This window comes from Crinia signifera, chromosome 6, assembly GCF_055691185.1.
Source record: "Crinia signifera chromosome 6, ASM5569118v1, whole genome shotgun sequence".
NCBI lineage: Eukaryota > Metazoa > Chordata > Amphibia > Anura > Myobatrachidae > Crinia > Crinia signifera.
Genome location: NC_139222.1, coordinates 80,673,088 through 80,744,395, shown reverse-complemented (window position 1 = coordinate 80,744,395; position 71,308 = coordinate 80,673,088). Strand labels below are relative to the sequence as shown.

The 71,308-nt window shown below is 44.0% G+C and overlaps 1 protein-coding gene across 2 annotated transcripts; it reads right to left on the bottom strand.

Annotated features, from left to right (window-relative positions):
* Positions 1-13,106: 13,106 nt before the first annotated feature.
* Positions 13,107-65,362, bottom strand: LOC146007741 (protein TBATA-like). Of its 2 annotated transcripts, XM_083146324.1 has the most exons (10): positions 65,253-65,362; positions 46,157-46,212; positions 34,734-34,978; positions 33,134-33,298; positions 32,129-32,214; positions 27,783-27,941; positions 27,420-27,501; positions 25,337-25,478; positions 17,551-17,597; positions 13,107-15,394 (listed from the first exon to the last, which is right to left on the bottom strand). In XM_083146324.1, the coding sequence occupies exons 1-10, from the start codon at positions 65,274-65,276 to the stop codon at positions 15,315-15,317; spliced, it is 1,086 nt and encodes a 361-aa protein (XP_083002450.1). In that variant the 5' UTR covers positions 65,277-65,362; the 3' UTR covers positions 13,107-15,314. The 2 variants fall into 2 exon arrangements, with proteins under 2 accessions (XP_083002450.1, XP_083002451.1); XM_083146325.1 differs by lacking the exon at positions 46,157-46,212 and having other exon boundaries at positions 65,253-65,333.
* Positions 65,363-71,308: the final 5,946 nt, after the last annotated feature.

Sequence of the window (71,308 nt, the reverse complement as noted above, 5' to 3'; positions counted from 1 at the left end):
TATAGATTGTAAGCTCCACTGGGGCAGGGACTGATGTGAGTGTTCAACTATACTCTGTAAAGCGCTGCGGAATATGTGTGCGCTATATAAGAACTGTAAATAAATAAATGAATACAATGTTCTAATAGCTCGTTAATTTTAATTCTAATATATTGATTGTAAATAACTTTGTTGATTACACTCTCTGACCTTTGCCACCTACTGTATTTCATTCTAATCATCCTCTGTATTAGGGGAAGACAAACTGTTGCACTCCAGAAGCTGTAGAACTATAAATCCCAGCATGCCCTGCCACAGTGTTGCTGGATCTTGGAGTCCCCTTGTTCGTCACTGCTATTCTCAGCAGAACAGTGATTAATAGATGCTGTGCACATGTGGACAGTGTCCACTCAGAGAGATAGAGGGACTGGGGGCATGAGCAGCTCACAGAGCGCTGGTCACATAGGCAAATCTAATGGGTGGTCAGGGCCGGCAACAGAAATCTTGGGGCCCCATACACTAAAATCTATGCAGGCCCCCATCACCCATGATGACACATAAACTGGAAGCGCCCTGTGCCCATTGGATTGCTTAGGAACAGGGAGGGAGGGTAAAGCCGTGTACACACAGCAGCGATGTTTGCTAATATCGTGGGCAAAATGGTCGCTGGCGACCATATTGCCAGTGATGGGAGTGTGCCCCAGCGATAAATCGCCGGGTGCACGCTCCTGTTTTCAGCCCCATTATAATCGGTGATCGCAGGAGCTTGCTCCTGAAAGCAGCTGATTACCTCTGCAGCTCCCCCGGCAGAGGTTTATTTTCATTAGCGACCATCTCTGGTCGCCGATGAAAAGGAGACATTGAATGATATATTGCTCTGAGATATATCGCCCCGTGTGTACGCACCTTTAGATTGGGATGGAAAGCCAGCCTGGGGAATTTCCGGAAGCCACCCTACAGTATTTTCTGATGATGTCCCTCATCCAGTGGCCTTCACTTTATCACAGTGACTTGTTCCTTCACCTTGCTCTCTATCACTCTAATGCTCTCCCTCACCCGGCGGCCTGCACTTTATCGCACTGATGCAATAGCTCACCACATGGCCTGTGCTCTATGACACTGAGGCCCTCCCTCATCCTTCGGCCTGCGCTCTATTACACTGATGCAATAGCTTACCACACGGTCTGCGTCTATCACACTGAGGCCCTCCCTCATCCATAATTATTTACATACATATATATATATATATATATATATATATATATATATATATATATAATATATATATATATATATATATACACACACACACATATATATAGAAAACAGAATAGAAGGAGCGCACCAATGAATATCATAGATCAACTTTACTGAGAAAAGGTAATAAAAGCACATACATCATAGTAAAAAGTAATCAGCATATCCACCGTGTCTTTCCGCACAAGCCACGTCTGGACAAGTACAGCAGAGTTCCCAGCAGGGCGATGTGGACACAGCGTGTCACACAGATGGAGACAGCCCGGCGGTGAAGCGGCTTCAGCGTGTCAAACACAGGGATGAAGACCGGACGGAACAGCAGATGGATCAGTAAGCACGTCGGGAAGCCACGCCCCAACGAGTTTCGTCACTGCGGACTTCATCAGGAGGCGTGTTTTCGGGTAAGTATATAGCACGCTGATTAGCTTTAGATAGAACACAGGATATCATAATTAAGAACAATCCACACACAATATACAAAAATGACAGAGGGCGGTATTCAATGAGGCTGATTCACCATGTTTTTATGGCGATTTTGTGCTGTAAGGCGAATTTTTGTCACTTTTCAATGACCAGATGGCGAATACATTTCAAGGTTTTTTTCGCCATGATTCACCGAGTAGCAATCGCTATCTTTTTATGGTGAAGTGGAATGTGAACTTTTAAAATAAAGTGTTTTGTTTTTTACATTTGGTGTAAAAAAATCAGGAATTTTATTCTGAGGAGGGGCATGCTATTTTTATTCATGTGCTGTAAGCACATGAATATATATTTAATTAAATTATTATTATTTTTTTTACACAGACCAGCCAGCAGGGGGCCGGGAGCCGAGCCGCTCATTAGATATTCATATATTCACTGCACCCGATCATTACATATGCATGATCGGGTGTAGTGAATATACCCGGTCCCCTGCTGGCACCCCCGGGGGGCAGCCTGTGCTGCCTGGCACCCGGGGAGCCCACCTCCCCCCCACAAACGTTCTGGGGCAGGCAGGGAGACTTCCATCTCCCTGCCTGCCGCCGTCCTCAGGCTCCCTGCGGCATCGCCGCAGGAGTTAAAATTCGCCGGTCAGGGGCAGCGAGCCCCTGACTCGTTGAATACTGGAGCCGGCAAGGCTCCGGAACGCAGCGAGCAGTGGCGAATGTGCAGCGAATCCTAAACAGGATTCGCTGCACATCGCCAAAATGCTCATTGAATACTGCCCACTGTTTTAACAAATTCAGACCCGTGAAACAAAGTTTATATCACCGGTCGAAATTACAATGGAATCATGAAAAGGATTTTTTTACACAAATACATAATGATTCTTTCGAATACATGATAATTATTTAAAAAACAAATCACATCATAATAAAAAATAGCACTTAAAATGGACATCATTAAAAAAGTATAGAAACCACCTGAAAATAAGAAACATATACGCATACAGGAAAACTCTATACATGATGTACAATGGTTAAATACATGCTGTGCGCATATGGAAAAATCCATATATGTACCAATTGCACGGAGATAGATAAAAATACATATGGGAGGAAAAAGAAGACAAAGAGAACATATGAGTAAACAATTTAGAATAACAATTCATATATGACCATAGTAGAAACGTTCCCAATGAATCTACAATATTATAGAGGAAACACTATCTGGGGTACAAAGGTAAGCGAAGTCGACATCATCCTGCTCAGCGCACGCAACAAGCATCACACTAGTGAGATGGCGAAGGAGTGTTCCCTCAAAGCTACAACGCCACTCAGTGCGAAACCTGTGCCGGCACCTCAATGCAGGAAGGGGGTGATGTCGACAACTTCGTTTAAACCTCTAGGAGATAAAGTATTTAACATGTAAATCTAGTAAGTTTCCCTCTTACTCAATTTGGCGAGGATATCACCTCCTCTCTCATCCATAGTTATGTGTTCAAGAGCCTTAAACGTAAAACAGTCCAAATTAGATGAACAACAAGTAGAAAAGTGTCTAGTAACACTGTGAGCCACAACTTTATTTTTTAAACTCTAAGGGGGGTATTCAATGTCTGTCGAGCTCCTTATTTTTGTCGAGCTTTGTTGTTTTCTCGACGAGAGGTTGGTTATTTATGAGGTCGCCTATTCATTGTCTAGTTTTCTCGACTTGTCGAGCAGAGCTCACCTGGGCCCTTATTCTGATCTAAGCGGTAACGGCCGCATGCGGCCGTTCCGCCGATGTTTTCACTCTGCGCATGTGCAGAGGGCACTCTGCGCATGTGCAGGCGAAATCGCCGCACAATTTTTTTTTACGCCGCAAAGGGGGTGGATAGGGGCGTGAGGGGCTACTTAGCCTCATTTCCCTATGCATACGCCCCGCGTTTCATGGGCGTTCCCATGCAAACGCGGGGCGTACGCATGGTAATGAGGCTGTGACGCATGTGTTGGGGGCGGCCATCTGACATCGCCGGATGTCAGCTGCCCGCCCCCATACATGCTTTCACACGGACAAGTGTCCGTGAGGTCTATGGGTGCGGGAGCTGGTGGAGCGTGCGGCCCTGCCTTCGATGCAGGGGGCTGCTCCAAGATGGTGGAGGCGTATCCCCCGCCATTTTCATGCGGACCGCCACATGTCCGCGTACGGACGGCCGTGGCAATCCGTATGGAAGGCGGGGATTCGCCTGCACGGTCGGAGCCGCATATGCGGCTCCGGCCGCACCAACCAGAATAAGGGCCCTGATTTGGTTTTGGGTTTGCTCGACTGTCGAGTTGAACATAACTCGACTTGTCGAGTTATTTTGGGTAAAATCTGTTGAGATAATTCCTGCAGCCTATTCAATGTCAAAGAATTCACCTGACCTTGACTGTTTGAAATCACTCTTCCCTCAAATTTAACTCGACAATTATTTCTGTCGTGACAAGGGAGATTCTCTTGTTGCATGTTCATAAATTGTGTTAAATGTATATGCAGAATTGTACTAATGTTTGTAATGCTTATCTTGACTTCTGTCTTTGTGATATTTTGCTAAATATTCCTCTTTTGATTAACTTTACATTTGCTGCATGTTTATATGGTATGCTTTAACCCATTATTCCATTGTCAGCATCAGTTTTCAGCTTGTATTATTACGCATTTGTTTAAATTATTCCATTTGGCATATAAGAAGTATTATCTTTTTTTCTGCTCACCTTTCATGTTCACTGTGCTGCATTTTGCCCATTGAAAGTCTTCTGTATACATGTCTATTTATGTCTACTTCTGGTTTGATCAAACACCTATGTTTAGGACTCTTGTATCCATGCTGGGGCAGAATTATTCAGGATACAATGTTTGTTTGTTGCCATTCTTTTGTTTACTTCTACAATGCAATGCATTGCAATTTACCTCAGAGCTCTCATTCCTGTACTGAGACTTCAGGGAGACACCAGCATTGTGCAGTCTGCTGATTTGGAAATGGTTTTTATAGGAGAATTTTAATTTTTAACAAGATATCTACTTTTATATAATTGACTATAAAAATGAAGCCTATCTGACAATTGCCACTTTCCTCTCTAGGGGAGAACTCGACTTGTCGAGCAAGGGAGAACTCGACTTGTCGAGCAGATGAGAACTCGACTTGTCGAGCTAAATTTTCAGTTAGCAAAATGAGAAAAACAAATGCAAATGCTCGACAATTCGGACTGTTACTGGTGGGATTGAAATTACAGTTTGAATAGGCGGGAACTCGACTTGTCGAGCTAAATATTCATGTCGAGCAAAACGAGAAAAACAAATGCTCGACAATTTGGACTGTCACTGGTGGGATTGAATACCCCCCCTAGTATGCTCCAAAATCCTTAATTTTAAAACTCTTTTGGTTTTGCCGACATAGCTCATCCCACATCTACACGTCAACATATAGATGACATGAGTTGTGAGGCAAGTCATCCGGCTTTTTATATTCCAGAACTTAGTGTGATCAGTATTCCAGAATAGTGACCTTTCTTTATCGGCATACTTGCACACTTTGCATTTATTGCAAGGGAAGAAGCAATTCACAGTTTTAAGCGAACCTTCATTTTTATCATGTTTATCTTTTAGCATAATAGGTGCTAGTGCAGTTTTTAAAGAAGTAGCTTTCCTAAAGATAACCTGCGGTTTGTAAGGTAGTATCGGTTTCAGGACTGGATCCAACATCAAGACATCCCAGTGTTTTATTAAAATATTTCTTATTTTTTCACTGTCCCGATTGTATTTGGTGACAAATGGGACTATGCTATTTGATTTAGTTGTCTTGGTCTTATATTTTAGAAGTTCCTTTCTGTCCCGATTTAATGCATGTTCCTTACAGCTGTCAACTAGTTCAATGGGATATTCTTTCAGCTTGTTCCTCAAATTTAGCATTACTATCGCAATTTCTGCGTACTCTGATGAACTGCGAATACGGTATGTTCCGAATCCATTTCTTGTGGTGGCAGATTTTAAAGTGTACGTAACTGTTGCTATTAACCTTCTTGATAAAAGTACTGGTGTTAATTACCTTATTCTCATTGGACCAGGTGGTAGTGTCCAGAGACAGGTCTAGAAATTCAATTTTATTTTTGTCGGTGTTAGACGTAAACCGAAGGTTAAGATCATTAATATTAATGACTGACATAAACTCATTAAAATGTGGTTCCTCACCATCCCATATTATTAAAATATCGTCGATATAACAATTAAATTTGACAATATTATTTTTATAATTATGATTAATTTCTAAATTGCACTCTTCCCATTATCCAAGGTATAAATTCGCAAGGCTTGGAGCGTAGGGTGTCCCCATCGCCACTCCGCACAATTGTGCGAAGAATTCACCTTGAAAAACAAATATATTATTAGTCATAACAATTTTGATACTATCAATAACAAATTCTCTAAAATTATCACACAATGTCTCATCTTTATCCAGATAGTATTTGATCACCCGCAAACCTCCATCAAGGGGTATGGAGGTATAAATAGCCTCGACGTCAATGGTAAACCACCTATAGGAATCTTTCCATTCAAAATCATCTAGTTCTATCAGAATCTGGGTGGAGTCCTTCGTATAAGATTTTAAGTTAACCACATAATTCTGTATCTGTATATCTATAAATTCGGAGAGACAAGAGGTCACTGAGTTGATCCCAGCTATAATTGGGCGGCCGGGCGGTTTTACTAGACTTTTGTGGATTTTGGGCATATAATAGAACAATGCCATCGGGGGATTATCATTCACAATGTATTTTTTCTCACTTTCTGTGATGCAATTGTTTCTAATACCAACATCCATAAGTTCTTTGATTTTATTGACTATAAGGGGTGTGGGATCACAGTCCAATCTGCAGTAAGTCTTATCATCATTAAGGAGACGATAGGCCTCCTCTAGATAATCACTGCGATTAAGGACAACAATCCCATCATTCTCTTTGTCTTCTTTTTCCTCCCATATGTATTTTTATGTATCTTCGTGCAATTGGTACATATATGGATTTTTCCATATGTGCACAGCATGTATTTAATCATTGCACATCATGTATAGAGTTTTCCTGTATGCGTATATGTTTCTTATTTTCAGGTGGTTTCTATACTTTTTTAATGATGTCCATTTTAAGTGCTATTTTTAATATGATGTGATTTTGTTTTTTTAAATAATTATCATGTATTCGAAAGAATCATTATGTATTTGTGTAAAAAAATCCTTTTCATGATTGTCATCTATTCCATTGTAATTTCGACCAGTGTTATAAACTTTGTTTCACGGGTCTGAATTTGTTAAAACTTTGTCATTTTTGTACATTGTGTGTGGATTGTTCTTAATTATGATATCCTGTGTTTTATCTGAAGCTAATCAGCATGCAATTTAAACCCTGTTATACTTACCCCAAAACACGCCTCCTGATGAAGTCCGCATTGACGAAATGCGTTTCCGACGTGCTTACTGATCCATCTGCTGTTCCGTCCGGTCTTCATCCCTGTGTTTGACACGCTGACACCGCTTCACCGCCAGGCTGTCTCCATCTGTGTGACACGCTGTGTCCACATCGGAACTCTGCTGTACTTGTCCAGATGTGGCTTGTGCGGAAAGACACGGTGGATATGCTCATTACTTTTTACTATTATGTATGTGCTTTTATTACCTTTTCTCAGTAAAGTTGATCTATGATATTCATTGGTGGCGCGCTCCTTCTATTCTGTTTTCCATGTTCCTTACTGCCTGAGGCACGAGCTAGCCTCTATTGGAGTTGAGCTGCCCATCATATCCTACATTGGACGGATTTATATATTGATGACTTTGCGCAGATTGGTATAGTGTTTGTATATATATATATATATATATATATATATATATATATATATATATATATATCTATCACACATATATGTATAAAGCCCCAGAGCAAAGGTTATCACAGTATTAAAAGAAAGTGCAGCCTGTCTTACTTTTGTTGCTGACAGGCAGACAGGACATAATCAAAACACACCTGCACATGGTTCCTCTCTTGTGGAGCAGCACTCCATTGCAATCCTCTGCAGGGACTCTCAATGGGACTATGTAAAACCCGGACCCAGACTAAATCCCGGACCGCCGGACCGAACATCAAAATCTGCATTCCGGAGCTTTTAGTGTCAGGTCCGGGGGTATCCCGTCTGGGGGTTTTCTTGTCCGGGGGGTCCCTGTGATAGCTATCATCAGGGACAGGGGGAAGGGGAGATTGCTGCCTCTCCGTGTGGTCCAGACCGTCCAGTTTTTACTACATGCCCGGACCATACTAGGAGGCTTTATTCTTCTCCTTCTCCACTCCCTGGTGACAGGTGTCACAGGCAGCCCCCTATACCTCCCAACATGACCTTTCCCAGGAGTGACACAATGCTTTGCTCCTGGACTTCCCTGATAATGTGATTGCCATCACATTTCACACAGGTTAATTGATATGAAAGGCGCTTCAACACAGGTAATGGCAAATCAAAATTAAGAGAGAAGTCCAAAAACAGAGCATTGTGTCCCTCCTGGAGAGGGTCATGTTGGCACTGGACTTATGCAGCAGTACAAATGGACTTTAATAGAAGTACCAATGGCCTGGGTTTATGCAGTAGCACCATTGGACTTTATTGACAGTTCCACTGGCCTTTGACAGAAGTATCACTGGACTGGACTTATGCCGCAGCACTATCACTGGACTGGACTATAGAGCAGTATCACTGGACTGGACTATACAGCACTATTACTGGAATGGGCTATATAGCACTAATTCTGGAATGGACTATACAGCACTAATTCTGGACTGGACTATACAGCACTATTACTGGACTGGACTATACAGCACTAATTCTTGACTGGACTATACAGCACAATCAGTGGACTGAACTATAAGAATGATCACTGCACTGGACTTGAAGCACTATCACTGGAGTGGACTTGGGATGGCCAGATGGAACGGTGGGACGATGGGACAGCTGGCAGGCGGCCGGGCAGAGAGGACACTGCCTTTCTATTCTCCGAGGCTGGAGTGAAGATGGCGCCCGGAGGCTCACCCGCCCTTTTAATGAGTCCGGATCTTGTGAGATCCAATGGCGGGATTTAGCAAGGTCCTGAGACTTGTGCTCCAAGCCTTGGCTGGAAATCCCGAACAGGCTCAGAAGGGGTTTGGGATTAGGGGTGTCCGGGGGTGTCCAGGTTCCCCTAATCTTAACTCGCTTATTCCTACTCAGCACTGCTAGCCTTTTCTAAGTGGCAAGAGCCAAGTCTTGCAGGTTAACATCTCACTGCAGAAGAGTTGGCATTATGGTGTTCTAACATGCAAAGGTAAAAACTGGGAGTGACCAGCACAACCATTGTAATACCACTTGCTGTGTCCCTGCTTAGCAAATTGAGGTGTTGCATGAAGCTATAAATGGGAATGATCAGTCAAATATTACATTGTATGATCATTTACTGAAATAAATTCAGCCTATGAGGGCTGCAGAGAAAGTGGTGCAAAGATATAGTTATTGCATGCATAGTAAATACTGGCTGGTTTTGCATGTAAACCAAAAATATTTGACCTCTTTATTATTGCACTGCAATTTTGAGTTTGGACGCACCCATCTCAAATCTAATGCTGGGTACACACCAAAACGATTTGGGCACAATCCCATCAATCTGGATCCAATCCAGACCGATTGGATGCAGACTGGGTCAAAATATTTTGGTTGGATCCGAATTGGATCCGATTCCGATCCTATCTGCTGCAGGTAGGATCTGTATAAGATCCATTCATCTGAATACAGATGAGATCAGATTGGGATCGGATCGTATGCAAATCGGATTGCACAATTTGCATATGATTTGCATCCAATCCAAATCGTTTTGGTGTGTACCCAGCATAAAGCTCTGCACATTTTACATCTCCCCACCCAAAATGGTTTTGCCCAGGTATAAGGTTACTTTATTTATTTTTTCTGTGCCCCAAAGACTAACTATACAGTATTTGTTGTAATTCTCTGATAGGATGCTGCCTGGAAGTGTTTTGCATGAAGTGTATTATTACGTGAAAATCCTATGAAGACATCATACATTAATTTCCCATGGAGTAGAAAAATGTAACTAATCTTTTCCTAACACAGGCAGTAAGAAATAATGTTATAATCATTAACACTATATATATTTTATAGTACATAACAACTGCAGTCATAATACAAAATAAATATCCTAGCAACCAAAACAAGTACCAACAGTCTCATTGTTTGTGCTTTATGTCCTGGAGCAAATCATTTACATACTGTATGCAGAACAGTGGGGCCTCCTTTAATTCTCTACCTCTCCTACATAAAGGGTCTGATTCTGGTTCACTCGCAAAAGCAAATTCTCTCTCTTATGGACAAAACCATATGCACTGCAGGGGAACAGATGTTGTACTTCAAACTGATATCTACAGCATATTGCAGTGTAAAACTAAAGCAGCCAGTATTTACTCTGCACAGAAACAAAATAACTCACCCAAATGTAAAGGCCCCCATACATTAACCCGACTTGTCCTAGGGACAAGTCGGACCTGATTATCCCCGGCAGCTCCCCGGGAGGGGAACACACGATTAGGCACTTGATGTGCCATGCGATTTATCATATGCAACTCCCGGGGAGCTGCAGTGGGAGATGCGGGGAGGGGGAGAGCCGGGCAGAGTCAGCGGCGGCAGATGCTGGGGACCTGCAGGGGGGGGGGGGGGGGGGGGGGCGGGCATGGTAAGCTGTCAAATAGGCAGCGGGAGCTGGAGAGCCGGGCAGGGGACACAGAGGCAGCGCGCGGGGGTACGCAGGTGAACCGACAAGGGAGCTGGGCAGGAGGATCGGGAACTCACTCTGCAAGGGAGGAAAAATAAAAAACCATTACAAATGAATGGGCAGCCAGTGATTGGCTGAGAGCTCTCTCAGCCAATCAGCAATTGGCTGAGAGATCTCTCAGCCAATCAGCAATTGGCTGAGAGAGCTCTCAGCCAATCACTGGCTGCCCATTCATTTGTATTGGTTTGCAGCTGCAGAGTGAGTCCCCGATCCTCCTGCCCAGCTCCCTCGTCGGTTCACCGGCGTACCCCCGCACGCTGTCTCTGTGTCCCCTGCCCGGGAGACCGCGCTCGCTATAAACATGCAACAGGTGTGAATAAATAAAACATTTATTTTAAACACGAATAAATCTAAAATATCCTAAGATAAATCATATATCTGTTTAAAAGTGCAGGAGAACTTGTATTAGGAGAGATGCTAATCTCCAGACCAGGGAGCTCCAGATGGAAAGAGGTGCTCTACCTGGTGTGCTTGGAAGTATGTCCTGTGGTTCCTGACTCTCCTTCTCTCCCAATGGCTGAAAAGTAATGCTGCGTCGAGGGAGATGCACAGGGGGAGGGGATATCCAGGAGGGTCCACCCTTCGGGAGAGGGGGGCACGTTTTTCAGGAGCCTCCCAGCCCTTCCGGGAGGGTAGGCATCCCTGGTCTTATATAAAGATATGCAGGGGAAGGACATGGACTATTGGTGCATACACACTATACAATTAGCTCCCTGAGCAAACGACATAGTATATACACACTGAACTAAATCATTACCAATATTGTTCATTGATGTCACAGTCATTGATAATATAGTAAACATTTGACTTCTTGTCAGACAATGGAGGATATCATTAATGACCTACAGGAGTGCGCGCATCATTAAGGATATGGGGCCAATTTTTGGGCCACAGCCGCTCCGCCAGGCGGTCCGGAGGCCTGTATTGTCCTGACCCTGGGCCCAATTCAGACCTGATCGCAGCCCTAGCGCTAATCGGAGGACAATGAATGCACATTATCCGCAGTGCTGAGCCATCTGTGTGGCCACAACAAGCGACGGCCTATGATGGCAGGTCTATGCTGGCTTAATGACAGCTGCCCATTGTTTGTGGGCGGCATCCCAGCATTTGTACATCACCGCATGGTGCCCAAATCAATTTCCATCCCCCACCATTGTGCCGCTGTAGTTTTCACAATGTCTCCACAGTTTAAGAGATTGCGCACTGGCACTTGCACATATGCTCATATCCAAAAAAACTTACGATTTGCCATCTTTACAGATTTTCAAATCATGTGAATTAGACCCATAGGGCATACACACACACACTAGACTATATGCATTGTATATGCTTAATGATATTGTTATCATCATAGGTGAATCTAAAGGGTGGTCCGGGGGTTCACCGGACCAACCATTAGACTGCCCGGCCATTATGCAAATCTAAATATATATTCCCTGCCGCGATGGCCACGGGAGGGCTGCGCGCATGCCCGACTGCACGCAGCTCCTCCTACGGTCCTTTGAAAGGTGCGAGTGCTGGGCAGCGGCTCCCTCCATCACCTCACCGTCCGTACCTCCTCCACATGCTGCCGCGGCTGTGTGTGTGCAGCAGCCAGCAGCAGCGCGCCCAGCGCAAGCGGGTCCGGGTCTGTGTGACTGCAGCAGAGACGCGGCGGCGGGGATCATCATTGACAGTCCCAGTGAGTGACTCCTCCTGAGACTTCCTGACCGAGGCAGCTGACCAGGGCCGGCACCTGGAGGGCGGCAGTTCGCCCCTCACCCCCAGTGAACTGTGGAAAAAACTTGCGCCCCGGCGTCCCTGCAGTGCTGCTGGAGCGGTCAGGGGTGTCCGTGCTGCAGGGGTACCTGCGGCGCCGTCATGTGTATAAAGCTGGCTGCGGCCGGCGGGGTCCCTGTAGTGAATAGAAAATAACTAGCGCTATGCGCGCGGCGGCGCGGGAAGCGCTAGCTATTTTCTATTCACTACAGGGACCCCGCCGGCCGCAGCCAGCTTTATACACATGACGGCGCCGCAGTTACCCCTACGGCACGGACACCCCTGACCGCTCCAGCAGCACTGCAGGGACGCCGGGGCGCAAGTTTTTTCAACAGGAACCACCCCCCCTTCCCTCGGCACCGGGGCGCCCCCACCCCGACTCGCCTGGGGTGCTCTGGTGCCTTGCACCGGCCCTGCAGCTGACTAATACCTGCATGCATTATTAATAGAAGCCAGTGCTACTGCCGCATACTATTGTACAGTATTACAAACAATTATTCACTTTGTAGCTCCTTACCATGGGTCCTCAAACTGCGGCCCTCCAGATGTGGTGAAACTACAAATCCCAGCATGCCTTGCCACAGTTTTGCTATAAGGGAGTGTTAAAACTGTTGCAAGGCATGCTGGGATTTGTAGTTTCACAACATCTGGAGGGCCGCAGTTTGAGGACCCATGTGACCTTAGCTGTAACGTATTCATTTCAGGATAAGAGCAAATATCCAAAATTGAAATATATTTGACATTAATATAGTAACTTTGTCATAACATTTAGTTTGTTTTGTAATCACAACAGAAAGAAAATAACATAAATACAGAAACAAATCAATGTGTATTATTTACATTTATTGAAAGGAAGAAGAAAAGCCTCTAACCATGTAATTATCTCCTGTGGGAAATGCAATAATTATATATTGCACATGCAAAACTGTTGTTGCTTCGCTCCGATAGTTACAAAAGCACACATAATGTACTGTAATGTATATCAGCTAATTGTGTAATGGTTATAATAAAACTATAGATCAGGAACTACAGATGGAGCCGGCTTTGTCTTTGCAGGGGCTGGCAAAACTATCACCAGCCCCCAGCTCCCACCAGGGGGCGCGCACCCCTAAGACGCTCACGCGCCCCATGGCAATGGAGCTCCCCGCTGACATCTGCGCCTCCATCGCCGACAGTCCCCCTCACCGACCGCCCCCCCCCCCCACCCCCCCCTAACCCTGCCCGCCTCTGTGAAGCAGAGATGGGCAGGATGCCGCTTCCCAGCCGCAGAGAGACTGGGATGGGCGTGCGCGTGAGAAGCATGCAAGTCCCAGTTTAATGGAGTCCCTGTCCACCGGCGCTCGCCAGAGGGGACGTTCTGGTGGGTGCCGGGCAAAGATGACAGGGACATCATCTGTACAATGCAAGATAGTCAGAGTAACTTAATGCTGGGCAATAATTTAGGGTCATGGTATGGGTCGAGTCAATAGGTTAACGTGCACAAAATCAACATATACAAGATGTCAACATGAAAATGGTCGGTACTTGTGTAGTTTCGCTCGCCCACGCTGCGGGCTCGGTGGCTCGCTGCGCTCGCCACGCTATTTAAAATCAACTCCATGCCAACATGGATAGTGGAGGTATGAACTATCCATGTTGGCATGGAGTTAGATTACTTTTTTGGACATATTTTGTGGCGAGCGTAGAACCCGGAAGTAGCACGGCGCCATGCTGGCGCCGTGAAACTACACAAGTACCAAATGGTCGACCCATGAAAAGGAACATGGATGGCAAAGTATTACAAAAAAATAAAATCTCATATCAACCTATGGATGTTGACTTTGCCATGTTGACCTTTTGCTTGTGTCCACCTTTTGTCTAAGTGGACCTTGTGTATGTCGATCATATGGCATTTACCTATTGACTGGATACCATATTTGTAATAGTGTGTAAGTTAGTATGGTGCATAGGGGCAGATGTATTAGGCTTGGTAAAGTGATAACGTGGAAGGTGATAACACATCCAATCAGCTTTGTTTGAAAAATTACAGTTGGGAGTTGATTGGCTGGTGTGTTATCACCTTCCACTTTATCACTTTACCAGGCTTAATGCATCTGCCCTATATCTCCGTATGTTATGCATCAAATAGGTTTTACATTGCTACCACCTAATGCAGCAGGTTCCTTGATGCCTGCTGTGATCAGGAATGACCTCCTCATTTTTATAACTAATGGAGAACTCTGAACCCTTAGGTACAGAATTGGAGGAGGGGGGGGGGCAGATGTTGAAGTGACCCGCCATAAACCAGATTGCTAGTACTATGAAACAAAAAAAAAAAAAATTTTCTTAGACACAAATGGTTTGTTATCAGCAAATATTGTTTTCAAGAATGTCTTACTGATATGACAGACAAGATATAGGAATATGAATAAGGCATCATGATCAGACAATCAGGGTTAGTTTAGTTGCCTGCAGCTGAGCAATGTACTTGTCATAAATTGTGTCAGGAAGAGGCTATGGGGGAAATTTACTAAGCTGGGAGTTCTATTCCAAATGGGATGTTGCTATGTAGATACTTTCTATTATCATCTAGAAAAAGCTAAATAATACCCCCTTTTCACTAGTAAAAAATGGAAGCGCGACTCCAACCCAGGTAGTTACCTGGGTTGGACCCGGGATACTCCAGGGGCAGTGGAAACGGGTAACCCGGCTCGATGCGACCTGGGTCCCATTCACTGCAATGTAAAGGCACCAGTGGGAGATGCTCTCATCTCCCAGCGCTGCCCAGGCCCCACCTCCTGATGACGTCAACCGCCTCAACTTTATGCCGGGATGAGAGACTAGTGGCAAAGGGCCAGCAAGTCGGGTCACACCTGGGTACAAAAATCCAGGGTGTGACCTGGCTTTTCTAGTGTAAAAGGAATATAACTAAGAAGTAGATTCTGTTTGGTTGCCCATAGCAACATACCATGTGAACTAGTAAAATCCCCCCTATGTGTGCTTAAGTTCATTCTAAAGAGAATGCCGTTTATTCCATGGAAGGTCCTGTCATCTGTTATTTTGCAGGGTCGGGCCTGCTTTGGTCCTCTCTGTCTGGTGCATTTATCTGAAGAACTTCTGCAGTACCAATGTGCTCTGTAAGACAGTAAATTCAATAGTTAGATTCTGGTTGTCTACATTGACTTGTATTAGAGTGTGTGTCATTTGCGTTGTGAGATTTGTATGTCCTTTACATACAGTATATGTCAATGAGCCTAAAACAAAAGTCAAAATACTTTTAAATTATATTATACTGTATTTTACTATACTGTAAACATAATTAAAATATTAAATTTTATAATAAAACCTTATTTAAAACTGCAAATTTGGAAAACATGTCTGAAATCTCTGCCTTTTCCAAGATATTGGATTGCTTGGTAAGTATTGTTAACCGAGAAAGCTGAAAACCATTAGCTGGTGCTTTACTGATGTCTTCAATAACTGGGTATCTAAGTTTCATTCCTTCTGAGAAGTGTTGGGAATGGGTGTAGGATGATGTGCTGACAATCACAGTCTACATCATACTGACATGAAAATATGGTCATAATGCCAACATTGACCATGTAGACATTCATTATGTATAAAGTGATGCTATACTGATTAGCTGAACATATTATGCTGGTGTTCCATCGGTAACTTGCCTGCTCCTGACTGCTGCATTGGCTTCTGAGTCACAGTGGTCATGTCCAGGTCATATCTGCAGCTCCACCGTTCAGCGGGTATTCATTGACTCCCCTTAATTCCTGATTCCTACCCTATCCATCTAGTGCCCAGCCCCAGGAGCCTCATTGATAATGGTGATACCCTGTGTGCCGAATGTGTGTGCTGGTAAAATGAGGTGTAGCTTTCTGGGTAAGGGGCATGTTCGCTTGAGTACAGGGCGTAGACTCGTGACCCGAATCCTCATTTAGTCACCTGGGGGGTTTGAGGTGTGAGCTGCCCCAAAGACCAGTGTAAGTTACATTGCTGGCTCCTAGTGACAGGAGCCATAAGCTACACATCATTTCATAGTGCAGCACCCAGCTGAAGTCACTGAATAGGAGGCAGCACTTTGATGTCCCGCCTCAGCGGTGGATAGTGCGAATGTGACTGTAAGGAATGAAGAAAGAGTTGAACCTGGGTCATCACCTACCAAGTCACTCAGTTATTCTCGAATTTCATCCAACTTCATGCTAACATTTGACTGAGGCGTGGTATTATCTGAGGACAAAAGAGATCCCTAGACATCCTGCCGAGATAGGGCAAATTCCTCCTTTGAATATAGTACTTCTTGTCATTACATATACATTTTCAAAATGAGGGGAAAAGAGTGTAGAGTGATGAAAGTGAGCTTTTGGACAATGTATAAAAGTTTTGGGAGAAACAACATTTTAATGACATTTATACATCCTATCCATGAGAAACTATGGGGATTATTTACTAAGATGGGAGTTTTATTGAAGATAGGATTTACCTGCCATGTTTACATAGCTAAAGCTCCAGGTTTAAAGGACAGAAATATTCAATTATACTGCAATGTTAGTACATGGCTAATGCATGTTTACCAATAGAGACCCAGTTCCGATGTGTAGTTTAGGCTGGGCATTAAGCCACAGAGGGTGCATTTAATTCAGATTTCTTTTATGTGCAGCCCCTAAGATGAACATACATTTCAATATTGGATTTATGTTACATGGTGTGGTCTCCATACTGGTAAGTACAGGATCCAGACTATGGGTCAACACACACACAAAAGGTCAATATGGTAAAAGGTAGGCAACAGTTTTCCCTGATTTTTCTTCATTATTAGAACCGTATCCTACTTTACCATCAACGTGGGCTACGATTGGGAATGGAGAAGTATGCATCATGAGTATGAGTCCTGTGATAGACACTTGGCCTAAAGCATGGCAAGCGAAGAGTGAGGGTCCAAGTACTCAGGTGTTGACATTGACACCAAAGAAAGTTAAAAACTCATGTCAACCTTTTCTGTGTCTACCTTTTTGCTTGTATCAACCTTTTTCGACCTTGTGCATGTTGAGCTTTGGGGGTGACCTAGACAATGTAGATCCTATGACCCCCGCTTTCTGTACACCCCCTACTGTACATTGATTCGCTGTGTAATGGCAGTTTGCAGAGCAGATCTTGTCAGATAGAGAAATGTAAGTGCTTATGTTAGTTCAACTTCTGACACAATCATTATTTTCAGTAAATTTGTTGTGACTCCGGCATTATAGTTTCTCTAAAATGTATTGTTAATTTATTCATGTTACCTGGTTTGTCCTCTTCAAGAATAGGCTCTGGCTTTTTTTGGAGAGATCTACAATAATACAAGTAATAGAAAAAAAAAACCACAGATATTATTTCTTATGTATTAAACGTGCATAGGTATTTCTGACAAAATATTTATGATTGGATAGAGGTGATCTAACAGTCCAGCCATGCACAGATGATCTCATCAGTGGTGTAACTCCCAGAGACATTGGAGGCACTGGCTGGGCTCTAGCTGTTAGAGGGGCACCAAGACTGTGTCACTCATTTTAAAATGATTTTCTACACTCCAGACTGCTGTCCAAGTTCACAAATCCCCTATGCAACCGCCTTCAACTATAAAGTCTTACACTGTGTGATAACAGATCTAAGTGTGTACTGTATATAATGAGCTACATCTCTGCTGTTATGTTACAGAAGCTTGGAAAATTATAATTGTGAGTTTGTTCAATCCTGTCATTTTTAAGACACAATCTGTAGAAAGTAAGGTAGAAGCTAATTGGCTGGTAATTTGTGTCTAAAATATTCTGGGCAAGATTCTCTAAGCTTCAAAAGTGATAAAATAGAGAGTGATAAACAGCCAGCCAATCAGCTCCTGTCTGATATTTTTCAAACACAGTCTGTGACATGGCAGACAAGAGCTGATGGCTGTTTATCAATCACTCTCTATTTTATCACTTTTGAAGCTTAGAGAATCTGGCCCTATGTCTCTGAGTTTTGATAAAACCTCCCCTCCAGGCTTTATTCATGATCATTTGCATCCTTCACCTGAAACTAATGGTTCCATATCATCACAATTAGCTTCCAAAAGGAATCTTTAGTCTCTCAGACGTACATTGGCAGATCACTGGCACTTCATCACGTGCAACTCTGAGCCACTGGCTGGACACCACCCTCTAATTTTGTCGTCTAATGTGACTTTTAGGTGGAATGTCATTGATATTTATTGGTCAATTCAAATTAACAGCAGTGTCCAGTTATCCATTATCTCAATGCCTCTGAGGGGCAGATTTATTAAACTCGGTGATGTGAAAAAGTGTCTGGTTTTTAGCACCGGCTAACTGTGAAGTTACAGGCTTGGTTTGAAAAATGACAGGTAGGAGCTGATTGGCCGGTGATAAAAACCAGACACTTTATCACTTCACCGAGCTTAATAAATCTACCCCTGATTTTCCTGCACATATCATCGAGGTACAAGGAAAAAGACAGATGAAGACTAGAGATACGCAGTTCAGCTTTGCATTTTGGTGATCCAAGGACAACTGAGGACCTGCTTCAGGTTTGTAAGTAAAGCAAAAAGAAAGCATCTGGCCAAAAGGAAGTTGCCTGGCAGGTGGGGCAGTCAGTATTTACCCTGCACAGAAATACATAACATCTTCCATATTTTACTCCTCTTATAGGGCCTGATTTTAATTTGCTCCTCTCTTGCGCACAGAGACACTTACTGCTGATGTATCACATTCGTAGCTGTTACACTGCTGTCCCGGACCCGCCGGGACAGACAGTGTAGACGAGTGCCGGGGGAGACGTTGGGGGCGTCGCGCAGCAACGCCCCTAGCTTCCGTCCCCACGGCATCGTCAGCAGGCATCGGGGCGTTGCCGGGCAACGTCCCCGAGCGTCTCCGTCGGCGTGCCGGCGCGCTGACGTCATGCGCCCGGCAGCGCGGCGCACGTCAGCGTCAGCGGGGATTTCGAATAAAGAGCCGGCGTCTGCCCAGGACAGGCGCCGGTTATAGCTTTTGCACCTCAGGGTCTCAAGTGTTCCTGGTTCCCACCTATCCTCTACTCCTGGTTCCTGTGCCCAGTCGTCCTGCGTCCTGTCGTTGATTCCCAGCCGTGTCCTCCGTTTTGTCTCCTGTTCTCCTGGTGTCCGTGTGTTGTCCAGTTGTCCGTATCCTGGTTCCCGCTGCCGTTGCCTCCTCGGTGCACAGATAAGTGGGGTCTACCCCCAGACTGCCCTTACTCGTATCTTGATATTGATATAACACCTCTGTGTATTGTTACACCTGTTTGGAATAGTATTGTGTTACATCTTTACGTATTGTTACGTCTACCCTGTTTGCTACAGAGCAAGGGTGACCTCGCCTTCTTGGGTTAGTTAGTTATCCCCTTGTTCATCCTTGACATTGGTGGCAGCGTTGTCAACCCTTAAGACCTGGTGGCATCGGGGGCGGAGCCTGACTAACGGGCTCTGTCGAACGCGGCTATTATAGGCGAAGCCTAGCACTAGCCGCCAATCTCATTCGGTGACAACGGAGTCAGGGTTGGCGAGGACACCCGGGTATCATAACATTATAACCGGCCAAACCACACTCTGAGACTGTTTGTTGCCCCTACAGCTCAGAGGTTCGGTAGTCGTGGGGAAACCCAATCATGGATCCGTCACAACAGGCTGCTGCCCACTCTCTTGCAGGACAGATGCACACGCTGACGCAGAAATTGCAAGAGCTCACCCTACGGGTAAACTCACACGAGCAACGGTCTCAGTCTAGCTCCTCCTCCGGTGGGGGTCTGGAGCCCAGGTTAAATCTCCCTGACCATTTTTCAGGTGACCGGTCTCTGTTTTTTAATTTTAAACAGTCATGCAGGCTTTATTTCAAATTACGCCCAGGGTCTTCCGGTTCTGAGGCTCAACGGGTAGGAATGGTTATATCACTCCTGCAGGGAGATCCTCAGTCTTGGGCCTTCGGCCTTCCTGATGGTGCTGAGGCTCTCTCTTCAGTGGATGCATTTTTCTCAGCTATGGGGTTATTATATGATGACCCGGACCGGGCGGCCTCGGCTGAGTCAAATCTTAGGGCCTTGCGTCAAGGGCAGGACACAGCTGAGGCATACTGTACCAAGTTCAGACGTTGGGCTATTGATTCTGGCTGGAACGACCCAGCGCTTTGTAGTCAGTTTCGGATTGGTCTATCCGAATCCCTTAAGGATGCATTAGTGCAGTACCCCACTCCCAAAGACATAGATGGGATCATGCAGTTAGCCATTAAGGTGGATAGGAGATTTCGGGAGCGGCAGAGGGAGAGACGGTCTAGAGTGTTGCCTTCCTCATCTGCAGACGAGTCTACCGAGGTACCCGGAGACGAGCCTATGCAATTGGGGGCCACTCGACTATCTTCCTCCGAAAAGAACCGCCGACGTCTCAAGGGCCTCTGTTTGTATTGTGGGGGTCCCGGTCACCTTGCTGTTGCTTGTCCGCTGAAGGCGGGAAAAGACAGGGCCTAAGTGATACTTGGGGGGTTCACTTGGGCCTGTCGAGCTTTTCTCCCTCAGATTCCGTATTAATTCAGGTATCAGTCTCTGTTACCGACCGTTCTTGGAACGGATCTGCCTTTGTGGATTGTGGGGCGGCCGGTAACTTCATGGATGAAGGCCTGGTGCAACAATTGGGCCTCATGCCCATACCCTTGGCCAATCACGTCTCTGTATGTGGGTTGGATGGCCGTCCACTGTCCAAAGGCGGTATATCTTTTAGGACTCCCTCCCTTCGTCTGTCGGTGGGGGCTCTTCACTCCGAAGATATCACCTTTCTTATTTTTCACTGTCCTCTCACTCCTATAGTCCTGGGACTGCCCTGGTTGAAAACACAACCCTGAATTTAATTGGGAAACTGGTGAGATCACTCGGTGGGGAGGGTCCTGTTCGGATGTTTGTCTCACTCTCCCTCTCCGTGTGATGCACCCTGACCTTCAAGCTCTCCCTCCTCAGTACCGTGATTTTTCAGATGTTTTTTCTAAAAAGGAAGCCAACACCTTGCCTCCTCATCGCCCCTTTGATTGTGCCATTGATTTAGTGTCTAATGCTAGACTTCCTAAGGGTCGTTTATATGCGTTATCCGCACCTGAGTCCCAAGCCGTGGACCTCTACATTAAAGAAAGCCTTGAAAAGGGGTTCATTCGGCCCTCAAAATCACCGGTAGGGGCGGAGTTTTTCTTTGTAGAGAAGAAAGATGGGTCTTTACGGCCCTGTATTGATTACAGAGCCCTTAACAAAATTACGGTAAAAAATTCCTACCCATTACCCCTCATCTCCGTATTATTTGACCAGATTCGGGAGGCAGTGATTTTTTCCAAAATAGACCTCAGGGGGGCCTACAACTTAATCAGAATTAAAAGTGGTGATGAGTGGAAGACCGCGTTTAATACCCACTCGGGGCATTTTGAGTATCTTGTGATGCCTTTTGGTCTAGCTAATGCCCCGGCAGTCTTCCAAGACTTTATTAATGAAGTCCTTCGACCGTTTTTAGGGGGTTTTGCCGTAGTTTACTTGGACGACATTCTCATTTTTTCCAAATCTCTTCCTGAACATCGGCAGCACGTCCGCCTGGTGCTGCAGAAGCTACGGGAGAATCATCTATATGCCAAGTTGGAAAAATGTGAATTCGAAGTGTCACAAGTGACTTTCTTAGGGTATATTATTTCCCCTCAAGGTTTCTCCATGGATCCATCTAAGGTTCAGGCCATTCAATCCTGGGCTCGCCCAACCACGCTCAAGGCCATTCAGCGATTTCTTGGTTTTTCCAACTACTATCGCAAATTTATCCACTCCTTTTCGGACATCGTGGCCCCCATAGTGGACTTGACTCGGAAAGGGGCTGACCCAGGACAATGGTCTCAACTGGCGATGGATTCTTTTGAAAAATTAAAGAAGGCGTTTTGCTCAGCCCCAATTCTGCACCACCCAGATCCCAGGCTACCCTTTTTAATCGAAGTCGACGCCTCTGATGTGGGTGCTGGAGCAGTCCTGTCTCAGAAGGGGCCACAGGATCTAAAGATTCATCCCTGTGCTTACTTCTCCCGCAAATTCTCTCCAGCCGAGAGAAATTATGATGTAGGCAATCGTGAGTTATTGGCCATCAAATGGGCGTTTGAGGAGTGGCGTCACTGGCTTGAGGGAGCTCAGCATACCATCACCGTGATCACCGATCACAAGAATCTCTCTTATATTGAGTCCGCCAAACGCCTCAATCCACGACAGGCTCGGTGGGCACTCTTTTTCACCAGATTCCGGTTTATCATCACCTTTAGGCCAGGTTCTAAGAACGTGAAGGCGGATGCCCTCTCCCGCAGTTTTCAGACTTTCCAGGGGTCTGAGGTGAAAGCATCTCCCATCGTCCCTTGCTCGGTAATCATGGCGGGCCTGACCCAAGATTTAGCCACCTTAGTTATTGCTGCCCAAGCGTCGGCTCCTCAACAGACCCCACAGGACCGTTTATTTATTCCCCAGAAATTACGGGAGGCGGTTCTCAGGGACTTTCACTCGGCAAAAAGCTCCGGGCATCCAGGTATTGCCAAAACTTTTGAACAGTTAGCCAGGACTGTTTGGTGGCCCTCTATGAGGCAAGATGTCGACAGATTTGTGGCCTCATGTCTGGTCTGTGCGCGACACAAATCGTCTCGACAGTCTCCGATTGGGCCGCTGTTTCCCTTGTCCATTCCTAAAAAACCATGGTCCCATATTTCTATGGACTTTATCGTTGACCTGCCTCCGTCTAGCAAGTTCACCACCATCTGGGTTACGGTGGATAGATTTTCCAAAATGGCTCACTTTACTCCATTACATGGGCTCCCTACTGCTAAAATCCTAGCGAATTTATTCATCACCAACATCTTTAGGCTTCACGGACTCCCGGTTGATATTGTCTCGGATAGAGGTTCCCAGTTCGTGGCCAGGTTTTGGAGACAGTTTTGTGCAGCCTTAGGGATTCAGGTCAGTCTCTCCTCTGGTTACCACCCGCAGTCGAATGGACAGACCGAGAGGGTCAACCAGGTTTTGGAACAATACCTCCGCTGTTTCGTTTCAAAGTGCCAGGACAATTGGGCTGAGCTTATTCCATTAGCGGAGTTCGCATACAATAACTCTTATCATACAGCTATCAAGAGCTCTCCTTTTTTCTGCAACTCAGGTTTTCACCCCAAATGTAGTTCATTCATGCCCCCGGATGATCCGTCAAGATCCTCGTCCACTGTCTCGTTTTTTAGGAAAGCCTGGTAGAATGTACACATAGCCCTTAGACAATCCTCGGCCCGGTCTAAGATTTTCTTTGATAGGCACAGAAGACCGTGTCTCTTTAAAGTGGGTCAGAGAGTATGGTTATCCACACGCCATATTAGACTTCGACAGCAATGCCCCAAGCTGGGTCCCAGGTTTATCGGTCCATTTCCGATTATCGGACAAATCAACCCGGTGGCATTCAGACTTCAGCTTCCCAGGTCTCTGCGCATCAATAATGTCTTTCATTGTTCCCTGCTCAAACCTGTCGTCGGAACCCTTCCATCCAGCTCTACACGTACTCAAAGACCTGTCTTGGTTAGAGGGCATAAGGAGTATGTGGTGGAACATATCTTGGATTCCAAAGTAGTCAGGGGTCAGCTCAAGTTTCTTGTCCATTGGAAGGGGTTTGGAGATGAGGAAAGATCTTGGGTCCCAGAAAAGTTTTTGCTTGCGCCCAGGCTAAGAGCGGAGTTTTTTAGAAAATTTCCCTGGAAACCGGGTTCTAAGGGTTCGGTGACCCCTCCTCAAGGGGGGGTACTGTTACACTGCTGTCCCGGACCCGCCGGGACAGACAGTGTAGACGAGTTCCGGGGGAGACGTTGGGGGCGTCGCGCAGCAACGCCCCTAGCTTCCGTCCCCACGGCATCGTCAGCAGGCATCGGGGCGTTGCCGGGCAACGTCCCCGAGCGTCTCCGTCGGCGTGCCGGCGCGCTGACGTCATGCGCCCGGCAGCGCGGCGCACGTCAGCGTCAGCGGGGATTTCGAATAAAGAGCCGGCGTCTGCCCAGGACAGGCGCCGGTTATAGCTTTTGCACCTCAGGGTCTCAAGTGTTCCTGGTTCCCACCTATCCTCTACTCCTGGTTCCTGTGCCCAGTCGTCCTGCGTCCTGTCGTTGATTCCCAGCCGTGTCCTCCGTTTTGTCTCCTGTTCTCCTGGTGTCCGTGTGTTGTCCAGTTGTCCGTATCCTGGTTCCCGCTGCCGTTGCCTCCTCGGTGCACAGATAAGTGGGGTCTACCCCCAGACTGCCCTTACTCGTATCTTGATATTGATATAACACCTCTGTGTATTGTTACACCTGTTTGGAATAGTATTGTGTTACATCTTTACGTATTGTTACGTCTACCCTGTTTGCTACAGAGCAAGGGTGACCTCGCCTTCTTGGGTTAGTTAGTTATCCCCTTGTTCATCCTTGACATTGGTGGCAGCGTTGTCAACCCTTAAGACCTGGTGGCATCGGGGGCGGAGCCTGACTAACGGGCTCTGTCGAACGCGGCTATTATAGGCGAAGCCTAACACTAGCACGCAGCCGCCAATCTCATTCGGTGACAACGGAGTCAGGGTTGGCGAGGACACCCGGGTATCATAACAGTAGCTCCATCAGTTGGACCATTCGACCTCTGAGTAACCCTATGATGTATCAAACTGAGTGGTCTGTCATGCCTGCATTTTTCTAGTCAAACCCCCCCCCCCCCCCCATCCCCCATTACCTCCATTAAACACTTGCTGGCCACTCACTTTTGTGAATACACACTTGTGTGCACTATCGCTAGTCAATTGCAGCACACGCACAGTGAGGCTTTGGTGCATGAGCCTTGGCTCCACTGCTTCCAACTTTGATATTGCATGCACCTTTGACTTAGGCTCATTATTTCCCTACAGTATTCTCAGCAGGCATCAGTGGTTGAAGCTGCAGCCCTGGCAGAGCGATGCTCTAATATATCCTACTACAGCTTCACCCCACTGAGTCTCTAGATGCGCTCTAAAGTCTACAAGATATGACTCCAGTGTCCAACCTATTTAGAATTTCTCTTTGCAGATGCTCATCTCTTGACAGCAGTCCTAAGCCATTCTGGGAACTGGACCTCTCCATTGGCTGGGACTCAAACTGCATATTGGAAGTCGCTGTCTTTATCATGCTCATGATGACATCTTTCTCTGCAGAACATTAAAAAATGATCAAATTAACATAAATAATCCATTATTATTGTAATTAGTCATCATTTTATTATATTCACCAATTTTTTTTATTTTTTTTCTTCATGGTATCATATGGTTTAAATTTAAAATCTTAACTGTATAAATGCTGGAGCGTTGAGAACGGTGAAGTGGGTACAAAGTAGCCTACATAGATAGATAGATAGATAGATAGATATTTTCCATGGCGGTTCCAGACTCATTTTTGTCATTTTGTAGTCTGGACCAATAGCCAACTACTGTATTGTCGTGCATGATTACTTTCCTCCAAGATTCCATCATTGCTCCATGCACAGCTTAGTAGGCACCAAGAAGCATTGTGTGGATGAATAAATGTACATAAAGTATGTGGGGCCTAATTCCAATATACAATCAATATTTTGTGATTTATTTACTCCCAAAATGTGTTGTAGTAATATTGTAGTAATATTGCCAAAGAGAAATATCAGGTTCTATCAATGTAATATAAAAATGGAAGGAAGGGAAGGGAGTCTAATAAAGTAACCTGTGGGCAATGTTCGGACTCCACTATTTCGTTTAAGCCGCTGTCAACTGTATTTTATACATTGTGTTGAATAAGTTATGATTGTAAGAATGTGTAATCATTAGTTAGCTATTAAGGTTAACAGTTTGTACACTCTGAAGAAAAAAGCAACTGACATCAAGGAGTGCAGTAAGCAAAAAAAATGATATTATGAACTGTGGGCACTGTGTGGCATAATATGAATTGTATCATTACAATGTGGCATAATATGAACTGGGGAACTACAATGTGATGCAATGAGAAAGATGTAATAAGCCTCAAAAAGTTATAATGTGGATAATGATAAAGTACCAGCCAATTAGCTCGTAATTGCCAAGTTACAGACTGTCCACAATGGGCGGTATTCAATGTGAATACCGGCAACGTGCAGCGAATCCTATTTAGGATTCGCTGCACATTCGCCACTGGTCGCTGCGTTCCGGAGCCTCGCCAGGCTCCGGTATTTAACGAGTCAGGGGCTCGCTGCCCCTGACCGGCGAATATGAGCTCCTGCGGCGAACGCCGCAGGGAGCCTGAGGACGGCGGCAGGCAGGGAGATGGAAGTCTCCTTGCCTGCTCCAGAACGTTTGTGGGTGGGAGGTGGGCTCCCCGGGAGCCAGGCAGCACAGGCTGCCCCCCCGGGGGTGCCAGCAGGGGACCGGGTATATTCACTACACCCGATCATGAATATGTAATGATCGGGTGAAGTGAATATATAAATATCTAATGAGCGGCTCGGCTCCGGCCCCCTGCTGGCTGGTCTGTGTAAAAAAAAAAAATATATATTTTTTTTAAATTAAATATATATTCATGTGCTTACAGCACATGAATAAAAATAGCATGCCCCTCCTTAGAATAAAATTCCAGATTTTTTTACACCAAATGTAAAAAACAAAACACTTTATTTTAAAAGTTCACCTTCCACTTCACCATAAAAAGTTAGCGATTGCTACTCGGTGAATCATGGCGAAAAAAACCTTGAAATGTATTCACCATCTGGTCATTGAATATGGTGATTCACCGTTTTAGGCAGAAATTCGCCTTACAGCACAAAATCGCCATAAAAACCTGGCGAATCAGCCTCATTGAATACTGCCCTATGTCTCTTTTCAAGGCTTAGTACATCTGGGGCATAATATGAACTGGGAGCACTTCAGCATGGCACAATATCAACAGGGAAATTGCCACATAGCTTAATATAAACTAGGGGCACTACAATTGGTACACATGAACAATTACTACCGAGACTCAGGATCCTTGGGGCCACTTTTCATGATGTTATTAGGCCCTCTTCTAGTTCAGCCCCTGTCTCGAAGTAGATAAATTGAAATAGCTTTTTTAATACAATGAAGACAATTTCTTTCTGTAACTTTCCTCACCCCTGGGGTCGGCTGTCAGAAGCCACTGTTGGACAGAAGACAGGGAATCCGTTTGCAGAATCTGGCAAAGCAGTTCCAGTATCTGTTGACAGAAGAAAGACACATATTACAGTTCCAGGTCAGTGTGACCAGTTTGTGCTAATAACAGGTAGACTTTATGTGTAATGGGTGGGGAAACATTTCATAAAACTTTACAAAGTAGATCTTTTTAGTGTATAAAGTTCAAATGAGTATATTTCCCCAGAGTTTCTGCAAATAATTGATTTGTTTTCTGAAGTGCACAGAATGGAAAACATCTTTCATATTAATAAATCCTCCGTACAGTTTAAAATAGAGAACACTTTGATATTTCTTAGAACTTACTAGAAGTTCCTGGTCTTGAAAGAGAGAGCTTGTATTTGCCTTCTTGCTGGTGCCATTTCTGCTTGCTTTTCGGGATGCCTGTCGGCTCATCGCTCTTGCGGATGCAGGAATAATGCGTCCAGTTTGTGCAGAATACTGGGTGGATCTCCGGGGCTCATCCTGAGGATTAGTGCTACATTAAAAATATGCCAAATCCTATATGTTTTATACATAAGCTAATAATGTGACACACACAGAGTCAAACCCGCGAGTGCATCCGCACCTGCTGATTGCCCCCACTGCACTGACCCCTCTCGCCCCATCCCCGATCCTGACTACCCCCCTTAGCCCGACTGCCCGTGAATTTTCTGTGGAGTAGTACAGGCTGTTTCCACACTGCATACTGGCAGCCGTGGTGATTGGCTGCGAGCTCCGATTGACTCACCAGCCAGCTCCATATTTAAAAAGGCCACTGGAGTGGTGGGAGAAGCTTATGCTCTACTCTCCTCCCTTCACAGTGATCAGCAGCAGAACCTGGTCTGGCCGGTGTGGTGGGTGAGCACTACAGGGGGCCTTATATGTAAGCAGAGGGTGGGGGGCTTAGAAATATCAGTGCACAGGGCCCCATGATAGTACAACCCCCTGGGCCCTGTGCGATGACATTCCTCGCACACTCCTAATGACAGCCCTGCATAGGAGCTCTCCACTGTGTCCAGGGCTGCCCAGCAGTTAAGAGTTAACGCTTTAAAATCCTGTACATTTTCTACAGAGAGTGCTTCTGAAAGAGTAATAAAGTAAAAAAAATAAACAGAAAAAATGAGAACTATAGTAAATTTGCTATACAGACACTGCTGATGACCAAAGTGTCAGGAGGCATCTTTACGGTGTTAAAAAACAGAAGGAAATAATTAAAACATGCCTACATTCCCCCTCTACCCCCACCCCTTCCAAAAATAAATGGCAAAACATTTTGCAAAAAAAATGCTGTCCATACGTGCTGTACTGCAGACAAACCATTTGGCTGGTTGCTTATTAATTGCTATCACTTAAAGTAATGTATTCTTGTTGCAGCTCGTTAGGTTCTTTTATGGACATAGTGGCAGCACTGGCAACTGTAAGAATGTTGGAGCTTGTGATTCCACAAGTGCCAGCTCGCCCATGCAGTCAGTGAGAGTCAGGCCTTCCCGAACGTATAGTTCTTACAGTGGTATTTCCTCTAATGACTTCTTCATGCTATCGTCCAGGGAGGCCAGCATGGACCCCAGTCCTTTAAAATATCTGATCCAGGACACTATTTTCTTTTTATTTTTTATTTTTTGTTGGGTGGGGGGCTAAAAACCCTATGGAATTATTTTGTGCTGTCAAGACTGTGGCTGGTTTTACATTATGGTTGGAGGATTCCCGATTGTAGTCTGGCAAGGACAGCCTTTTGTAGCATGATTTGGGATATTTCACACTGTCCGGCTCCTGCCGGACGGCGAAATCCCGCACGGCTTAAAAGCCGTGCCGTCCCTGCAGTGTGTAAGGCCGGTTTCACAGGGAGCCGTGCCGCACACAGTAGTTTATTATGGAGGGGATGGCTACAGCCCGGCAGCCGTCCCTTCCAGTGGCGGGATCCGGCTGCAGCTGTGCGGCCGGGCCGTTGCCGTCCCGTGTGTGTCCATTCACAACTAATGTGTGCGGTACGGCTCCCTGGCCGTGCGGGATTTCGCCATCCGGCAGGAGCCGGAGTGTGTGAAACCGGCCTAATGGACAGCTATGTGTCCAGTCACACGGGACGGTCACGGCACGGCTGCCGGGTAGCAGCCGGATCTTACCACTGCAGTGTCCGGCTGCCGTGCCGTGGCCATCCCGTCCTCACAGGTCAGTGTGTGCTGAGGGCGATGGGGGCCTTTCACACACACCGGTCATTTGGTGTCCGGTTTTTGCTCTCCACAGCCACCAAACTGACGTCACTTCAGTTTCTAACCTGAAATTTACACAGCACCAGCTCACGGAGCCGGTGCATGTGAAAGAAACAACTGTCAGGCAAAAAGCAGGACAAAGTGTGTCCGGCTTTTTGCCGTCCGGTCAAAACCGGAATGTGTGAAACTAGTTTTAGGGTTATTTCTTACTCTGAATTCATCTGTACACTTCTTGATGTAGCAGCAGATGACAATATTAGGGTCATTCAGATTGTGCATCACAAAGTACTGATAATTATGTGCAGGACCTCATGGCTCACCAGAGAAGGCTAGTTGAAGAGGGCTCCATCTGTAAGCAGCAGCGATAGCACCTCCACCCCTGTATTGTATTTAAATATACTATATGTGTTAGATATGGAACATTTAGGATTACATCTCTGTTTAGCCCAATGTCTGCAGAGTCTCTTCCCTGCGAAGGCCCCTAGGGAGTCAAAATCTCACATATTATCTCCTAATGCGATTTTCATTTTACCAATCAAGAGATTCTGGAAACTGTCATGTAAATCTGATGTCTGTAGTTTAGGTAGCTTAAGTTGTTAATTGGTACATTACATTAATATACTATTTTCTCTTTGGAGTCTTTATTGTACTGTAAGGTCTTTATTTCTGCGAGGGGATTCTTTTTTTTCTATCTATGGAAATAATTTAAGAAATATTGGGATAACGTGGAGGGTGATAAAGGGCCAGATGTATCAAGCTTCAAAAAGTAATAAAATGGAGAGTGATAAACAACCAGCCAATCAGCTCCTACCTGTCATTTATTCAAACCTAGTCTGTAACATGGCAGTTAGGAGCTGGTTGCCTGTTTATTACTCCATTTTATCAATTTTTGAAGCTTGATACATCTGGCTAAAAGGGCCATATGTATTATAGCGGTTCCCGCTTCACCTCATTAACGAGGCGAAGCAGGTAGGGACATCGAAGAGGGTAAATGCAAACTCCCCCTCCAGATATGTCCCATTGAGACTACGCTGTCTCCTTCCCCCCGGCCGGCTGTACTGGGCATGCGTGCGATCTCACTACTCACACAAGATCTCCAGCGCAGCCCCGAGCCGGCAGCAGGGACAGCACTGTCCCTGTTGTAGGGATAGGGCTTCGCCACCCTAAAGCTGTCAAAGCTGATAGCGTCAGGGGGTGGAATGCTCAGCGATGCTGACAGTTCATATATTTGCCCTTCATATTGACAGGGGTGCTATGTGCCCCTGTCATTTGGTGCACACCGGCTCATTCTTACATAGGGGAGAAGCAGTATTAGAGCACATAACATGCGCTGATACCCATTTTCCACCATAGAGCTCTTTCATACATCTGTCCCTAAGAGAGATAAAGGACCAACCAATCAACTATTAACTTTTAAGTTACAGGCTGGGTTTGAGATATGACAGTTAAGAGCTGATTGGCTGGTCCTTTATTTCTCTTTATCACCCTCCACTGTATCTCTAGTTAAGGCTTAATACATTTGATCGTAATTTTCTTTTAAGATTAAATTAATAAAATTTTGATCCGTCATCGGAGCTCCTAAAGGGTGTGGGGCCCAGAGGCTGGTTCCTACTATTCGGCAATATCACACTGCTTCACATCACCAATTGTGATTCTTAAATGCCCAGTGAAATACAATGCAAACTTTGTGGACATGGGCTGCTCAATATTTTGATGCAAATTGAAATAAACTTATACTTTACATTAGGAAAACAACTGCCTAACTACACAACAACAAAAGCAATGCAGATTTGCACACAAGTCACAGGACTTGAACAGAACTAAATAAAGATATTTCATGCTTACCAACTTTCTGACTGCCCCATGCAGGAGGGTGCAACCAGGTCAGTATGATAAGGGGCGTGGTCTCAACATGGTTTGACAGTGTGGGGGCATGGATGCTTGATTGCACCATTGTAGTCTCGCCCCTGTTATTTAATGTGAAGAATCCCTGCAGTGAATAGCAGGGAGCAAAACTATGGGAGGTGTGGGCTGACCTGGGGGGGGGGAAGGGGGGGGGGGGGGGGCACCACTTGATTTTTGGGAGCCTCTCACCAAGAGAGTAGAATGAGAAATTCACCATCTAAGCAAACAACTCCAATCCATGTGCCTGCTGAAGTACAGTAGTTGTCATCATTATGAGTGCACCCTTGTACCAGTCTTATTCCTGAATGCAAGAGATCTGTCTGAAATCTACATGGTCTCTCACTTATTTAACTATGTGTAAACCCTACAGTTACACCACATCAGGCCGAAGTGGAGTGTGCACTGCTGCAATATTAAAGGATTTTTAAGATCAGTCTCTCTGTGTGGAACACTGAAACTTTAAAGTTACTATACTAAGTAGCATAGCGTAGTGGGTAACATGCTGGGAGTGAGAGCTTAAAATCCACAGGATAGATTTAAAAGAAGCAGTACAAGTACCTCTTTTTTCTGTGGCTGGTTATCAGAAGTGCAAACTTTTGCAGCAAGTTCTCTCAGTTCTTCCCGCCATGCTTCAGACACAGAGCCTGGATTTAAAGAGATTAGGGTTATACATTATATTTAAGAATAAAAGATTTCAAGCAATATCTGTAGTAGGCACTATGACAGTAGCTGGGAGTAGAGCGTCTATGGGGCATTGTCAAAGCTGTCAGGCTTTTGATAAGTCAGGAAGTCACCTAACATTTAATGCGTTTTCTTTCTTCAGCAACTCTGATTCTCTGCCTCATACGTACTAAGCCTTGGAGAGTAATAAAGTGGAGAGAGATGAAGTACAGATAGAGCCATCCTTATCTAACCCTTTAATAGGATTAAGTGAGCCAGAGCTGTCGGATTTAATCCTCTGCTAATTCCCTACTCTATTGTTCTATGTATTGTATTGCAGCTGAGAACAATAGATTATAATAAGCCTTGGTGAGCCATGGCTCACCGTGGCTCTCAAAAGAAGGCTAGTTGAAGAAGGCTCCATCTGTACCAGCCATTCAGCTTCTAACTGCCAAGTTACAGGCTGGATTTGAAAATGACGGGAGCTGATTGGCTGGTAGTTTTTCTCTTCACCCCTTGTCAGTCTCCAAAGCTTAGTGCATCTGCCCCTTAACTTGTGTTGACTCACTTGAGCAGTCTTTCTACAGTACCCTCTTTTTAATTCATATTTCCAATAGAATTCTGCATGACAATCTATTTCTTATGCCACTTTATTGCTGCTCTATCCTCATTCACTATATGACTAGTTACACATGCCCTCCTCCACTGAGAACACGATCACTGCATTTCTACATTGGCATCATACATGGATGAATTATGGGTGGTTCGGCCACTATAGGTGAGGATGAAGCTCATGCACAATCCCTTCACCTGAGCCCTTGTTCATCTTCCTGAAACACTTGTTTTGCTCTCAAAATATGTATGGGTATAATAATACAATCATATTGATCCCAGAATACTTGCCTGTTCCGAGAAAGGGGACTATGTTACCACGAGGATCTCCTATAGGCATGCATGGAACACCCATCATATTGGTAGGGAGTGTGCTTCTTATCATGGGGTGAGGAGACATTTGAGATGTAGCAGACCACTCATCATTGACAATGCATATAGGGATTCCATTAAGACCTGTTTTAAAAATAATTTAACTGAAGATAATGTAGAACACAAAATCTATAATCATGAAACGTTAAGATGATGTAAACAATATTCTTCATTAGTCTTGTGATCATTTTGATTATATTTTTGTGCCACTAGAAGCATAGAATAAACATGTTTCTAAACACACAGTGGCAGCTAGTAGTAGTATTATAGTGTTTTTATTCCTCCATCCTACTCCACAGATGGTAGAAATGCAATATTGAAATAAGACCTGGTATTAACCAGTCGAGTAGACAGCCTTGGTTAGTTGTCCACCTTGTGTAAACATCGTATACTCCATACCACAATCCTAGTCCAGCAGAGAGGACTCCTCACAGGTGCATTTCTACCACTCTGCTACCCTCTCATCAGGTGCTCCACTGCACCTAGTATCCTGCACTGCACACACATGAGGAGGTTACACATCATCAACTCCATCTATATCACTGTGCCAATAATTAGGGACTCTTATTTAGTGTCGCCAAAAGAGTGTGGATGGTGGTGGTGGTGTGTGTGTGTGGGGGATCAGGTTATTTTTTACCCAGGCCTGGGTCCATTGGAGGGTCCCGCTCCCCCTCTCGCACTGCAGAGAGCCTGGCAGTTATAAATCTTAATATTTGTATCTTCCATGTCATGAAGGGACATCACTAACAACTACAAATGTAGCAAACAGAAACACAAGTAAATTGTATCAAAAGGGTGCTTAGATGGTGCTCAACCATCTAAGTGCCCTTTTGGCACCATTTTCTTGTACAGTATTTCTGTTTACATTTGGGGGTTGAAGGTGAAGGCCCTGTCTGTTCATAGGCTGCACTGGTGGTGTAACGGCGAAAATATCTTTGAACATTCTCCCGTTTACAAATGTGGCAAGTCAAAATCATACAACAATATTGTTCTTTTCTTTTTTATAAATGATTAAAAGTTGCATTTAATAACGGAAGGGTGCCACATTGGGCCAGATGCACCAAGCTTCAAAAAGTGATCAAATCGAGCGTAATTAACCACCAGCCAAACAGCTCCTAACTGTCATATTTCAAAAGCAGCCTGTTAGATAGGAGCTTATTGGCTGGTTGTTTATTACTCTCCACTTGTACCAAACTTCAAAAAGTGATAAAGTAGAGAGTGATAAACAACCAGCCAATAAGCTCCTATCTAACAGGCTGCTTTTGAAATATGACAGTTAGGAGCTGATTGGCTGGTGGTTTATTACGCTCTATTTGATCACTTTTTGAAGTTTGGTCCATCTTGCCCTTTTCTCCCCTTTTGTCTAAGAAGTTACAGGACTGCATGGTGCCAATGTCATTCCTTAATAAATATCGGATTTCTCCTGCATTCAAATTTTCTTGGAATTAAATGATGTGGAAACTTCTATTTATGTGGGACATATTCCCCAACTTTCTGCATACAGTATATCAGAACAAACCTTGAATATGGGTGACTACATGAGGGTGAGGGTTGTGTCTTGAAAAGAATGGCTGCTGGCTGATATTGCCAAACCGAGTGCTTTTTGGATCAGATCTCATTGCTTCATCACTGAAACGCAGGGGTGTGTTCTGAGCAAGATTTTCCAGTTTTCCAGATAAAGCCGTAATATCTTGACTTTGAAAAGTGCTGGACACAGGATTCTTCATCTGCTCCATCTTTTGTTTTGATAACATATGATTAGCACTGTAAAGGAGAGGAAACAGAAAACTATTATAGACCATAAAGTGTCACATTGGGGGTTTGTTTTGTACTCTGTCCTGGGGCCACATAACTGGACTCGTTACCACTGTATACCTCCCAACTTTAGAAAGTATGAATGTGAGGCCTGGTGCTACAAAGGTGCACCTGCTTCCAAAAAGGTATGGTGCTTTAAGTGGAGGGGTGAGGCCTCGAGTGGAGGTGATGGGGCCTCGCTGCAGGTCATTCTGGGGGGAGCGACAGTGCTATAGCCTTATTTAGGGACCTTTAATGCAGAAGAAATGATCATTCTACAGCAGGAAGAACAAAAGTGTGGAATCCCTCTGTCATATATGGGGAGCCCATTGGTTACGTGGAATCTGAATTGCTCCGAACAGTGCCCCCCCGAGCCCGCCATGAGACACGCTCACAAGTTTCCGGGTTTGCTTGGAAACTTGAGTGCAGCCGAATGGCATAGTCTCGCGTCTTTATAGACTTGGTGTCTCGAGAATTCAGCGCCATTTGTCCCACGCTTCCCCAAGCAACGCACAGCTTTGCAATGGGGCGGGGGGGTTGTTGTTGACATTCAACTTGTTGTACTTGTGCTAACTTAAGTTGTGCTGGGGGTTTGTGCAGGGGGCTTGTGGCTGTGCAGGGGGTTTGTGTAGCAGGTTTGCTTTGTGCTGGGGGTTTGGTTTGTGCAGGGGTTTGTGCTGGGTTGTGTCAATGACAGTAATATTCATCACATCAGTCAGTGGGCAGGCTGTATCAGTGTACTGGTTGTGTTAGGCAGGCTGTGTCAGTCAGTGTGTCATTGCAGAGGCTGTGAGTTAGTGTAGTGGGGTACAGTACACAGGCAGGCTGTCAGTCAGCTTTTCATTTTTTTTACATTGTTTGTGGTGTGTGTGATGTGCTGCACTGCACCCCAATACACCATACTGATACTGTCAGAAGTTCTGTGTGTGATTGTTCTGCCTCCACGCAGTGTTGTGCAAGCTTCTTTATTGTTTGTGTGTACTGCACCCCAATACACCATACTGATACTGTCAGAAGTTCCGTGTGTTAATAACCAGCCAGCTTGCTGCAGACCTTGGCCTAATTTCAATGAAAACAACATTGTGAGCTGCAAAGTTATCAAAATTGTCTGGAAGGGGCAGGAAATGAATGTTATTGAGGTTAATGTTACTCTAGGGACAAGAAAACACAAAAATTACGTGAATTGTGCATTTTTTGACCAATTAAAATAAAAATCCAAATCCAAAGCCTTTCACAAAGCCTTTGACAAAGCCAAATCCCAATCCTGGTGACGGCGTGGGTGTATTTGGGCAGATTGGGCATAGGAAATATAGGGGAATTGTTCCAAGTTTACTGTTAATTATTGAAATATGAATTAAGCTATTACAAACAAGCATCTTACATACTTTTACTGTTAAAATATATCACCCCAAGGCCAATTTTATTAATAGTTGCATGGAAAAAGATGAGGATGCAGTATTTTTGCTACAGTATGTTGGACATTTGTTGGCTTGCTACTGCTGATATACTGACATAAATTGACATGAGGATTTTACCTACAAATTGGACAGCACACTATTACATTAGTTCTACATTTTATTTATGCTGATTAATGCACGATTAACCTGGAAAGAGCAGCGGAGACCAGAAAACAGTAAGATGTTCTGTGTTAATGAAAGGAAACATTGCATAAGGGAATTTAATTCCATGTTTTATTAGATTTTAAGCTATAAAATCAAGGCAGAGATCTCAGAAGCTATATTAACTAACCTCTTTTATATAATAAAAATGAAATGCCTCATAAAGCCTCACTCACACATCCCTGATGGCATATTTATAAATAATTCAAGCGTCTCAAAAACATCAATCAACATCATCTTCACTGAACAACGATTTAAGGTGAAATTTGTAGTATCAGCTATGTACGACAAACAAATATAAAACTATTAATAATTAAAGTGTGACTCCTAATTAAAAAAAAAGTGGTTGCAGTGAAAATAATTTATTAACAGTTTCTTTCTATTGCATAATGGTCAGCCAGGATGCAAAGGTTCTTAATGGCATGATTAATATAGTACACAATCAGGCGCAGTAACAAATTCTGCTGTGAAGAATTCAAACTAAAAACATGTATATAACCAGACGTACTGTACATATCCCCTTCCTGACAGAGCCAGTTTTTGCCTTCCTGACAGAGCCCTTTTTTTCAAATCTGACATGTATCACTTAAGTGGGGATAACTTTTTTTTGCTTTTACTTATCCCAGTGATTTTGAGATTGTTTTTTCGTGACACATTGTACTTCAAATTAGTGGTAAATTTTGGTCGATACAGTCTGTGTTTTTTTGTGAAAAATACCAAAATGTCGTAAAAAAATGGAAAATTTAGCAATTTGCAAAATGTTAAATTTTCTGCTTGTGAGACAAATAATCATACCACTCAAAATAGTTAATAACTAACATAGACCATATGTCTACTTTATGTTTCCATCATTATTTCAACTTCCTTTTAATTTTTTTGGACACTAGGAGGCTTACAATATGAATAGCAAATTCTCAAAGTTTCAAGAAAATTTCAAACACTGATTTTTTTAGGGACCAGTTCAGTTCTGATGTGACTTTGAGGGACTTGTATGTGAGACACCCCCATAAATGATGCCATTTCAAAAACTGCACCCCTCACAGTATTCACAACAGCATTTTGGAAGTTTGTTAACCCTTTAGGTGTTTCACAGGAATTAAAACAAAGTGTAGGTGAAATTTCAAAATTTCATTTTTTTTGCAGATTTGCAATTTTAATACATTTTTCTAAGGAACACAGTAGATTTTACTAAAGAAATGTGACTCAAAATTGATTCCCCCAATTCTTTTGTTTTCATAAATATCCTATATGTGGCCCTAGTGTGCACGTTGACCAAACCACAGGCTTCATAATAGAAGGAGCACCTACTTGATTTTGGAGCCTCCTTTTTATGAGATTATTTTTTAGGCACCATGTAGGTTTCTAGGCACTATAAGATGCTAAAATTTAGGAACCCCCCCACAAGTGACCCAATTTTGCAAACTACACCCCTCAGGGAATTCATCTAGGGGTATAGTGTACATTTCAAACCCCCAGGGGTTTCACCAATTGTGGTACAACTGGGCAGTGAAAATGAAAAATTAAATTTTTTACACAAAAATGCAGTTCTGGCTCAAAATTTTTCATTTTCACAAGGAATGAAGGAGACAAAGCACCCCAAAATCTGTGCCCCAATTTCTCCCGAGTACGGCAATGCCTCACATGTGACCAAAAAATACCATTTGGGTGCATGGCAGGACTCAGAAGGGAAGGAGTGATTTTTGGATTTTGCAGCTCAGATTCTGGTGGAATGTTGGTGGGTGCTATGTCGCATTAGCAAGACCCCCCAAGCACCAATACAGTGGAACCCCCCCACAAGTGACCCCATTTTGCAAACTACACCCCTCAGGGAATTCATCTAGGGGTATAGTGTACATTTCAAACCCCCAGGGGTTTCACCAATTTTGATACAAATGGGCTGTGCAAATGAAAAATTACATTTTTTACACAAAAATGCAGTTCTGGCTCAAAATTTTTCATTTTCACAAGGAATGAAGGAGAAAAAGCACCCCAAAATCTGTGCCCCAATTTCTCCCGAGTACGGCAATGTCTAACATGTGACCAAAAAATACCAGTTGGGTGCATGGCAGGACTCAGAAGGGAAGGAGTGATTTTTGGATTTTGCAGCTCAGATTCTGGTGGAATGTTGGTGGGTGCTTAGTCGCAATAGCAAGACCCCACAAGCACCAATACAGTGGAACCCTCCCACAAGTGACCCCATTTTGCAAACTACACCCCTCAGGGAATTCATCTAGGGGTATAGTGTACATTTCAAACCCCCAGGGGTTTCACCAATTTTGATACAACTGGGCTGTGCAAATGAAAAATTACATTTTTTACACAAAAATGCAGTTCTGGCTCAAAATTTTTCATTTTCACAAGAAATGAAGGAGAAAAAGCACCCCAAAATCTGTGCCCCAATTTCTCCCGAGTACGGCAATGTCTCACATGTGACCAAAAAATACCATTTGGGTGCATGGCAGGACTCAGAAGGGAAGGAGTGATTTTTGGATTTTGCAGCTCAGATTCTGGTGGAATGTTGGTGGGTGCTATGTCGCATTAGCAAGACCCCCAAAGCACCAATACAGTGGAAGCCCCCCACAAGTGACCCCATTTTGCAAACTACACCCCTCAGGGAATTCATCTAGGGGTATAGTGTACATTTCAAACCCCCGGGGGTTTCACCAATTTTGATACAACTGGGCTGTGCAAATGAAAAATTACATTTTTTACACAAAAATGCAGTTCTGGCTCAAAATGTTTCATTTTCACAAGGAATGAAGGAGAAAAAGCACCCCAAAATCTGTGCCCCAATTTCTCCCGAGTACGGCAATGTCTCACATGTGACCAAAAAATACCATTTGGGTGCATGGCAGGACTCAGAAGGGAAGGAGTGATTTTTGGATTTTGCAGCTCATATTCTGGTGGAATGTTGGTGGGTGCTATGTCGCATTAGCAAGACCCCCAAAGCACCAATACAGTGGAAGCCCCCCACAAGTGACCCCATTTTGCAAACTACACCCCTCAGGGAATTCATCTAGGGGTATAGTGTACATTTCAAACCCCCAGGGGTTTCACCAATTTTGATACAACTGGGCTGTGCAAATGAAAAATTACATTTTTTACACAAAAATGCAGTTCTGGCCCAAAATTTTTCATTTTCACAAGGAATGAAGGAGAAAAAGCACCCCAAAATCTGTGCCCCAATTTCTCCTGAGTACGGCAATGTCTCACATGTGACCAAAAAATACCATTTGGGTGCATGGCAGGACTCAGAAGGGAAGGAGTGATTTTTGGATTTTGCAGCTCAGATTCTGGTGGAATGTTGGTGGGTGCTATGTCGCATTAGCAAGACCCCCAAAGCACCAATACAGTGGAAGCCCCCCACAAGTGACCCCATTTTGCAAACTACACCCCTCAGGGAATTCATCTAGGGGTATAGTGTACATTTCAAACCCCCAGGGGTTTCACCAATTGTGATACAACTGGGCAGTGAAAATGAAAAATTACATTTTTTTACACAAAAATGCAGTTCTGGCTCAAAATTTTTCATTTTCAGAAGGTATGAAGGAGAAAAAGCACCCCAAAATCTGTGCCCCAATTTCTCCCGAGTACGGCAATGCCTCATGTGTGACCAAAAAGTGCCAGGACTCAGAAGGGAAGGAGTGATATTTGGATTTTGCAGCACAGATTCTGGTGGAATGTTGGTGGGTGCTATGTCGCATTAGCAAGACCCCCAAAGCACCAATACAGTGGAAGCCCCCCACAAGTGACCCCATTTTGCAAACTACACCCCTCAGGGAATTCATCTAGGGGTATAGTGTACATTTCAAACCCCCAGGGGTTTCACCAATTTTAATACAACTGGGCAGTGAAAATAAAAAATTACATTTTTTTACACAAAAATGCAGTTCTGGCTCAAAATTTTTCATTTTTAGAAGGTATGAAGGAGAAAAAGCACCCCAAAATCTGTGCCCCAATTTCTCCCGAGTGCGGCAATGCCTCATGTGTGACCAAAAAGTGCCAGGACTCAGAAGGGAAGGAGTGATATTTGGATTTTGCAGCACAGATTCTGGTGGAATGTTGGTGGGTGCTATGTCGCATTAGCAAGACCCCCAAAGCACCAATACAGTGGAAGCCCCCCACAAGTGACCCCATTTTGCAAACTAAACCCCTCAGGGAATTCATCTAGGGGTATAGTGTACATTTCAAACCCCCAGGGGTTTCACCAATTTTGATACAACTGGGCTGTGCAAATGAAAAATTACATTTTTTTACACAAAAATGCAGTTCTGGCTCAAAATTTTTCATTTTTAGAAGGTATGAAGGAGAAAAAGCACCCCAAAATCTGTGCCCCAATTTCTCCCGAGTATGGCAATGCCTCATGTGTGACCAAAAAATACCAGTTGGGTGCATGGCAGGACTCAGAAGGGAAGGAGTGATTTTTGGATTTTGCAGCTCAGATTCTGGTGGAATGAATGGTGGGTGCTATGTGGCATTAGCAAGACCCCCGAAGCACGGTGAAATGATGAACCTAATAATCCATAGATGTGTGGTATATTTTAAAATACTCCTTTATACTGTACATAGGCCGGGTTTGTCGGGGCAAGTTTCACAGTGGAAAATAGTTTCCTTTCTTATTCCCTTTTTATAGCAAACTTTGCACCTTTTTGTGTCCTGCCCTTTCTTGCAGTGGAGGGGATTTCGTTAGGAAAATGCTGCCCTGGTACAATACGGGGGCCAGTACTAGAAGTACTGGGGCCCTCTGCCTGCTGGTTCCCAAATATTAGGCCCTTTATGACTTCCTCTTGAAAGTGCATAAATGTCCCCCTCTGGCTGGTAGAACGGAATAGCACGTAAGCGTTATACAGTGCCATCTGGATGATATACACGGCCAGCTTCTTGTACCAGATTTTTGTTTTCCGCAGGGCACTGTACGGCTTCAGTACCTGATCTGAAAGATCCACTCCGCCCATGTACCTATTGTAATCCAGGATACAATTAGGTTTTGAGGTGTGGGTACTGGTACCTCGTACAGGGACGGAGGTGGTACTGTCTCCGTGAATTGTTGTCAGTATAAGGACATCCCTCTTGTCCTTATATTTGACCAACAACATATTTTCGGTGCATATTCCCCTGCTTTCACCCCTTCTCATTACTTGGGCAATGTGCGTTTTTGGGAGGCCTCTTTGGTTCTTACGCACAGTACCGCAAGCTGCTGTACCTCTTGAACCAAGGGCCTTAAACAGGGGGATGCTAGTGTAAAAGTTATCCACATAGAGGTGATAACCTTTATCCAGGAAGGGGTGCACTAAATCCCAGACAATTTTTCCACTAACACCTACGAGGGAGGGGGGGCATTCTGGCGGTTCAATTCTTGAATCCTTCCCTTCATATACCCTAAACCTGTGGGTGTACCCTGAGGTGCTTTCACACAGCTTATACATTTTTATGCCATACCTTGCCCTCTTACTGGGAAGGTACTGGCGGAATTTAACCCTTCCTTTAAAATGTATAAGGGACTCGTCGATACAAATACATTTTTCAGGGATGTACATCTCTTCAAATTTGGCACTGAAATGATCAATGACCGGCCTGACTTTGAATAGCCGGTCAAAGGTGGGATCATCTCTGGGTGGGCACTGTGCATTATCATTGTAATGCAAAAATTTAAGGATCATCTCAAAACGAGCCCGAGTCATGGCCATACGGTAAAATGGGGTGCTGTACAGAACATCTGTACTCCAATATTGCCTAATTTCTGGCTTTTTTACTATGCCCATATGAAACACCAGACCCCAAAACATCATCATCTCTACTGCATCTACAGGGGTCCACCTAGCAAATGATGACGTGGGGTTTTGAGCAATGAACTGCTGGGCATATAAATTAGTTTGGTCCACCATTAAATTTATAAAATCATCAGAGAAAAATAATTTGAAAAAGTCAATTTCTCTGAGACCTGTGGAATCAAATTGGATTCCTGGCATGGCCAAAAACTCAGGAACCTGGGGCTCAAAATTGTCTGGTGGTGGGGTCCATACGAGATCAATTATTGGGGGGGGTCTCAGCTGCTCTACGGGGGCGTCTTTGAGGGGGTCCCTCATCACCAGAGGAGGAAGAGGAGCTTAAGACGAAGCCTTCAAATTCCCCGCTTGCATCACTGGCTGTGTCAGAGTCAGAGGCAAGCATGGCATATGCCTCCTCCGCTGAATACATTCTTCTGGATGACTGGGATGACATTTGGGATGACATTTGGGATGACATTTTTATTTTTGTGTTTCTGGTAGTGAAATGTTTCAACACGTGTATAGTGTAGGGGGGGGGTACAAACTTTATTTCAACCCAGGGGGGTATGTAGTGTGTAGTGTGTATGTAGTGCAGAAAAAAAAATACTTTATACAGGAATTTGATCCCAATAAAAAAAAAAAAAAATTGAAGGGGTTAAAAAAAAAAAAAAAGGTCCTGCGCCAAAAATTGAGCACAGATGTTGGTCAGTAACGTCCGTCACTGAACAGCGCTCAAAGGCAACAGGAATTTGATCAAAAAAAAAAAAAAATAGATCAACCCTGTGCCGAAAAAGCTGATCAGTGATGTACGTCACTAATCAGCGCACAGTGGCCACAGGACACCCACAAAATCACAGTGTGTGTAAAAAAAAAATTTAAAAAAGACCCCACAGCACCCTCAAAAAAAAAAAAAGGTGATCACTGATGCGACACTGATTACCAGCAGGTGCACAACCTTTGGTGCAACTGACAGTGCAACTGGCAGCAACTGACAGGTATATATATAAAAAAAAACCTCTGCACCCCCAAAAAGTTGCTGATCACCTCAGATATAGTGATCAGCACAAAAGGCGGGGGCAGCAGACACAAAATATAGCACTCTCTATCACTCTCTGTCACTATCTCTCTCTATCTCTCTCTATCTCTCACTATCTATCACTCTATGACACTGCAGCAGCAGCACTGACAGTAATATATATAAAAAATAACCCCTGCACCCCCAAAAAGTTGCTGGGGGTGCACAAAAGGGGGACAGCAGACACAAAATATAGCACTCTCTGTCACTATCTCTCTCTATCTCTCTCTATCTCTCACTATCTATCACTCTATGACACTGCAGCAGCAGCACTGACAGGTATTTATATAAAAATAAAACCCTGCGCCCCCAAAAAGTTGCTGATCAGTTAATTTATACTGATCAGCACAAAAGGGGGGGCAGCAGTCAGTTATATAAAAAATATATAGCACAATCTGTCACTATCTCTCTCTATCTCTCTCTATCTCTCTATCTATAACTTTATCACACTGCAGCAGCACAAAATATAGCACTCTCTGTCGCTAGCCCTCTCTATCTCTCTCTATCTCTCTCTCTCTATCTCTCTATCTATACTCGATGACACTGCAGCAGCACAACACAGCACAACACAGCACAGGAAGTCACAGCAAGAAGTAGCAAGATCCAGGCAGTGATCAGGTAAGTATTTTGTAAGGTTCAGGTCAGTATACTGCGGCAGCTAGGCACGGTGACCGCACTGCACGCAATTCCAGACCGGAATGGCGTCTGCAGTGCAGTCACCGTTAGTTTAAACCCCCCTCCATGGGGGCGGGCGGGGTGAGGTGGGGTGACACCAGTGTCACTCTTACACCCCGCGGTGATTGGTGCTGTACTTTACAGCACCAATCACCTCCGATCCCTGTGTCACCGGCGAACGTTATTCGCCGGTGACACAGAAAACGCTGTAATTGGCTGTTCACACTGAACAGCCAATCACAGCGATCGCCGACGGGGGGCGGCATCGCAGCCCCCCCTGGGCATGCAGGGACATGTCTGCTGTCAGGGACAGCAGACATCGTCCCTCTGTCACTGCGTCTCTAGACGCAGTGACAGTTTGAAGCCATGACGTATATATACGTCATGTGTCGGGAAGTACATCCCGGCCATGACGTATATATATGTCAAATGTCGGGAAGGGGATATGTGGCAAATTAGCACATATTCACCTAATAGCCACAAGAAACCAATCAAAGGATTAATATAGCAGTTCTCACTTACTGGAATACTAGAGTGCATAATCAGGGGTGGTTTTTACGTAACCTATGGACTGCAGGACTGCAACACAGGGAAAAAACGCCACTTCCTCAGCGTTAGTGAAGCCAGTATCTACACTGTGACTGTCAGTTGCTTCCTATTGGAAGTCCTCCCTGCCAGTCACCCACATGACAGGCAGTCCCATTGGGAGGTGTTACCTCTCTCCGGGACCGTGGTTGGGAATGCCTGCTCTAGAGAAATAGTTTCACCCCATGTCCTTGTGATGTCTTATTGGCGGCAATGTAAAAGCATGGAGCTAAGCTTCAATTGAGTTCTCAGTGCAGCTTCCAGTCTGCAGCTCTGGGTGAGTGTCACCCTGCTGATGAAACCATGGGAACCTTTTAAGGTTTGGAGACTGATTTAGTGTCTTATTGTGCATGGGAAGGCATTCCATAGAGTGGACACAGCTCAAAAAAGTCCTATAATCGTGAGTGGAGCTGGCAATGGGTGTGGATGAGATGCAAAACTTACGCAGAGTGCGGAAGTCAGGTAGGGAGATTATTAGAGACAAGCAAAGGGATGTACCATATGTTGGTGCGGCTTGGTTAATAGCCTTATGTGTAAGTAAAAGCATTTTATATTGAATATGGTATACTACCAGTAAGTAATGCAGGGACAGAGCAGATCAGCAGACAATGAATGGTTAATGAGGAAGATCAGCCTCACAGCTACATTCAAAATGGGTTGTAGTGGAGAGATTTTATTGGACCAGTAAGGAGTCTATTGCAATAATCAGTGCGGGAGATGGTGAGAGGATGGAGTAAAGGGGTTTGGATTTTTAGATAGTGTCCAGATAGACAATCAATAGGTCAACACCAAGACGGCAACATAAAATAGGTCGACATGGAGCAGGTTTTTCACATTTTTGTTGTTGATGTCAACATGAATCCCAATTAGTTTAACAGGTACCCTCGCTCCGCTCACCATTCTTCGGACATGATGCCTCGCTCTGCTCTGCTTGGCACACTTTACCATTATCAATTGTAGTCCATGTGGATGGTAATTATGAAAAGTCCAAAAATAATGAAAAACAAAAAAAAGAGAAAAACCTGGAAGGTCCGGAACGAGTGCATCGTGGAAGAAGATAGAAGGCCAGAAGACCTAGGTAAGCTTAGAGACAGATAGGGCTGCCAAGGTCTCCACAATAGTGCCGCACATCGGAACCACTACTCGGACCAATAACCCCACCAAATACACACAGAGGGCTGTAAACATTGTAATTGCATTGCTTTTTACTTTTTAATTTTTTTATTGTTTTTACTTTTGAGTGGAAAAGCACATTTTATTATGTATAAAATGTGCTTTTCCGCTCAAAAGTAAAAACAATAAAAAATAACATAACATAATTCAAGCGCTTTTATCTTTATAGCAAACCGTATCATTTATGAAAAGCTGCTAAACTAAGCGCAGATCGCACTTTGTCACTCATTTTACAGTACATGCCAATGCTTACTGTGTGTGGCGCAATACAGGTTGAGGATCAGTTATCCCACTTGCCATCTTATATACCTGTGACAGAAAATGACAGAAAATCATATTATGAAATTGGTTTCATTTCCCTTATAGGCCAATAATGCATAGTACGTATCTTGGATTTCTATGCCATAAAATGAAAATGTTGAACGAAAAAACCTATTGCATCCTATTTCTATCAATCACCACATGTTCACAAATATCTTTAAATAGAAATAGTAAATAACGCTATGTTAATTATTGATGGTTAACCCCTTCCTGACAGAGCCAGTTTTTGCGTTCCTGACAGAGCCCTTTTTTTCAAATCTGACATGTCTCACTTAAGTGGGGATAACTTTTTTTTGCTTTTACTTATCCCAGTGATTTTGAGATTGTTTTTTCGTGACACATTGTACTTCAAATTAGTGGTAAATTTGGGTCGATACAGTCTGTGTTTTTTTGTGAAAAATACCAAAATGTCGTAAAAAAATGGAAAATTTAGCAATTTGCAAAATGTTAAATTTTCTGCTTGTGAGACAAATAATCATACCACTCAAAATAGTTAATAACTAACATAGACCATATGTCTACTTTATGTTGACATCATTATTTCAACTTCCTTTTAATTTTTTTGGACACTAGGAGGCTTACAATATGAATAGCAAATTCTCAAATTTTCAAGAAAATTTCAAACACTGATTTTTTTAGGGACCAGTTCAGTTCTGATGTGACTTTGAGGGACTTGTATGTGAGACACCCCCATAATTGATACCATTTCAAAAACTGCACCCCTCACAGTATTCAAAACAGCATTTTGGAAGTTTGTTAACCCTTTAGGTGTTTCACAGGAATTAAAACAAAGTGTAGGTGAAATTTCAAAATTTCATTTTTTTTGCAGATTTGCAATTTGAATACATTTTTCTAAGGAACACAGTACATTTTACTAGAGAAATGTGACTAAAAATTGATTCCCCCAATTCTTTTGTTTTCATAAATATCCTATATGTGGCCCTAGTGTGCACGTTGACCAAACCACAGGCTTCATAATAGAAGGAGCACCTACTTGATTTTGGAGCCTCCTTTTTATGAGATTATTTTTTAGGCACCATGTAGGTTTCTAGGCACCATAAGATGCTAAAAGTTAGGAACCCCCCCACAAGTGACCCCATTTTGCAAACTACACCCCTCAGGGAATTCATCTAGGGGTATAGTGTACATTTCAAACCCCCAGGGGTTTCACCAATTTTGATACAAGTGGGCAGTGAAAATGAAAAATTACATTTTTTTACACAAAAATGCAGTTCTGGCTCAAAATTTTTCATTTTCAGAAGGTATGAAGGAGAAAAAGCACCCCAAAATATGTGCCCCAATTTCTCCCGAGTACGGCAATGCCTCACATGTGACCAAAAAATACCAGTTGGGTGCATGGCAGGACTCAGAAGGGAAGGAGTGATTTTTGGATTTTGCAGCTCAGATTCTGGTGGAATGAATGGTGGGTGCTATGTCGCATTAGCAAGACCCCCCAAGCACCAATACAGTGGAACCCCCCCACAAGTGACCCCATTTTGCAAACTACACCCCTCAGGGAATTCATCTAGGGGTATAGTGTACATTTCAAACCCCCAGGGGTTTCACCAATTTTGATACAACTGGGCAGTGAAAATGAAAAATTACATTTTTTTACACAAAAATGCAGTTCTGGCTCAAAATTTTTCATTTTCAGAAGGTATGAAGGAGAAAAAGCACCCCAAAATCTGTGCCCCAATTTCTCCCGAGTACGGCAATGCCTCACATGTGACCAAAAATACCAGTTGGGTGCATGGCAGGACTCAGAAGGGAAGGAGTGATTTTTGGATTTTGCAGCACAGATTTTGGTGGAATGAATGGTGGGTGCTATGTTGCACCAATACAGTGGAACCCCCCCACAAGTCACCCCATTTTGCAAAGTACACCCCTCAGGGAATTCATCTAGGGGTATAGTGTACATTTCAAACCCCCAGGGGTTTCACCAATTTTGATACAAGTGGGCAGTGAAAATGAAAAATTACATTTTTTTACACAAAAATGCAGTTCTGGCTCAAAATTTTTCATTTTCAGAAGGTATGAAGGAGAAAAAGCACCCCAAAATATGTGCCCCAATTTCTCCCGAGTACAGCAATGCCTCACATGTGACCAAAAAATACCAGTTGGGTGCATGGCAGGACTCAGAAGGGAAGGAGTGATTTTTGGATTTTGCAGCTCAGATTCTGGTGGAATTTTGGTGGGTGCTATGTCGCATTAGCAAGACCCCCCAAGCACCAATACAGTGGAACCCCCCCACAAGTGACCCCATTTTGCAAACTACACCCCTCAGGGAATTCATCTAGGGGTATAGTGTACATTTCAAACCCCCAGGGGTTTCACCAATTTTGATACAACTGGGCAGTGAAAATGAAAAATTACATTTTTTTACACAAAAATGCAGTTCTGGCTCAAAATTTTTCATTTTCAGAAGGTAAGAAGGAGAAAAAGCACCCCAAAATCTGTGCCCCAATTTCTCCCGAGTACGGCAATGACTCACATGTGACCAAAAAATACCAGTTGGGTGCATGGCAGGACTCAGAAGGGAAGGAGTGATTTTTGGATTTTGCAGCACAGATTTTGGTGGAATGAATGGTGGGTGCTATGTTGCACCAATACAGTGGAACCCCCCCACAAGTCACCCCATTTTGCAAAGTACACCCCTCATGGAATTCATCTAGGGGTATAGTGTACATTTCAAACCCCCAGGGGTTTCACCAATTTTGATACAAGTGGGCAGTGAAAATGAAAAATTAAATTTTTTTACACAAAAATGCAGTTCTGGCTCAAAATTTTTCATTTTCAGAAGGTATGAAGGAGAAAAAACACCACAAAATATGTGCCCCAATTTCTCCCGAGTACGGCAATGCCTCACATGTGACCAAAAAATACCAGTTGGGTGCATGGCAGGACTCAGAAGGGAAGGAGTGATTTTTGGATTTTGCAGCTCAGATTCTGGTGGAATTTTGGTGGGTGCTATGTCGCATTAGCAAGACCCCCCAAGCACCAATACAGTGGAACCCCCCCACAAGTGACCCCATTTTGCAAACTACACCCCTCAGGGAATTCATCTAGGGGTATAGTGTACATTTCAAACCCCCAGGGGTTTCACCAATTTTGATACAACTGGGCAGTGAAAATGAAAAATTAAATTTTTTTACACAAAAATGCAGTTCTGGCTCAAAATTTTTCATTTTCAGAAGGTATGAAGGAGAAAAAGCACCCCAAAATCTGTGCCCCAATTTCTCCCGAGTACGGCAATGCCTCACATGTGACCAAAAAATACCAGTTGGGTGCATGGCAGGACTCAGAAGGGAAGGAGTGATTTTTGGATTTTGCAGCACAGATTTTGGTGGAATGAATGGTGGGTGCTATGTTGCACCAATACAGTGGAACCCCCCCACAAGTCACCCCATTTTGCAAAGTACACCCCTCAGGGAATTCATCTAGGGGTATAGTGTACATTTCAAACCCCCAGGGGTTTCACCAATTTTGATACAAGTGGGCAGTGAAAATGAAAAATTACATTTTTTTACACAAAAATGCAGTTCTGGCTCAAAATTTTTCATTTTCAGAAGGTATGAAGGAGAAAAAGCACCCCAAAATATGTGCCCCAATTTCTCCCGAGTACGGCAATGCCTCACATGTGACCAAAAAATACCAGTTGGGTGCATGGCAGGACTCAGAAGGGAAGGAGTGATTTTTGGATTTTGCAGCTCAGATTCTGGTGGAATTTTGGTGGGTGCTATGTCGCATTAGCAAGACCCCCCAAGCACCAATACAGTGGAACCCCCCCACAAGTGACCCCATTTTGCAAACTACACCCCTCAGGGAATTCATCTAGGGGTATAGTGTACATTTCAAACCCCCAGGGGTTTCACCAATTTTGATACAACTGGGCAGTGAAAATGAAAAATTACATTTTTTTACACAAAAATGCAGTTCTGGCTCAAAATTTTTCATTTTCAGAAGGTAAGAAGGAGAAAAAGCACCCCAAAATCTGTGCCCCAATTTCTCCCGAGTACGGCAATGACTCACATGTGACCAAAAAATACCAGTTGGGTGCATGGCAGGACTCAGAAGGGAAGGAGTGATTTTTGGATTTTGCAGCACAGATTTTGGTGGAATGAATGGTGGGTGCTATGTTGCACCAATACAGTGGAACCCCCCCACAAGTCACCCCATTTTGCAAAGTACACCCCTCATGGAATTCATCTAGGGGTATAGTGTACATTTCAAACCCCCAGGGGTTTCACCAATTTTGATACAAGTGGGCAGTGAAAATGAAAAATTACATTTTTTTACACAAAAATGCAGTTCTGGCTCAAAATTTTTCATTTTCAGAAGGTATGAAGGAGAAAAAGCACCCCAAAATATGTGCCCCAATTTCTCCCGAGTACGGCAATGCCTCACATGTGACCAAAAAATACCAGTTGGGTGCATGGCAGGACTCAGAAGGGAAGGAGTGATTTTTGGATTTTGCAGCTCAGATTCTGGTGGAATTTTGGTGGGTGCTATGTCGCATTAGCAAGACCCCCCAAGCACCAATACAGTGGAACCCCCCCACAAGTGACCCCATTTTGCAAACTACACCCCTCAGGGAATTCATCTAGGGGTATAGTGTACATTTCAAACCCCCAGGGGTTTCACCAATTTTGATACAACTGGGCAGTGAAAATGAAAAATTACATTTTTTTACACAAAAATGCAGTTCTGGCTCAAAATTTTTCATTTTCAGAAGGTATGAAGGAGAAAAAGCACCCCAAAATATGTGCCCCAATTTCTCCCGAGTACGGCAATGCCTCACATGTGACCAAAAAATACCAGTTGGGTGCATGGCAGGACTCAGAAGGGAAGGAGTGATTTTTGGATTTTGCAGCTCAGATTCTGGTGGAATTTTGGTGGGTGCTATGTCGCATTAGCAAGACCCCCCAAGCACCAATACAGTGGAACCCCCCCACAAGTGACCCCATTTTGCAAACTACACCCCTCAGGGAATTCATCTAGGGGTATAGTGTACATTTCAAACCCCCAGGGGTTTCACCAATTTTGATACAACTGGGCAGTGAAAATGAAAAATTACATTTTTTTACACAAAAATGCAGTTCTGGCTCAAAATTTTTCATTTTCAGAAGGTAAGAAGGAGAAAAAGCACCCCAAAATCTGTGCCCCAATTTCTCCCGAGTACGGCAATGACTCACATGTGACCAAAAAATTACCAGTTGGGTGCATGGCAGGACTCAGAAGGGAAGGAGTGATTTTTGGATTTTGCAGCACAGATTTTGGTGGAATGAATGGTGGGTGCTATGTTGCACCAATACAGTGGAACCCCCCCACAAGTCACCCCATTTTGCAAAGTACACCCCTCATGGAATTCATCTAGGGGTATAGTGTACATTTCAAACCCCCAGGGGTTTCACCAATTTTGATACAAGTGGGCAGTGAAAATGAAAAATTACATTTTTTTACACAAAAATGCAGTTCTGGCTCAAAATTTTTCATTTTCAGAAGGTATGAAGGAGAAAAAGCACCCCAAAATATGTGCCCCAATTTCTCCCGAGTACGGCAATGCCTCACATGTGACCAAAAAATACCAGTTGGGTGCATGGCAGGACTCAGAAGGGAAGGAGTGATTTTTGGATTTTGCAGCTCAGATTCTGGTGGAATTTTGGTGGGTGCTATGTCGCATTAGCAAGACCCCCCAAGCACCAATACAGTGGAACCCCCCCACAAGTGACCCCATTTTGCAAACTACACCCCTCAGGGAATTCATCTAGGGGTATAGTGTACATTTCAAACCCCCAGGGGTTTCACCAATTTTGATACAACTGGGCAGTGAAAATGAAAAATTACATTTTTTTACACAAAAATGCAGTTCTGGCTCAAAATTTTTCATTTTCAGAAGGTATGAAGGAGAAAAAGCACCCCAAAATCTGTGCCCCAATTTCTCCCGAGTACGGCAATGCCTCACATGTGACCAAAAAATACCAGTTGGGTGCATGGCAGGACTCAGAAGGGAAGGAGTGATTTTTGGATTTTGCAGCTCAGATTCTGGTGGAATTTTGGTGGGTGCTATGTCGCATTAGCAAGACCCCCCAAGCACCAATACAGTGGAACCCCCCCCACAAGTGACCCCATTTTGCAAACTACACCCCTCAGGGAATTCATCTAGGGGTATAGTGTACATTTCAAACCCCCAGGGGTTTCACCAATTTTGATACAACTGGGCAGTGAAAATGAAAAATTACATTTTTTTACACAAAAATGCAGTTCTGGCTCAAAATTTTTCATTTTCAGAAGGTATGAAGGAGAAAAAGCACCCCAAAATCTGTGCCCCAATTTCTCCCGAGTACGGCAATGCCTCACATGTGACCAAAAAATACCAGTTGGGTGCATGGCAGGACTCAGAAGGGAAGGAGTGATTTTTGGATTTTGCAGCTCAGATTCTGGTGGAATTTTGGTGGGTGCTATGTCGCATTAGCAAGACCCCCCAAGCACCAATACAGTGGAACCCCCCCACAAGTGACCCCATTTTGCAAACTACACCCCTCAGGGAATTCATCTAGGGGTATAGTGTACATTTCAAACCCCCAGGGGTTTCACCAATTTTGATACAAATGGGCAGTGAAAATGAAAAATTACATTTTTTTACACAAAAATGCAGTTCTGGCTCAAAATTTTTCATTTTCAGAAGGTATGAAGGAGAAAAAGCACCCCAAAATCTGTGCCCCAATTTCTCCCGAGTACGGCAATGCCTCACATGTGACCAAAAAATACCAGTTGGGTGCATGGCAGGACTCAGAAGGGAAGGAGTGATTTTTGGATTTTGCAGCACAGATTTTGGTGGAATGAATGGTGGGTGCTATGTTTCACCAATACAGTGGAACCCCCCCACAAGTCACCCCATTTTGCAAACTACACCCCTCAGGGAATTGATCTAGGGGTATAGTGTACATTTCAAACCCCCAGGGGTTTCACCAATTTTGATACAAGTGGGCAGTGAAAATGAAAAATTACTTTTTTTACACAAAAATGCAGTTCTGGCTCAAAATTTTTCATTTTCAGAAGGAATGAAGGAGACAAAGCACCCCAAAATGTGCCCCAATTTCTCCCGAGTACGGCAATGCCTCATGTGTGACCAAAAAGTGGCAGGACTCAGAAGGGAAGGAGTGATATTTGGATTTTGCAGCACAAATTCTGGTGGAATGATGGTGGGTGCTATGTCGCATTAGCAAGACCCCCAAAGCACCAAAACAGTGGAACCCCCCCACAAGTGACCCCATTTTGCAAACTTCACCCCTCAGGGAATTCATCTAGGGGTATAGTGTACATTTCAAACCCCCAGGGGTTTCACCAATTTTGATACAACTGGGCAGTGAAAATGAAAAATTACATTTTTTTACACAAAAATGCAGTTCTGGCTCAAAATTTTTCATTTTCATAAGGTATGAAGGAAAAAAAGCACCCCAAAATCTGTGCCCCAATTTCTCCCGAGTATGGCAATGCCTCATATGCGACCAAAAAATACCAGTTGGGTGCATGGCAGGACTCAGAAGGGAAGGAGTGATTTTTGGATTTTGCAGCTCAGATTCTGGTGGAATGTTGGTGGGTGCTATGTGGCATTAGCAAGACCCCCGAAGCACGGTGAAATGATGAACCTAATAATCCATAGATGTGTGGTATATTTTAAAACACTCCTTTATACATAGGCCGGGTTTGTCGGGGCAAGTTTCACAGTGGAAAATAGTTTCCTTTCTTATTCCCTTTTTATAGCAAACTTTGCACCTTTTTTGTGTCCTGCCCTTTCTTGCAGTGGAGGGGATTTCGTTCGGAAAATGCTGCCCTGGTACAATACGGGGGCCAGTACTAGAAGTACTGGGGCCCTCTGCCTGCTGGTTCCCAAATACTAGGCCCTTTATGACTTCCTCTTGAAAGTGCATAAATGTCCCCCTCTGGCCGGTAGAACGGAATAGCACGTAAGCGTTATACAGTGCCATCTGGATGATATACACGGCCAGCTTCTTGTACCAGATTTTTGTTTTCCGCAGGGCACTGTACGGCTTCAGTACCTGATCTGAAAGATCCACTCCGCCCATGTACCTATTGTAATCCAGGATACAATTAGGTTTTGAGGTGTGGGTACTGGTACCTCGTACAGGGACGGAGGTGGTACTGTCTCCGTGAATTGTTGTCAGTATAAGGACACCCCTCTTGTCCTTATATTTGACCAACAACATATTTTCGGTGCATATTCCCCTGCTTTCACCCCTTCTCATTACTTGGGCAATGTGCGTTTTTGGGAGGCCTCTTTGGTTCTTGCGCACAGTACCGCAAGCTGCTGTACCTCTTGAACCAAGGGCCTTAAACAGGGGGATGCTGGTGTAAAAGTTATCCACATAGAGGTGATAACCTTTATCCAGGAAGGGGTGCACTAAATCCCAGACAATTTTTCCACTAACACCTACGAGGGAGGGGGGGCATTCTGGCGGTTCAATTCTTGAATCCTTCCCTTCATATACCCTAAACCTGTGAGTGTACCCTGAGGTGCTTTCACACAGCTTATACATTTTTATGCCATACCTTGCCCTCTTACTAGGAAGGTACTGGCGGAATTTAACCCTTCCTTTAAAATGTATAAGGGACTCGTCTATGCAAATGAATTTATCTGGGATGTACATCTCTTCAAATTTGGCACTGAAATGATCAATGACCGGCCTGACTTTGAATAGCCGGTCAAAGGTGGGATCATCTCTGGGTGGGCACTGTGCATTATCGTTGTAATGCAAAAATTTAAGGATCGTCTCAAATCGAGCCCGGGGCATGGCCATACGGTAAAATGGGGTGCTGTACAGAACATCTGTACTCCAATATTGCCTAATTTCTGGCTTTTTTACTATGCCCATATGAAACACCAGACCCCAAAACGTCATCATCTCTACTGCATCTACAGGGGTCCACCTAGCAAATGATGACGTGGGGTTTTGAGCAATAAACTGCTGGGCATATAAATTAGTTTGGTCCACCATTAAATTTATAAAATCATCAGAGAAAAATAATTTGAAAAAGTCAATTTCTCTGAGACCTGTGGAATCAAATTGGATTCTTGGCATGGCCAAAAACTCAGGAACCTGGGGCTCAAAATTGTCTGGTGGTGGGGTCCATACGAGATCAATTATTGGGGGGGGGGGGTCTCAGCTGCTCTACGGGGGCGTCTTTGAGGGGGTCCCTCATCACCAGAGGAGGAAGAGGAGCTTAAGGCGAATCCTTCAAATTCCCCGCTTGCATCACTGGCTGTGTCAGAGTCAGAAGCAAGCATGGCATATGCCTCCTCCACTGAATACGAAAAAAAAAATACTTTATACAAAAAAAAAAAAAAATGAAGGGGTTAAAAAAAAAAAAAAAAAATTGAAGGGGTTAAAAAAAAAAATTGAAGGGGTTAAAAAAAAAAATAAAAAAAGGTCCTGCGCCAAAAATTGAGCACAGATGTTGGTCAGTAACGTCCGTCACTGAACAGCGCTCAAAGGCAACAGGAATTTGATCAAAAAAAAAAAAAATAGATCAACCCTGTGCCGAAAAAGATGATCAGTGATGTACGTCACTGATCAGCGCACAGCGGCCACAGGACACCCCCAAAATCACAGTGTGTGTAAAAAAAAAATTAAAAAAAGACCCCACAGCACACACACAAAAAAAAAAAAAGGTGATCAGTGATGCGACACTGATTACCAGTGAGGGGCAGCAGGTGCACAACCTTTGGTGCAACTGACAGTGCAACTGGCAGGTATATATAAAAAAAAAAAACCTCTGCACCCCTAAAAAGTTGCTGATCACCTCAGATATAGTGATCAGCACAAAAGGCGGGGGCAGCAGACACAAAATTTAGCACTCTCTATCACTCTCTGTCACTATCTCTCTCTATCTCTCTATCTCTCTATCTCTCACTATCTATCACTCTATGACACTGCAGCAGCAGCACTGACAGTTATATATATGAAAAATAACCCCTGCACCCCCAAAAAGTTGCTGGGGGTGCACAAAAGGGGGGCAGCAGACACAAAATATAGCAGTCTCTATCACTCTCTGTCACTATCTCTCTCTATCTCTCTATCTCTCTATCTCTCACTATCTATCACTCTATGACACTGCAGCAGCAGCACTGACAGGTATATATATATATATATAAAATACCCTGCGCCCCCAAAAAGTTGCTGATCAGTTAATTTATACTGATCAGCACAAAAGGGGGGGCAGCAGTCAGTTATATAAAAAATATATAGCACGATCTGTCACTATCTCTCTATCTCTCTCTATCTCTCTCTCTCTCTCTATCTCTCTCTATCTCTCTATCTATAACTCTATTACACTGCAGCAGCACAAAATATAGCACTCTCTGTCACTAGGCCTCTCTATCTCTCTCTCTCTATCTCTCTCTCTCTCTAACTCGATGACACTGCAGCAGCACAACACAGCACAACACAGCACAGGATGTCACAAGATGAAGCAAGATCCCAAGCAGTGATCAGGTAAGTATTGAGCAAGGTTCTGGTCAGTAAATGGCGACAGCTGGGCACGGTGACCGCACTGCACGCTATTCCAGACCGGAATGGCGTCTGCAGTGTAGTCCCCGTTAGTTTAAACCCCCCTCCATGGCTGTGATTGGTCCGTCGGTCCGACGGACCAATCACGGCCTTTGGGGGCGGGCGGGGTGAGGTGGGGTGACACCAGTGTCACCCTTACACCCCGCGGTGATTGGTGCTGTACTTTACAGCACCAATCACCTCCGATCCCGTGTCACCGGCGAACGTTATTCGCCGGTGACACAGAAAACGCTGTAATTGGCTGTTCACACTGAACAGCCAATCACAGCGATCGCCGACGGGGGGGCTGCATCGCAGCCCCCCCTGGGCATGCAGGGACATGTCTGCTGTCAGGGACAGCAGACATCGTCCCTCTGTCACTGCGTCTCTAGACGCAGTGACAGTTAGAAGTCATGACGTATATATACGTCATGTGTCGGGAAGTACTTCCCGGCCATGACATATATATACGTCAAATGTCGGGAAGGGGTTAATTGGCAGTGGCTGTTTACCAAAATATATTGGCTGTGCAACTTTAGAAGGAAATTAAAATTTTTGTGCGTCACTTACACATATATAACTGGAAAATGATGTTCAGCATTTGTGTTAACTTTACTTTAAAATGATATTAAACAGTCAAAACATTTAAACATTCAAAACACAACACACAATGTAGTTAATGGGTGAAACACATTTATTGAGTCCACAACTGCAAAAAGGGGAACACTGCTGTTTTGTGCGCTCTGTTGTAACGTCTGTGCGCGCGCTCGGCAGGTTGTGTGTGTGCGCATACGCGCACAGCTTAGAGGGAACACTCGGGGTGACCTACTATCAGGAGTCCTGGAGACTATCCTTAAATTCAAGAGTTGTCAAATCTACATCTGGGAGGCATGTGCACTTGAAAATAAAATACAGTAATGGGGTGAACATGTAAGTGTGGCATACCACCTGGAGATGCGCCCCTTTTAAGTCTTTTAAGTTAAATGTATTGCTCAGATACACAGTGATGATGAATATCAGTAAAAATCTTTGATTTAATTTCTTTTTAAAAAAGGCAAATCCCCTAAAAGTTAATACATTACCAGTGGTAATAGCAGTGTGTGAAGGGGATTGGGTGGAACTGATTTCCACCACCTCTAATGGTAAAGTGAAACTACTATAGTTCAACCTCCACATTGGCCCTGCACAGTTATTTTAATAGAAAAGCTTTATAGTTTGCAGGGGGATATCAAAACCCCTACCACTGTCCCAGGCTCTGCCCAATGGGGGGAGGGGGAGAAATTAAGTGGCAGAGGGAAATTAGTTCCCCCACCTTTCCAAGACCACTTTAAGCCCTGGGTAATAGCCCAGTCTGGCTACTGCTGATGTGGAAAGGAACAGCAATATACCAGACAGCAGTGGTGTCTCTTACCTGTGAGGAGGAGGGGGCTGCTACAATACAGCCCCCCCTCCTCTGCTGCTGTGCTCATGGTCCCCTTTGCTGCTGACGCTGCAAATCCTGGTCCCAGCCGCTGATCCCCAGCACAGGGCCAGTGTGCGCAGTAACATGCGCTGGTCCCAGCCTCTATGGGCTGCATTTGCATCAGCACCCAGAGGCAAATGCAGGGTCCCGGATCCGGTGCATGCGCAGTATCATCCATGGTACTGTGCATGCACGGAAACCGTTTTTGGGGCTGCCCCACAGCTGCACATAGAGAGGCATCCCGGAGGGAGGGAACACCTCCCAATGGGACTCCCTTGAGTGACTGGCAGGTCGGACTTCCAATTGGAAGTCCCTGCCAGTCACAGTGAAGCCAGAGCAGTCTCACAGACTGTATCTGGCTTCACTTAGGCTGAGTACAGTGGCGGATTTTACCTGGGAGGCTGCAGCCCATAGATGAAAATCGCCACTGCCAGACAGGATGGGCTGGTTGCATCATTCTTGCTGTTCAGCACTATGGGAAGATGGCTTGAAAAAAAAAGTGGACCTCCCCAATGAAATAGCATTGTGTCAAATGGTTAGAAATACAAAAAGTTCTTAACAGCAACAATCACACCTAATAGGAGTCTGCATCTTTACAGATTTGTGCTGAATTGGTCAGAGATACCAACTCAAAACATAGCCGAGATTGGTGATTATAGGAATAGTCAAAACCACAGGAATTTGCCAGAGAATGCCAGTTCCTGCTCATGTCGGAAAGGATCAGACTCGGGTTGGCAGATTTGGGTCAGTATATACTGGATATATAGATATATATTATTTGGAAAAGAGCAGGAGGGAGGGATTTGAGTTCCTAAAAAGCCAGGTGCCATCTCTTCTGCTGCGATGGATTGCACCTGAACGAGGAGGGGGCAAGGGTGCTCTGGGGTAGAATGGTGGGAAGGCTTGAGGAGATTTAAAACTAGGCGGGTGGGGGGAGGGTATAGTAAGAAACCTTAAACCAATAAATGAGTTTAGAATAGAGGGCAAAGACAGCTACATTGTGGAATAGCAAGGGGAAGGGAGGAAGAAGGGAACAAGGTATACGAAAAGTGTATGAGAGAAACACAGCCAAGTACAAATAATGTCCATGATACTGATTTATCAATTCAGGAACCTCCTACAACTGTAACAGGTAACACGACAAGGGCAAAGGAAAAATGAGATCTGAAAAGCATTTATGTGAATTCTAGGAGGTTAACTGGTAAAATGGGGGAACTAGAGACCCTAGTTTTGGAGGAAGATGTTGATATCATAGGTATTACCGAAACTAGGTGGGACGAATCACATAAGTGGGAGGCTTACATAGAAGGTTATAGTCTGTTTAGAAAAAATAGATTAGGTAGAAGGGGAGGGGGTATACGGTATATTAGGTTAAACCATCCTTAAAACCATACTGCACAGAAGGGAAGACATACAGTGTATACGAGAGCACAATGGAGTCAGTACAATCGGTATGGGTAGAAATCACAGGTAATAATAAAGAGGCTAAAAAGTAGGGACATGTTATAAACCACCCAACATAAATACGTAGGTAGAAAAATACCTCTTGCTACAAGTGGGAAAATTGCCAGCTTAGGGGACATTATTATTATGGGTGACTTAACTACCCAGAAATAAATTGGAAAGATGTATAGTAGTACCGCTAAGGGAAATGTTTTATTGGATGCCCTGAATGACCACTATTTGTATCAATTTACTGAAAGTCCAACCAGAAATAACAATAGTCTCGATCTCTTGATAAGCAACAATGGGGACATTCTTACTAACACAACTATAAGGGAGACAAGCATTAGGTTGACATGGGGAAGGTCATCAGTACAAAAGGTTGACATGGAATTTTTCACTTTTTTTAGCAGACATGTGCCGACGGGTGGTATCTCATGCCCTACCATTCACTAGGGCATGGGGGGAGAATAAAACAGTGTGCCCGAAGCATGGCAAGAACAGCAAGGGGTCGCGGCACACACACGGTAAAAAGGTGAAAAATCCCATGTCGACCTAATGCTTGTGTCAACCTAATGACCTTATCGACCTAACCCCATGTCGACCTTAATGCATATATCGACCTAGTTGGTACCCACCAGGCCAATGATATACCTTTCACACTAGCACAACAATCCTGGATTTTTAACAGTGTACGTTCATCAACCCTGAATTTCTACATGTGTGAAAAGAAAACAATCCACGAGTGAGTCCTGGGTCCAAAACCCTATTCCCGACCAGGGTCATAGAGATGAAACCTGTAAATTGGAAATCTGGTAGACACAGCAAATTAAAATTGTGAAAGACACAAAAGTAACTTATTGTCTTTTTTTTATTTTAAAGAAGTCAGTAAGACAAAGATTTAAAAACTAGGTTCTTTTATTTGATACATTTTTTTTATTTGAGTCTTTTGTGATGATCATTTTATCACTTCAAGGTGTCTATGATTATTGGATGTTCATAACTCAAATCAAAGATTTCCATTCTGATATATAAATGGCCTTGGGAACTTATAAAGAGGTAAACCCAGGGCCGGCTATACCATTTCACAGCTGCCTAGAAGCTCCAGAATCTGGGGGCACCCATGAGTCTGACATTACAAAATTAATTCATGCAAATAGCCGGTGTTGAGCTTCTAAGATGTCACACTTTCACCTGAGGTTCTGCAGTAAGCTGAAAAAACCTTGCACTGGCCATGGGTAAACCAAACTTCCAAACAGAGAGTTGCATCAAAGCTATGGAATCATCTAATTGCATCATAATATACATTTCTTAGTTGGCTAATGGGTATCTGCATCATCTTATCAGCTCACACTACACCAGTGACAGTTCTTGGCTTGTTGGAGGAGAGGGGCTACCGAGATGCTGACCCCCCCCCGTCCGTCCAGTGCTACCACTGTTGGACCCTGTAGGTCCCCTCTGCTGCCTCCATCTTCTTGTCCTGATCACCGTCACGGGACCGGCACATGAGCCTCTTCGGTATTGCGCATGCGGGGGCCCCAGCCTCTATGTGCTGCTTCGGGAGCTGATCCGTAGAATTGTATTGTCCCGGATCCGGCGCATGCGCAGAACCAGTTTTTAGGGGCTGCCCCACAGCTGCGCATAGAGAGGCATCCCGGAGGGAGGGAACACCTCCCAATGGGACTGCCTTAAGAGACTGGCAGGTCGCACTTCCAATAGGAAGTCACTGCCAGTCACAGTGAAGTCAGTGCAGTCTCACAGACTGCATCTGGCATCACACAGAGACGGATTTTGCCTGGAGGGGGGGGGGGCTGCAGCCCATAGGTAAAAACCGCCACTGCACTACATACAAGAAAGCTTATTCAGCTGGGTGTTTCTCACTGCCGCCACTCACACATGGCCAATCATGCCCAATATTGTGAATCAGCCAGGGATAGTCTTCCTTTGAAAGGAAATCCCAAATCCAATTATATTACTTGTTTTATTTGTCAAATAACCCATTGTACTATGGGAACTATATACTGTATAAGCATTTGCTATAATCCAAATGGCATACACTTTTGACATTCACAAAATCTGGGCACGTCTATCTTTACTTGTGACATCATAGGCAGGAAAAATTTACCTAGCATCATCTAAGTCATGACATCTGCAATTATATTGGTTATTAAGAAAATCTAATATGAGAACTGTAGGCTTTTAAATCTGATATCTAATCCAGATCTATACTGTAGAGCAGAGGTTCCCAATCTTTTTTGATTCACGGCACCCTAGAGAATCAGAATTTTTTTCACGGCACCCCTAGGTCCAAAAAAATTAATTAGATTGGGTTTATATGCGATTCTTAGCGGCAGTTATGTGGTAAAGGGCAGGATTTGCTTCTGTTTGTACACATTCTATGATTGGCAGCCACCAGCACTGGTTTTGCTCCTAAATAATTAACCATTAATAATTTGAGTTGGTCCTGGACCACCAAGCCGCGGCACCCCTGCATGTGTCCCGAGGCACCCCAGGGAGCCACGGCACACAGTTTGGGAACCACTGCTGTAGAGTATTGCAATATTTCAGTATAAAATGTAGAATAATTTAATGCTAATTGCCCATTTCCTTTGAGGCTGTATTAGTGTTCACCACCATTGCTAATTGGCTTTTAGAAGGTCATTGTTTAGGAACCTCCAACTATCTGGCATTAGAGCGCAGCACATCTACAGTCATTAATGTACAACACTGTCTTACTACAAGATCTTTCCCACAGCATATGCCTCCAGACATATGTATATGCTGCAATTACAGTACATTTACTTGTGTTATGTGTTGCTATGAAGAGTTCCTCTCAGTGTAGCTCAATGGGGCTAATTTAGCTTCCTGTAAAACGCAGAACAATACCACTTAAAATAGGCATTTAAAACCAGCAACGTTGCCATAGAACTTTGTCTGGAGGGCAAAACACTCAGTGAGTGGTTCAGCAGATAATAATGTTCACACTCATGACACACATTACTAGAAGATACAATGGGTTCTCTGCCTAACAAGGAGATTGTACTCCTGCAATATATAACTATTTTCCCAAGATTTAGGATAATACATTACACATCTAGTTTCCTCATACAAAAGATGAATCCGTTCATTGATCAGAGCGCTTAACAACTTGTATGTGTCTGTATGTGGCCTAACTGGATTCTTAGGGAATCACTGAGATGCCTGCTTAGAACTGAAGATATCTGTATATACAAAGCAATTGGGGTCAGAAATGTCAATAATAAAAAATGCAATACTCGCTCAACATCCATTTTATAGTTTTGTCACTTAGGAGGCTATTTATCAATTAATATTGCAGTATATCTACTGAAAATTTGGGACCACAGCAGTCGATATCTGCTGCAATCTCCTGGACGTAAATTTGGTTTTACTTGAATTTTCATTGCCAAAGCAGCGCCCATAATATTTATGTGGTGGGTGCATCATTGCCAGAAGGTGAAACATTCCAGAGCTTGGTACCGATTGCTAAAGCCATGGACTAAACTCTGCTGCATTTACTGGTATAGGGAAATTTACGCTGAAAGTACTAATTACCTGGACAAGTGCTGTTTGGGGCACAGCCATCTTCCCAATGATATCTTTGGGATGATGGCGCCACACAGTGAATGGAAAGACTCTGGCACACTTGTGACTCTCTAATGTACGTGATCCATGAAATGTAATAATAAAAAAAGACATCATATACATTATACTTTCGGGGTTATTCTAATTTAATCAGTCCCCGACGCGTTTGCACTGAATACCTTTTTTTTTTTTCATCTGTGCTTGTGCAGACGCTGGGTTCGAGCAGTCACGGTGAACTACATGTTCACTATCCTACTTGCACCTGGCAGTGCGGGTGGTGAACATGGGTGGCGAGGGGCACAGCCCATGGGAACGCCCAGCATTTCATGGGCGTTCCCATTAAAACGCTGGGCGTTGCCATTCAAATGGGCCGGTGACACAGGTTAGGGGGCGCTTCCCGCACATAGGGCCTTATCCTGGTTCACTCAGAGGCAAATTCCTTCTCAAATGGAAAAAAAGTGTGCATTGCGGGGGGAGGGGGGGTGCAGATGTAACATGTGCAGAGAGAGTTAGGTTTGGGTGGGGGTGTTCTTTAGAGTGAGATCTATATTGCAGTGTAAAAATAAAGCAGTCAGTATTTTCTCTGCACAGAAACAAAATAACACACCCAAGTCTAATTCTCTCTGCACCTGTTACATCTGCCCCACCTGCAGTGCACATGGTTTTGTCCATTTGAGAAGGAAATTGCTTCTAAGAGTGAACCAGAATAAGGCCCATAGCCCTTTAATATCTGAGACACCACAGAATTGAATTCTATAGTATTTTGGTTGACCTTGGGTGACCTTCAAATGCACTTGAAATGCTGTCTGCTTTTTAGGGAGAACTGCAGTGAATTTTAACTATCTGGTTGCCAGAATCACAACTACCTTACCCACTTGAAAAGCAGTTACAGGGTGTATTTCACTTACAAATCTATGACATGTACAGTATGAATAGACTTGTCACATGCTGTCGAGCTGTGCAGCTTCTGTTGTCCCGTAAATAATACATAAGCTTCTTATTCACTCAACAGGTGCATGCACATATTAAGCACATATAGTCCAGTCACAGAAATGAAACTTGAGCTTCACCATCCAGATACACCACTTAGCCGTCTGACATAATTAGAACTATTAGTGACATAAAAACATTTTTCTATAGGTAGCAATGTAAATTGTATTGTCAGAGCTATTTATTCCAGTGGGCTGTAAATGATCCGTCACTAAACACTTACAGTAATTCCTGTAATGTGTCAAAGGGAAGAACTGGAATGTCTGTTTGCCAATTGTAACTCTTATTTGTATTGGAATTTGCAGTATTGCTTTAGGAAAACAAAGATGTTTGGAATGCAAATACAGTACATTACAAGCCGTGAGTGGTAAGAGCAAACATAGTGGTAAATGGCAATTAAAGTACAGGATTTCTAATAGGGACAATGGCTGTCTGAAATGAGCTGTATTGTAACCATATCATTTAATGAGTTAGTTTGACAAATGTGCTATTCAGTTACATATAATCCCATTGTTCTATTGTATTTAGTCAGTAAGAACACAGTATGCTTAGTGAGTGGTAGAGATTTTATCATCAAAATGTAAAATATTTACTACACACACACACACACACACACACACACACACACACACACACACACACACACACATATAGTAATATAGATGAGGATTGGAAATACTATCAGTACTGTAGCTTCTAAGTGATTGTGTGAAGAATAAGGCGCTTCTAAACGATAATCTATGCCATTGTTACAATTGAATGCATAGGGACACTTATAATGTAAAAGAGTGTTTGAATATTGCAACAAATATTCTATATAAAATGACAGAAAAGCTTTCAGGACATCATTAGCTTTCAGGTGAGGATTTAAAAACGTAAGTAATGGTGTAAATGTTTTCATAATACAGCGGGACCAAACCCTCACTGACATTATACTGTATACTGTATGAGCACTGCCTTACCTTGCTCCCTTTTCTCAGCACCATGTGGCTGCTCCCTCTTCAGCAGGAGTCTGGCAGTCAGTCACCTCCACAGAGTTGTGTTTGCATTCATGTCTCAGTCTTATTGGGACTGTGTTGCTTGGTTACAATTTTCTTGACAACAACCGGACAACCCCCTCCTCCCCACTCAGTGCCAATGGACTTGTATTTTGCACACAGGCTTCTTCCCTTCCTTTCTGTTTAATAATGTCTATTGAAAAATCTAACCTCACATTTACCTTGGTTTCGGTCCTAAGAGTGATGTATCAAGACTTGGGGAGAGAGAAAGTGCAAAGCAACCAAACCACTTCTAACTGTCACTTATCTAGCATAGTCCACGAAATGAAAGAAGATAATTGATTGGTATGGGCAGCTTCTCCTATCTTAAGTCTACATACTGTACCTTACAATGTCGAAGCCATCATTTGGTACCTAATGAATGGCGCAGCAACTTGAAAAGTGGGCATGGCCTCAACGGAAGCGGTTGAGGCCTTGTGTCCCATCACTCTGGAGATGTGTGCAGCACTCATGGAGATAGTGGGCTGCCCCAGGTTCACCACGCACTGTGTAGTTGCTGTCCACATGTACCTCCCAACTCCCCTTCCTCCTGCAACAGGACAAGGAAGCCCACAGTTGCAACAACGGGACTGTTCCCCTCAAAGTGGATGGTTGGGGAATATGGTGTTAGATCAGGGCTGGGCAATTGCGGCCCTCCAGATGTTGATGAACTACACATCCCAGCATGCCTTGCATCAGTTTCAGCATGGCCACATAGCAAAACCAATGCAAAGCATCCTGGGATGTGTAGTTCATCAACATCTGGAGGGCCGCAATTGCCCAGCCCTGGGTTAGATAAAGGCTTCATTTACTTTTCACTGTGGAAGCCACTTTAATAATTTAGTAAATGACATGTGTGTCCACATACACCTATTCTCAAAAATCCCCATTTGTTGTGCCACCGACTTTTCACCAAGCTGTCCCATGTATAAAACAACAAACTTACTCACAAAATATGCATCTAAACTGCATCGCTAATGCAAAAAAAATATGACACTGCACAGGCTTGCTGGACACAGGCGCTTTCCTCCAGGGTCTACTGATTCACCTGTGACTCTCCCTTTCTTTGCATCACTTAAATAAGAACACTAATCCTGGTGCCCAATACACTATATAGATTATGCAAACAAAATGTGAAGTTTGGAAAATGTCCTGGAATCACTACCCTTAGTGAAGAGTCAAAGTCGCTATATTTCCTATAGATCATTTTAGTGTTGTTCAATGGTTATCAGCATTAAAAGATCACACTTAAAATATAAAGTACTAAAGTAAAAAAAAAAAAAAATGCAGATGAATTATTTTATTCATTGGTATTCAAGCCCAGTTTTGTGGAAAGGCCACATTGACCATGTCCTGGTGTGGTAGAGGTGCCAGGCCAGTACTTACCACTTTTATTTTGTATATTAATAATGAATCCATCTGCTCCGCCATGGCTTGAATCATTGGCATTATGGACACAGATGTAGTTAGTTCCATGGAAAGCAAAGATGATGGTACTGGTGGGGTTGGGGAGTTTGGAACTGTCACAGAAAACTGACACAAGGGGGCATATGTAGTAGTGTCTCAATTTGCTAGAGGTGTGGGATATAGATGATCTCAGACTTATTTTTTTCAAAGTGACAATCATTTATAAGCCAGGTTGGCATCACGTAAATGAAAATATAGTAATGAAGTGCTACAGTGTATCAGGTGTTATAGGGTGTAAGGTGTGTGAAATCAACTACAAACAGTGTTACAAAAGTAAAAAAGTCGAGTACTTACAGTATGAGTGCATTTTACATATTTCCTGCTTGCTATTATGACTTAAGTTTTTGGAGATATCCAATTATCCATAATGCCGTTTCAGCTGATAAAAATGGCTGGATATTGTGATTAATGACGTCAGTATCACGGTATCCAATTAGCAGCCTTTCTTTTGGTTGAAAATGGACCCACTATCGGGTGAAAACACATACTACAGTATCTCATGTGTCCGGTCCTGGCGGCTGCTTATCAGGGTTGAAGCAATTCCTGCATCAGGCCTATAAATGTTGGTTGCTTATAGTGTATAATAATATGCATACACACTTTGATGCACACTGTTCTTGGTACTGTAAGCTTAATTAAGGACTCTGAATTAAGCTTGCCAGGGAGAGGCATTCTTAGCACATGTATCCTGACAGAGGGTGAACAGTACCACAATGTCGGCATTAGAATGTCAACACAGCTCAACATGTCAATAGGCCCCATGTTGGCAATCTCAGAATGTTATTATGTTTACAATGTCAACATCTGAAATATTGCCATATGAAATGCTGAGGACGCTGATGGTTAGGTGCCGCCGGAGGATAAGAGTTAAGATGCAAGGGAAAGTTAGGGTTAGGCACTAGGGAGAGGTATAGGGATAAAAATGAAAGATGGGGGCGAGATGTACTAAGTCTTGAAAAGGGATAAAATGGAGAGTGATAAACCACCAACCAATCAGCTCTGAACTGTCATTTTCTTCAATCTCGGCCTGTGACATTACAGTTAGGGGCTGATTGGCTGGTACTTTATTACTCTCCATTTTATCACTTTTCAAGCTTAGTAAATCTGGCCCACAGATAGAATGCTCAATGGAATGCCTTCAGTCAGACCCTGGATCTGCCACATGGGCAAGTTAAGACACCATTAGATCACCGAGGACAGTTTGGTAACAGTTCATCATGTCAGCATAGCATCCCTGCATACATGGCCATTGTTAAAACACATCAAATGTTTGAACAGCAAACATAGAACACAATAGCCAGCATGGTGTACTGATGAGGACCGTGTATTACTTCCAACATGAGGACCCTTTGTACATACAGTGGGAGCTGCTTCTTCAGCCTCTATCATTCATCAAGTATTTTCTAGAAAATGACATCTAGAATCTGATTGGTTACTATGGACAACTTCCCCGCCTATCTTCAGTTATGAGTCGTTGGGTTGACACTATTAAGATTGACATACATTGGGTCGACCACTGAAGGTTGACTGGCCTTAGGTCAACACCTGTAAAATGATAGACATGCCTAAGGTCAACAGGGTCAAAAGGTCAACATGGGTTTTTCACTTTTTTTGACCCGAATGTCAACACAGTCGACATGGACCTTGAAAAAGTGCACCGTGTCCCCTCGTATGGCTCGCTATGCTCGCCATGCTTTGGTCTCAATACCTCGCTATGTTTGTTATATTCTCTGACTACCCTAGTGGATGGTAGGGCATGACATTTCACCTGTTGGGACATGTAGGCTCAAATAATCATGAAAAACATATGTCGATGTTTTGACTGTCGAACTTGTGGTTGTGTTGACTTTTTGACCCCGTCAACCTTAGGCATGTTGACCTGTTTCAGGTGTTGACCTAAGGCCAGTCGACCTTCTGCAGTCGACCCAATGTATGTCAACCTTTATAGTGTCGACCTAATGACTGTATGCCCTATCCTTCGAGAAGCTTTGACTTTTATTTATTAACAGTTTCTTATATAGGGCACACATATTCCGCAGCGTTGTACAGCGCTTTTCCCATGCAGTCCTCGTGCATGATGATCTCACAGGGCAAATAAGGTCACATCAGTTCCTGACTTCTACTAACAGGGTGGTCCCTGAATAGGCACTCTTCCATACATGATATATGGCGAAGACAAGGGGGTATATTCAATCACTGTTCAAACTGCCGTGTTGATGAAAAGATGGCAGTTTTCGACATAAATAGATTGGAAGGGGTTCCGACCTATTCAGTGCTGGCTGTTTTTTTTTTCTGGCAGGTTGAAATGTTCCGACCTGCCGAAAAGCAGGTGGATTGACGGAATAGCAGCTAACCCACCTGCTTTTGACTGAAACACAGCCAAAACTGAAAGGTTTTGTCCATATTTCCGGCAATCTCAATCCGACATGAAAACATCCCAGATTAAGTCAGGGAGGATGCCACCAGGTGAGCAGCAACAGCTTACATGGCGCTGACCTCCTGTCTGCCGCTGCCAGCACCCTACCGCTGCCTCCTATTGCCATCCGTACCTGGCCCGCCACACTTACCTGTCCAGCCGTCGGACCGGGTGGGAGAAGCTCACTTGGCACCATCCAGCCTTCTGTTGCCACCTGCCGCTCCACTCACACGGTCCGGCGAGCATCAATCAGCGGCCAAATCTGACATCCAGATTGAATAATGGATGCAGGATCCATTCTAGCAAAAGAATGTCAGAATGGATCCGGCTTCAATTGAATATACCCCATAATTAATCAGGTACATTAATTGGTAAAAAAAAAAAAATCAAAGTGAACTAGCTGTTGTAATCAAAATGAGGATCTGGATGATAAGTCGTCACTGGCAAGGTTGACATAAAGAAATGGCCAACAAGCAAAATGTCTACATGACAATGATTGACACATGAAAAGGTCAACATGCATTTTTCTCATACTTTACTATACACATGGACTATGATTGGGAATGGTAAAGTGTGTCGGGCACAGTGGTGGTGGTAGGGTAAGGCACCAGGTCAAAAGCATGGCGAGCATAGTTCATATTGACACCAAAATGAGCACAGTTGAACTTTTCATGTGTCGATCTTTTCAGTTTCAAACTTTTTCTTGTGTCGACCTTGTGCATATCAACTTAGATTTTTTGGGGTCAGCTTAGACACTTTTGTCCCTTTTACATTGCAACAAATACAGATTAGTTGATGCAGTGTCGTAAGTTCTTCGCAGTTGCCTGAAGGCAAGATAAATAATAGTGCCCCCCCCCCCCCCCCCTCCTATAAATGTATGTATGTATGTATAGTATGTCATGAAAATTATACATAAAATAAAGAGTGTGACGTCTATGGTCCTGCTAGGACGGGGACTCAGCCGGGTGTGGTATAACAAACCGACAGTCGAGACTCCGACAGTCATTAGCCCGACGTTGGAATCCTGACAGCAGCGGGGGGAGCGCAATGAAGCCCTTTGGGGGCTCGCTGCGCTTGCCATGCTGCGGGCACGGTGGCAAGCTGCGCTCGCCACCTATTTTATTCTCCCTCTATGGGGGTCATGGACCCCCACGAGGGAGCAGTCGGAATCCCGACTGTCGTGAGTCGTCCGGCACCCGACTCAGCCACAGAAGTGCTATTGATGGCTTTCAATTAACTCATACAAACTTGCAAGTGGGGTGGCCAATCCCGGGATTCCAGGATTTGGCCCCAAAATGTCCGGGATTTCAATCCTGGGATTGGATTTCAGGATAAGACTGCGCATGCACAGTACAATGCTGGGCAGCATCTGAGCACTCGCTCAGACACTGCCCAGCTGTTCCCGACCCCAGCGGGTAGCCTGCGGAGCTTGATTAGGTCATAGGTCACGCTACGCAGGGCAAACGAAGCTGCCGGAATTTTCCCGCATCCTGCTCCCAGCTCCAGTTCAGAAGTTCAGCCGCGCGGCCCCTCACCACCTGGCACACCCACCGCCCCCACCTGCTCCCCCCAAGTAAGTTAATGTGGAGGACAGGGGGGCGTTTCTCTTTTAGGGATGCCAATCCCGGGAATCCCGGGATTGAGCATTTTTCAATCCCGATTCCTGGGATTGAAAAAATGCCCCGGTATTGGCATCCCTACTTGCAAGGAAGGAGAAGTGCCCCCTTGGGATCAAGAGCCCGGGGGCAGATGACTGCACTGCCTCCAAGAGTTATGTCTCTGGGTTGATGTATTTGTTCAGTCATCTATAACGAGATAGCTTGTATGTGACATTAATGTTTATACAGCTTTACTGCTTTGTGAGGACATGTCAGCTTGTGAAATGTCTATGGCATTTTTATGCTTACTTATTTACTGTACAAAGGTTTGTTCTTTTTATTTAAGAGAAAGATCAACCAATATTGGTAGACAGAGCAAACTGTCTGCAGGAGGTATACCACATGCTGATTCTATGGGCTGATGAATTGTTTAGATAAGCACTGTACAAACACATAGATTCCCGAGATGCGCCTCATATCTAGACATGTTTACCGCTCAC

Coding starts and splice junctions, on each gene's coding strand:
- LOC146007741 (XM_083146324.1), bottom strand. CDS start 65,276: ATGGTGCTGAGAAAAGGGAGCAAG. Junction 33,299..34,733: donor TGTAGTCACCCATATTCAAG/GTTTGTTCTGAT, acceptor TTTTTAAAACAG/GTCTTAATGGAATCCCTATA. Junction 32,215..33,133: donor AGTCCCCTTTCTCGGAACAG/GCAAGTATTCTG, acceptor CTTTAAATCCAG/GCTCTGTGTCTGAAGCATGG.